Here is a 71,607-nt window from a genome sequence, read left to right as displayed (position 1 = left end):
GTACTTCTCCTCATACACCTCTTCGAACAGCTAACATTCCTACAATTCACTCAGTATGTAGGAACGGATTCTGGAACCCCGACGTTGCAAAGAACCATGTCGATGCAGAAACCGACGAAGATTGTTCCGCTGACAACATCTTCACTGAAAATGCATTATGCAACGTATTTAATCCCATGGAAGGGCTTCGTTTAATGCAACAAGGACTGATGACATTATTCAAACGTCAGAACATTATCATCAACAGTCTTCTTGAATTTCAGGACCTGCGGACAATAAACGAAGAGGAACAAGCACAATTCTTGCACAACCACAACCAGTTCTTGGCAAATCACACTCTCATAATGGAGAACCACACCGAGATTTACGGACATAAAGTTTAAATGTTGCAACGGGTGGTCAACGGATTGATGGCATAGAAAATCTTATAAATGGATCCCTCCCACAAAAGGATCCTCGCCAAGCACTGGGCCAATGAAACCATTTAAATTTTGCAATTTTATATTATTTGTCATTTTCTTTTTAGTTTTTAATTTTCCTATGGTAATTTGTTTTTACTTAATTATTCTCATCATACTCTAATATTTGTTTATCCTTGTCTAAACAGGTCACATTTTTTTTTCATAATGGAAGCTCCAAAGATGATTCCAGAACAATTTTTCCATTCGTTGCTAAATTCTTCGGCATATGGACATCTTTTCAGAGACTACATCACTCAAGTTGGTTGGAACTCTCTTATTCTACACCCGGAGTAGACATACTCCCCAGGTTTGGCAACTTATTTTTATGATCACATGGAAGATCTACCAACCGTCCAGGGTTTCCCTTTGAATGGTTTTACACTCGTGTATTGGCAACACCCGATACTCTTTTCTGAGCCAACCGTTTGCTATGGCCCTAGACTTTTCTCCTCTTCAGCCCGGACCTCCCCATTCAATACATGATAGAGAATGACTTTAATGACTATTCTAGGGAAGATTTTTCTGCCTGGTATGGCGATGGCATTGCCCACGCCGAGAAGAAGCGCGTGGTCGGGCCGATGGCCGACTTCACTATTCCACTAGCCAAGATGACCATGAATGTTGGAACCGGTCATGTTATTTATTCTTCGAACATCATGGGGATTGGCATTTTTCCATCGTGATCAAAGTCAGTGTAAGACATTCCATGCATTGGCCCAAAGAACATACCACCTTTGACATTCTGCATCTAGTAATTGAGAATCTTAAGAAGGCTCGGTCTTTTCGGCAAAGACTATATCACCCCCCGCCGATTAAAGATGCAAGATAGTGAGGACGTACTTCCCACAGTTTGTGGCCACCTTTCATGACTGGGTAAAGGTCGACTCTATGTGTCCAACAAACAAGATAATTCGTTCTTTACGATTTAGGACATGGCGACGCCCTGCAAGGTATCTAAAGAAAGTTCGTTCTTTCCCTGATGATGATAAAATGATAGCTCATCTAGATAATGCAAAAAAGAGGAAGTGGAGTACGTGAAGTCTGGAAAGCTATGATAGATTAACGGGATGCAAGGGAATGACATTTCTACAGCGACGAGGTAAGGATGGACTATCCCCCAGTTCAAGGTTGGGGCAATGTGAGTTGATGCATGTACATATTTGTTTTACGTTTTGATGTGAAATAAATAAATAACCTAACAGTGTTCTACTCTAACAGTGTGTTTCTACTTTTATGATGTATAATATATAGTGTGTTACAATAAACTTCTGTGGAAGATGTCAGCTATATTTTTGCTCAAAGCCTCTCAGGTATACTCTTTCTTCCTCTTAACACTTTGAGGACACAGTGTCCGACTGTTTGGGGGTGGTGAGAACCTTTTGCAAAAATTAGGCATGCATAGTTGTATATAGTTTACTTAATGTCTAAATAAACGTATTTAGTAACAAATTCTCGTTTCCCTTTCTATGATGAAAAATATTTAGAAATCTCACCCTAGCATCAGAATTAGGACTTGTTCTTAGAAACTTAATTTAATACGTATGCAATAGTTTTTACACCTTTTCATGAGCATTCATGCACTGACTATCATTAAATATACACAGCAGTAAGTTTCTGGGACCCACGGTTAGACAACTTAGTTTCCATATCCTGTAAGAATCTAACCAAAAGCCTCAAAATGTGTGATATATGAGTAATGACACAGAGGAGTAGTTCTTCCGAATAGAGAAGTTCACACGTCTACTTACTTGATCACTACCCAAATCCTAGGCGAGAATTTAGGCCTTCTTTGGATCGATATAAGCCAAAAATTCACACCTGTAAAAAAAAAATTATTGCTAATCGCTCCACTGAATCTTTCATTAATCCTTTCTACTTCACCAAAAAAAAAAATCATTACCCATCTATTAACCACAACTAAATAAGCCTACCTAGAAGATGAGTATGAGAAATATGATGAAGTGCAGAAAAATGAAGAGAAAAACCTTGTCACAAATCAAAAATCGGTTACTGTTTGTAAGAAAAAGAAAAAGAAAAAAATAGAAATATGTTTCCAAAAATCAAAAGAAATATCAATGTTAGAATTCCCCCCAAAAAATCAAATCAAAAGGGAATACAAAAGCTTGAAAAATCCAAGTATGGAAACCCCATGTTAGAAGCAGGAAAGAAAATAAGGATTCTCTAGTATAAATATCTCGAAGACCTTATTCTCTCATACTTATCATTTTTGAATTTTCCATTCCATTTTCTTCTACACCACCACCTAAGCCCCATAACACCTAATAAAGACCTCTAGCTCAATTAGGAGTAGGATAGTGTGATAATAAGTAGTAGTTGTGACTTCTCGACCTCGGCTCCTCTGACTGTCATTGAGTATGAGAGGAAACGTGTGCCCACTGCACACTGGAGATAGCAGAACTTGAGTGGAAAAATAAGAGAGAAATTGTGTTTTGACACATACCTATGAGAACCTACTTAAGGACGCTATCCAAAGGATCCAGAAACGACCCTGCTCGTACATTTCATTATTAGATCACTGCATGCATGTTCATACATAGATGTTTTAATTATTGTATGTATATTAACTTGAATTTCGAAAGAATTAAATCCTTGTTTCCGCTAATTAGTGAGATGTCTAGATACCGAGATTAATTAAGGAAACAAGCCTTTGTTATCGAAGTCATTGTAGTGTAAATGAAGTTTGTGAGTATCTTCTGCGGAAAACTCTCACGAGGTTATAACTTCGTCCACTAGGGAATTCCTAGTGGTTCAAGGCCTTGTTGCATACTGGTCAATGCAACCGCGCTCTCGCTAAAATGAGATTTAGCTTAGGAGAACACTTTTTGACCACTTATCATTTTGATGTCTCTTCTTTGCTTCGAGGACAAGCAAAATCTTCGTTGGGGGGGGTGGTGTGATAAGCACCCAAAACTATAATATTAAACCCCGAGAAACATAGCATTTTGGTCGATTATGTGTTTAATAATCATGTAATAATTATATTTTTTAAAATGAATATAATGATAAAACATGCATCGAAGTACGGGAATACTGGAATATTTGAAGTTTCCCACTCAACCCTAGTGAAGCCCAACAGAGCCTGACTAGAGCCGAAGTTTCCAAAAGAACAAAACCAGTGCAGAACGGGTCCACATATAAAGAAACAGCAAACATCCGAAGCTCAAATCTGATAAATCGGGGTGCCGACGTTGGCTAGTGAACTACAGGTGAGCGAATTGCATGACAAACTCTAAAATTTAAAGTTGTAAAATGCCAAAATCGCGCTTAATCTTGGACATACTAAGTGGACCCGCTCTGCGGGCCCAAAAGGCATGACGAGTCAGCATAAGCAGGTGGCAAGTGATGGTTTTAATTTGGTGCCACCTCGCAATATAGAAGACACGTACCAATTCAAACCAGGTGGTTTGAATTGAAATTAGCTAAAGGACGAAACCTTAATAAGGTAAAAGACAAAATTAAAACAGATAAAAACAAAACTTTGATTCTCAAAGTTTTGATTCTCAAAGTTTTGAACGTTTCAATTAGCATAAGGCCAAAACTCAATTAAATCCTTCACGGGACATCAGCCTATATATATGAGGGGGTAGCCTTCATATATTTTCCTTTAGCATTTTATGCTCTAGCTTCCGCTTAGCAGTAGTTAGTTTTAATTCAGCACTTACATTCCGTCATTTTCATTCCAGCAGCTTAAATACTGTAAGTCATTTTACCCTTAATAACAGTCATTTCTTTTCTAGTTTAATTCCTGTCCTGCATTTATTTACTTAATGTCTACAGCAAGTTTTATTATTCCTTCAATGACCATGAGCTAATTCCCCCCCCCCCCCAGGGGGATGGTTATACTACTCGTGTGAGAATCTGGATTGATTCGTTAATATTCTAGAATCGCTACTTAGGAATTAGGCATAGAGTAGACATCCGGTCCCAAAATGACTAAGACTGTACAAATTTGGAGGCCGATGATCTCTAGAAACAGTCTCTCAAGAACCCAAAATGTCTCGCTACATTCTTCTATGGTGTCAGACAGCTCTCCAATTTGTCCAGCTGATGTGGAATCGAGCCAGGAGCGGAAATGATATTCCAGAGATGAAATATTAGTTCAACTCCTTATGCTAGTGTGATGCGGCTAAGAGATGTGGGCATGCACTAGGGATCAATACTCGACGTCGTCCCTGAACACGAGACAAATTAGAGATGTAGTGTTGTGGTAATATAAACTGTTAAAAAATGATTCTTGCATGAGTATGATTAACTCTCTCCCTGTTTCTATATTTTTGTTTACCTACATATAATCGCCGTAGTAATTTACATTATTTGCATTACCGTTAATTTAATTAAAACCAACTAAAAAACCTAAAATCCTACTCACCAAAAGTTTTAATTCCAGTTGTGAACCTTTTCCAATCCCTAAGATTTGGACGATCCCTTACTCGACCTATCCTACTAAACCCACGTGAGTAAGGTAACTTGACTAAAACGTACGACTATACGGACGTTGGACTTGGGTCTTTGGACTTCGGACTTTGGACTGTGGACCTCGGACTTAAGAAAATAAGTAACTAAAAACAATAAACGTTCGAATAAATACGTGATTATCAAAGACAAAGCGGCCTCATTTTCATTTTCCTCAGATACTCCAGTATGAAAAAGATGTAATCAATTAATTCTACAGAAAACACAATAGATAATCAGTTGAAAGCTAGAGAAGGAAAAAAAAAATCAACTTTGAGGATTTTCATCTACCAGTTCAAAACAAGTTCAAAATATGGGCTTAAAATATAAGTCACCCATATAAGTATGCAACCAAGTTGAAAACCCCCAACATCAAAACAAGTTTGAAATCAACATCAAATAATTTCGAAATATAACTTGGCAATATAAGTAGGGTGCAAACAACTCTGTCAATTCAATATAAGTATGCAAAAATCAATATTTGCTCACCTGAATCATTCAATGTTCGCATCAATTTGATCTCTCTTTCTGGTTGGCGGGAAACTGGACAGAGTTTAAAGGTTAATTGGAAAAGAGAATTAGTAAGAATTGGTTTGCTGGTTTAGTGGAGAGACTTTATTTTTAGTTTTTAGTTAAGGGTTTCAGATGAATACAATAGGGTTTGGCACTGGTTTTCAGTTCAGTTCAAACTTGTGAAGGGTTTCTTTTGTTTTAATTTTGTTTTGTTTTATTTCGGACCCTTAGATCTTGAGACGATCTCGCCAGGTGAGTGACCATGATCTTGAGATGATCTCGCGAGGTGATGGGGTCGTTTAGGTCTAAGCCAAGCGGTCTGCATGGGTCGTCAAGGGCAAATGTCTCGGGCAAGGAATTCTTGGATGGCATGGCTAGGTCGCTTGGCTGCATACCTAAACGATCTGATGGGGTCATTTAGGTCTAAAGCCAAGCAGTCTGCATGGGTCATCAAGGGCAAATCTCTTGGGCAACGATTTTTTCAGATCGTTTTGAGCACTTCTATGCAACCTGACTAAGGTCGTTTGGACCAAAAAACTTCCAAATTTCTTTTTTTGATTTTCTTCATTTCATATCCAAACACCGGATCAAATTCACATAACTTACTTCATATACATAACTTCACATTAATATTCATATACATCAAACAATATTCAAATGGGTTATGTAGGGGTTGGTCCTACTTATTTAGGAGTATTTAGGGATAGGTCCTAAAATTATCGATTATTAGGCTTTAGTCCTACTTCTATCGATTGACCTTGAGTTGTCTCAGTTGACCATGGTCAGCCCATTTTATAATAATATAATTTTCATTTTTTTTATCAAAATGTCCAAACTACCCTTCAGCGTGCTTGACACACTACATTATATTGAATTGTTTTTTAACACCACGTGTCGAATAGTGAGGGATGAAATTATGTAAGCCTTTCGATCATTTTGTATTCGCATCTCGAGGAAATAGGTGAGATAGGGAGGGAAAAATCTTCGCACTCCCCCCATTTTGTTCACTTACACTACGACAGTTCGTCTTCTCTTAATCAAACCAAACACTTAATCTTCTCCATTAAAAATGATAACTTGAAGATTGCTACCAAACACTTAACCTTCACTCACAAATCTTTGAAAAAAACTTCAACTGGAATTGTTTGCTTTGAAAATACTTCAACTGGAATTGTGAGTGTTAGCTAGCTGGTCGTCGAATTTTGTTCGTGGAGATCTCTCTTGTGGTGGTCGTGGATTTTTTCGGAGTTGCTCATTGTAAGTTAGTTTAAACTTTGTACGTTTACACGTCAAAGCATGCTTTTTTAAAGTGTAAAGCATGGATCTTTAGGATTGTTTATAAAAATCGCGTTTTTATTCTATTAATTCCATTATTTGTTTGTATTTATTCAACCCTATGTTTAAAAAGCATTTTTTGTAGGAAGACTACTGTGTGGGTGGTTGGGTGGATATATATGCATGTATTTTGTTCTTAGGGTACTCTTGTTATTGCATGTTCTTAAAAGTAGGAGTATTTTATTGTGATAAGTGTATAAGGGTGTATAATGTCAGCATTTTTTGTTGCGTTGTTATGTCCAGTACTATGGCTAGTTCGGTGCTAGGTGTGAAACAATTTGTTGTACATTATGGGGGTTCTTAGGGGACAACTACCCCTGGGAAGATTAAGGGTAGTGATTACAAAGGTGGTAGGAGAAGCAGTACTATGGAATTTGATAGGGATGAATTATGTATGTTTGATTTGAAAAAGGATGTGCAAAACTTGGTTGGTGTGGGAGTTAAATTTCAAATGGCAAGTATCATTCAAGGGTATATTTGCAGGTTAACAAAAGATGAACACCTATTACATATGTGGTATGAGTTTAAACCTGATAAAGGCAAAAACTACCACATGTATGGCTTTCCAGCTCCAACAACTTCTAAACCCACTAGAGCTCCTATAATCCCCACCATTGCTTCTTACAACAGTCTCCCACCAATAAAGTCACCAGTAAATGCCCAACCAGTAAAAGCTCAACCAGTAAAGGCCCAACTAGTTAAGTCCACACCAATAAAGGCCCACCCATTACCCACTACCCCCAAAAAGAAAAGTGTTCAAGTAAGTGCTAATGTTAGAAAATCCCCTAGATTTACTCCCACCACTCCTATACCACCACCAAGTAAGACTACCACCACTTCTGTACTTCCAACAACCCCCAGCAAAAATATAAAAATGGGTGAGGCAGTTATAGTTAGAAGATCCCCCATATCCCCTGTATATAACCAAAGTTCTTCAAATAATGTCCAACCTACTGAGAACCCCTACTATGAAACCCCCTACTATGAAACCCCCTACTGAGAAATCCCCTACTGTGAAACACCCAACCAAAAAGCAAGAAAAACCTTTAAGAAGGTCAGGTAGGTTGCAGAAGTTGAAACCACTTGTAGGCCCTAATGGAGAGACTTTGATGTTGGACCTTGTGTCTTCTTCTGATGATGAAATAGAGGAAATAGTTGAAGTTGAGCATGTTGTGGATGTTGTGGAAGTTGTTGAACCTGAAGTTGCTTACACTGTCAATGATGTTGTTGATGACTGGGAACATGTATTGGGTTAACTTGATCCATAAAGATTTGATGAGGTTACTTTAGGTAAGACATTTACAGATGGTGATGGTGATGCATTAGATGACAGGGATAGAAGTGATGATGAAGGTGACAAGATGTATGAATATGGTTACAGTTTTGGACTAGTTTTTGGTACTGTCACAAATAATGATGAGTGGAGTGCTGAAGATGAGGATGAAGAAGATTACAACTACAATCCTTTAGATAGTGACTACTCAGTATGTGGTACTGATGATGAGGCCTTGGATGACATGGAGCCAATGGTGTTGGAAGAAGAAGTACAAAATTTAAAAGAGATACAAGGTAGTGACTCTAATGTTGTGAGGGCCAGTACAAACATATTTGAGGCAGAGGAGATGGATAAACTTGTAGGATCAAAAGTTGAGAATGTTTTTGTGTGTAACTTGAAGCCTAAAATGTCTTGGCCAATAGTTGAGTCTTGTAGGGATTTTTTTCATAAATTTGGCAATTAGAAAGAAGTTTAGCTATAGACATATGAAGAATGACAAGGAGAGGCGCATTTTAGAATGTAAAGATTTCAATTGTCAGTGGACAGTAAGTGCCTTTGTTACCAAAAGAGACAATCACACATTCATTCTTAGGAAGTTTTTGGACTAGCATACATGTGAGGTTGATGATGAAAACAAGTATGCACAGGCTACATCACCATGGGTAGCTAAAACACTTGTTGACAAAATGAGAGATCATCCTGATTACAAACCAAGGGATATACAGAAAGAGATTTTTTGTGAGTTTGGAGTTAGTATATCTTATTGGACTGCCTGGTCTAGTAGAATTTTGATGATAGAAAAAATTAATGGAAATTATGAAGTTGGGTATGCAGTAGTCCCAGAGATGTGTAGACAGATAGAGAAGTCCAATCCTGGTAGCCTTGTTAAATGGTTTGTGAAAGATAGCAATCAGACATTTGTTGGTGTAGTCATTGCATTCAAGGGTTCACTGGATGGGTGGGTGAATGGGTGTAGACCAGTGATTGGGCTTGATGGCTGTTTTCTCCAAGGTAAGTATGGTGGGTGTTGTTTGACTGCTATAGGACTGGATGCTATGAATGGGCTTTTCCCTATTGGTTTTTATGTGTGCAAAGGTGAGAACAGGGATACATGGAGGCTTTTTTTGTCTGAATTGAAGCCACATCTCATCAAGCACAAGGAAAAGTTGACATTCATTAGTGACATGCAGAAGGGATTGGTACCAGCTGTTGCAGAATACTTTCCAGATTCTAATCACAGGTTATTGTTTTAACTTATACATGTATTTTGTTATACATCTCATCAAGCCATATCTAATGTTGTACATGTATTTCTTGTTGCAGATTTTGTTTCAGACATATGTATAAAAATTTTAAAGCTAAGTTTCCTGGTGAACTATGGGAGAGTCTTGCTTGGGAAGTTGCAATGACATACAAGCTACCAGAATTGACTAGGATCTTAGGAACCATAAACAAAAATAATAGTACAACATTGGATTGGTTAGATAATGAGCCAAGGGAGTGTTGGGCTAAAGCACACTTTGATTGGACATCAAAGTGTGATGAGTTGACTAACAATTTCAGTGAGTCTTTCAACTCATGGATTTTGAAAATAAGAGATAAACCTTTGGTCTAGTTTATAGACACGTATAACCTGCTTTTGTTGAAGTCCATCTATGTTAGGAGAATGTTGTCAATGAAGTCTTTTGAACATGGTGTTGTTCCAAATGTTTTGTACATGATTAAGAAGAGAGAAGAGAGGTATAACAATTATGAGATAAGATCGAGGTGTAACTGAGACTCAGTATTTAGCAATAAGCCACCTAAGTGGGAAGAAGCATAATGTGGAAATCCAAAAGCAAGAATGCTCTTGCATTGAGTGGTAAATGTCAGGAGTGCCTTGTGCGCATGTAGTTGCAGTACTCAGATCAAGGAGGGAACCATGTTCTAGGTAAATCACTTGTGTCTATATGTGCATTCTCTTGGGTACTTTCTTTACATTTTTTTCATTATATGGCAGGTATTGTAGTCTTTATTTTAGTGCTGAGGCCTTTAAAGCAACTTACGCAAGTTATTTGTATCCACTTGAGAATATAGAGGATTGGCTAGAAATAGTGAGTGAAGCCCCTTTCCTAATACTTTTGTTATTTAGCAATTTATTTATTTTATTTGTATGTAATTTGTAATGTATTTTTTTTAACAGACCTTGGACGAAGAATTGGTAATGCCTCCTGAAGTCACCACACAATCAGGGAGACCAAGGAAGCAGAGAATTAGGGCAGATGGTGAAATGCCCAAGTCAAAAAAGAAATGTGCAAAGTGTCAAGAAGAAGGTCACAATTCCAGATCATGTGATGCAAGGAAAAAAGGGGAATTTGGCAAAAAGAAGAAAAGAAAATGTATAATAACAGTTGGTTCTAATGTGATTGTGATGTATCCTTCAATGTCTAATGATACTCATGATGTTGCACAGCAGCCCAAGTGCAAGATGGACCTCAGATGCAACAACAAGCTCCTCCAATGCAAGAACTGATAGGGTTATATACTAAAAGGATTACTTTTGTATTAACTCTAATTCTTTATATTTTGAATGAGAATTATATGGGCAAATGTTATGCATATTATATATGTTATTAGTTATATGCATGTGTCTAATACTTTATGTTGTAGATGATATGATGTGAGCACACAGAAGATCATATCATCAGTACCTTATAAAGTATAAGTAATCGTTCACAACCTAGATGGATTTGGACAAACCATTAGTACGGTTGTAGTATAATCTGGTATTAGTCTATCTTGACTATAGGATTACACTAGTACACTTTGTGTGTATTGAACAAGACCAAGTGAGGTTGTTTCTCTTTATACTGACTATGTAAGAGAACAAACGCCTCTGTTATTATGGATGTTTGTCCTCTTAATCCGGATATAATAACGGGCACTTACGTTCATTGTATATTGTTTTAAATCATCAATGAGTGAGATTCATTTGTAAATCAACAAACTCGATGGATTGGGTAATGACATTGTATGTAAGGTGTGATGTTGATTATAGAAGGAATCTGTGACCCGCAGGAAGTCGGGTTGATAATGTCCCCTTGAGGAACTCAAAAAGATTGTCATGTAAACCCTGCAGGTGGATTTATTCCGACATGACAATGAGGTTGAGTGGTACTACTCAAGGACATAAGAAGTTGATTAATGTAATTGTCAGTAACTTGACTTAATCAACGGACATTCGATATCTTAAACACGGGGAGATCAACGAGCATATAATATGGAGCACATAAACACTGACACGTAATTTGGGATTAGGGCGGTAGTGCAACAATAGCCTTTAGTGGAATAAGTCATTTGTTGACGGACTTAGGCCGTGTGTTTTGAGCGAACATGGGAAGCCCAAGCCCGCCAGGAGGCCCAACCCTAATTTCTCCTCATGGTCCCTATTATAGCCTATAAATAGAATACTCTTTCTCTTGGCTGAAATCACTATTCATCTGGATTAGAAAAAGAGGCAAGGAAAGATAGATCCAAAATTGGATCTAGCTTTGTGAGAAAGAAGGGGATTGGGAGATCGTTGCCCACACAACGTCCAATCTATTCTAAAGGAATACAACAAAAGATCAAGCGGTTGATTGTTGATTCGGATTCATAAAGCTTGGATTCTCAGAGTTATCTAAACCGGATCTAAAAGGTATGTTCTCTATCCAAAACCGAGAACCCATTAATTCCGTTGCGCGTGGTTCTCGTGGTTTGTAGAAATTTGCATTCTGAAATAACGGTTCCTACAAGAAGATGCGCCTCCAATGCAGCAAAGGAAAGGGAAGAAAAGTAAAATTATGTTAGTTGAATATTGAAAGCAAAATGCATGAGTGATTGCATAAACCTTACCTTATGCAAACACTAATTCAATAAGTGAGCAGGTGCCCAAATAGAGCAAGAAGTAAGTCAGCAACAGCCACTACCCCAAGTACAACAACAACAAAAGGCACCAGCACAAGGTAGGGGAAGGAGAGGCAGGGGAGGGAAAGGAAGAGGAGCCCCAGTGCAAGAGGCAACTCCAGTGCAAGAACCACAAGCAGAACAACCCCCAGGCAGGGGAAGGAGAGGAAGAGGAGCCCCAGTGCAAAAGATAGATCCAGTGCAAGAACCACAAGCTCCAGACAGGGGAGGGAGAGGAAGGCCAAGAGGAGGTAGACCAGGAAGAGGAGGGAATGGAAGGGGAAGGGGTAGGGATTTCTATGGCTTGTATGGCTTGTTGTTTGGTGATGACAATGTAGAAACTCCATCAACTCCTCTAGTGAATGCAAATCAGAGAGCAAGAGAGCCACTTACACAATAGTTGGTTCATAAATTTGAATCCTTTTGGGGCTTGTCAGTGAATATTTTGTTGTTTTGTGTTACATATACTTGAGAAATGGCTTGTCAGTGAATATTTTGTTGTTTTAGGTCAGGTTTATGTATGCGGCCATTTCTTTTGATTGTTATCAGATGCTGACATTGTTTTGGTACCCTTATGAATATTGTCTGAGTAACATTGCTGAGTTTAAGATTTGAATTGTTGTAGGTAAATCTATATTTAAGAATCAAGAACCTTTATTTCATAACCAAGAACCTTTATTTGAATCCTTTTAAATGAGGCCTTACATTAGATAGAACCTCACTTGGGATACCCTATTCAATAACACAACAACACTCATTGCCACACGCATTACAATCTAGGACAAGTGCAGTCTTGTTTTCAGTAGGCAGCATAGGTTGGTTGCAGTTAATGTATTGCATCTCCCTACTAAAACATCCAACCCAGTCGCATTGCAGCCACATTCCAACGACTTTGCCTGTTGTTTTATCCCAACTCTTGAACAAATACATGATCCCCTTGCAATTATCCTCCCTACATCTCCTATTAAGGTAGGGACAAGTTGGAGCAGTGTGGCTTTCTTGCTCACATAGCTGACAGATCTGTCAATAAACCAAGTTAAAAAAAAGTTAGAATTTGATACAACATAGAATTAGTCTTTTAGAATTTAACCCCTCCTGTGTTTGAGTTAATTAGGTTTTCGTCTTACTTTTCCGCCATTAAAGAGTTTGAATTTAAGTTCGTGAAATACCTTTGGTGAATTTACCATTTAAGTTGATTTCATACCTTTGGTACAATGAAAGTTCGTACAGGAGCTCCACCCATGTTTTTGCATCAGTGTTCAGGTTGTTGAGTGAAGAATGTGAGTGTTGAACGCCTTCTCTTATAGTACAGCAAAGAGACAACTTCCAACAACTCTATAATTTTGGCCATTGGATCAAATGCTTCAGATTTTTGACACGTGGCCATTTTCAACGACTCTCTAAAGTCACATGCGAAGCACGCTTAAGGGTAGTTTGGCCATTTTGATAAAAAAAAATGAAAATTATATTATTATAAAATAGGTTGACCACGGTCAACTGAAATGACTCAAGGTCAATTGATAGAAGTAGGACTAAAGCCTAATAATCGATAATTTTAGGACATATCCCTAAATACCCCTAAATAAGTAGGACCAATCCCTAAATAACCCTATTCAAATTCACGTTCAAATTCACATTCAATCCATATTCAAATTCAAACTCAAACTCACGTTCAAATTCATATTCAAATTCATATACATAACTTCAAATTGGAAATTCATATAAAATAACTTCAAACATATAAATTTCAACTTCAAACTTCAAATTCCAAGTTCAAACCCTAATCCATAACCAAATCCTAATTCGTAACAACCAAACCCTAATCTATATACAAAACCCTAATCCAACTTCAAAGCTCCAACTTGGCTACACGATCACGATGGTAACGCCCACCATTAAACTTGCACCAGGTCAAGTTTTCTGCTTTGTTAAACGATCTCCTTGCTTCCTTGGGAATCGTAGGCCCACCCAATTGTAGACCTTTCTCCAGCATGAGAGTAGTTTCGTCGAGGACGTTGCTCTGTAAAAAAAAAAAATGCAAAACTAATTTAGTATTTACAGTTTTAAAAGAGCGGAACTACAATTATGAAATTACAAAACTCACTAGCTGAGTACTTGAATAAACTCCCAGTACATTGATAGGCCACTGCAGGCCATTTTCAGTTCTGCAGTATTTTTCAATAGCTTAAACAAATCAAATGCTAATACAATCAATCATATACAATTTCCTCCGATCCAAACACCAATTCAATTTGTAATAAACTCCCAGTCCAAGTCCATATTTCAACACTCTCCAAACAATAATAACTTTATCAATGAATGGGTATGAATTTACTTTAATATCTAATATATTTACATAATCAAAACAACAAAAACTAGAGCAATGCAGAAAAAACAACAAAAATGTCAACATTGCAGAAACCAAATTTTTTTTACTTGCCTGAAGCCTGAGGACAACAATGCAGCTTGAACTCTATTTGAGAAGTAGATAATTTGGTTTGAGAAGGTCGGAAGTAGTATCTATTTCAGAAGTTGATAAAATGAAAATATGATAATTTGGTTCGATTCGGAGTGGTTATTTTTTATTTCGAGTTTGTTTTTGCTGGGCTTTAGTTCAGTTCAAACTTGCGAAGGGTTTCTTTTCTTTTATTTTGTTTTATTTCGTTGTTTTGTTTTGTTTTAATTTTGGCCATGAGATCTTGAGATCATCTCGCGAGTTGAGTGGTGGAGATTTGGAGTGGGCTGGGAGTGGGCGTATCCCTCCCCTATACATATATGCACATGGAAGTATTTATCTTTGGGGAAGGGATCCGTTTACCATAGTTTTTTATACCATAGTTTATATCACGCCCTTTTATAAGTCAAGTTAAGACCTAATATTTTGTGGATATGATCTACTAACTATGGATAGCTACTTAACCAAAATTCGGCTCATTTGGAAATCTCTAACCTAGTTAAAAAATGTTGCCGATTTTGATTTTTTTTTAACGGCCCAGATTCTTCAATTTTGCAATTATTTTTATACATTGTTAAACACTATCGAATGAGATGAAATTTTATAGAGGTGATCTTCATGGTGTGTTGGACATATCTACAAAAAAATTAGGTTCTAGTTTGTCTTGTGGGTGAAGTTGTGAGGCATGGTACAAACCATGGTATATTGATCCCTCCCCTTTTAGAGGACATCATATCAAACTATATCTTATTATATTAGAAAAATGTGGGGTTGATGAACAGGAAAATTCATGTCACGTTTCATATCTGTCATAGGGGTATTTTCGTTATTTATTTGTTTTATTTGTTTTATTTATAATTTTAGGTCCTTATTCTTTATATAAACTACAGAACAGTCCCTAATCTTTATAGTAATTACATGACTGTCCCTATACTGTACGATAATTACATAGCAATCTCTATATTTTGTCTAAATTAAAAATTAGTCCCTATATTTTATCTAAATTACAAAAAAGTTCTTATATTTTCTACCCAATTTAAATTACAAAAGTGCCATACATTGAAAATTACAAAATTGCCTCTATGCGATTTTATTTTTTTTTAAATCAAAAATATATTTAATGATATGAAAAATAAATAAAACAAACGATTTAGAGGTCAATTGCGCTACAAATTGCGCCACTAGCCCCTTGAATAACAAAACTAATCCTCCTAAACACATATTCGTTAGAACCAGCTGTCATCACATTGCTGTCTAACACTTTCTGCATCCTCCTAAGCAACTCAACCGCATCTGGTGCCTGTTTGCTCTTTTGTACGTAAACACGATGTTTAAATTGTACACACGCTCAAACGTGACTCATTCAAGTACTTTACTCACGTGCACGTTGCAAAACACTTCGAGCAAGAGAATCATCCCACACCTAAAGACTAGAACTTTTGAATTGCTTCAATTCACTGGAATTACTACACTAGGGGACTCGTGAGAAAGATTTTATTGGTAGTTATTTTAACTACTCTACTATGTTGCTTGAAGTTCAAGTTACTAAACTTACAAAAACCGATTTTCTTAATACAAAAGAGATAGAGAGAAAGAAGGGTGGAGAGTTAAATCTACTCATGTTAAACTATTTACATAATTAAGAAGACTGCATCATGTTGTCTCTAACTTGTTTTGGATTCATAGACAAACCCAAAGCGGGTTAGAGTGTCGATCCCTAACAACATGCACCTATCTCTAAGTCCCTTGCTAACATGAGAAATTGAACTGATATTCCATCTCTGAAATATCATTTCAATCTATGGTTCTATTCTACACCAGTCGCTCAAATTTCAGAACCTGGATTCATGACTAGAAGGTTGTGCGCGCGACTAGCCCCAGTGTCATCTGGGTCGCGTACGCGACCTTATCTAGAGCTCCAGACTCCAATCTTGGACGATCACTATCATTTTGTGCTAGGATGTTAAATACAGCCTAAGTTCCTAAGCAATGGTCCAGGTTTACTCAACCAGAGTTTGATCTTCACATGAGCGTCATTAACCCTCCACCAGGGAGAGTTTTAGCTCATGATCATTCACTACAAGAAAACAGGTTTTACGCCACGGTCCAAAACCGTGGGAAAAGGGCTTTCCCCACGGTTTTGGACCGTCAAAGGACCGTGGGCTTTTTGTGCGTCGGGAATGGTCTGCCGACAGCCATAACCGTCGGTAAAGCTCACCAATAGCGACGGTCTTTGCGACGGTCATTGCCGTCGGTATAGCCACGGTTTAAACCCGTAAGAAAAGCCGTCGGAAAAAGTAAGTATTTCCCATGGTTTAAGACCGTAGGTAAAGATTATTTTTACCGACGGTCATAGGCCGTGGGTAAAGATATTTCCTACGGTCTTAGTTCGTGGTATTTGGTGTTTGCGTCGTGAATTTTGGTTTTTGGCTGGTTGTTATTTGACCGTGGGCAAAGTGGACGACCGTGGGAAAAAGTACTTTTGCGACGGCTATGGGCCGTGGCAGAGTTATTTATTGTTTTAAAAAAAATATTGATATTTTAATTTCTATTGGTTCATTTTACCTGCAATCATCAACAAAGACCTAGCAAAACTCCCCTAACTATCCTACACTTCAAAATCACCATTTCCATTCATCCTCATCATCTTGAAAGAATCGCGGTTGAGCTATATAAAAAATATATATAATTACAAGGTACGGAGAAAGCAACAAAGGAAATAGAGGAGATCTCAAGTAACTAGCCAAATTAACCAATCACCGAGAGGCAAGAAGCCATAAATAGCATAAATTACACTACTAGCACAAATTTCAATATAAAATAAGGTAAAAAAATGCACTTTGGTTCATTGCTTATTTTATTTCAAGCTGCAAATACATCTCTAATTATTACACATGAGAGGATAACATACTTGTAATGGAGTGCTATCAACTATCAACTTTCACGAGAATGCACTAAAGATGTTTTTTGCTAATTAGAGTATACCAGTTCAGCCTGTCAAAATGATGTCAATTGAAGTCCAAACACAGAAATAACACCCAAATAAAATTACATGCCTTTTCATGCATCTTTCTAGCAGATTCTTCCTTTTGAAGTTTCTCTTTGTAATCACTCTCGAGTTGGCTCAAATGCATCTGGAATAAACGAGTTATACCACCTGATGATTAAGCATTTCTAAAGGTATCAGAACTCATCTGGTGAAGAAACAATTTGGTGAATTAGCGAACCCTTTTTGCATTCAAGATATGCAAACAGAACAAAAAAAATGTGTATTCATAAAAAAAAAAGGTTCCCAGTTAAATAGGTGTTCTATTTCATGCATTTGATCCATATGCACAAGTGTATATTTCCCACCCTAATTTGATGTGAATACTAATTAGAGGGATGTATTTCAATTCACGAAGTTATTTCTAAAATAATTTCTGGAAATCACCAAAAGAAACAGACGAACAAAATCGCTTTAATACTCTAATGAGCTTCCTCAGTGCATTAATATGTACATACAGTATATTGTAGTAGACGTTTTCAAAAAAATCCCCTTCTTTGGGCCAAAACTGTAAAAAAAAAAAAAAAAACAGTATTCTATGTAGCATCCAAGTGTTACTTATACTGTCCATGTCAACAAAAAGAAACTAACATTAAGGAAGTAGTAGTTATAGTAAGCACAATATGTTTGAGGTAAATAAGAGTGAGTATAATCAATATTCAAAAACATTTACTCGAAATTCCTTTGCGCCGGGACAAAGCAAGGTTGCAAGACAAGACTCCATCCCATGACTGTGTATAACTGCCCCAGCATTTCTCATCTGATAAGCCTAGTAAGAGTATACAAAAAAGTGTAACTCAGTAACCAAACCATAAAGCCAAAACAAAAAACAAAAACAAAAATAAAAAATGCAGACCTTCATAAAAAGTGAAGCACAATCCGTACACTTGGGAGGTTTATTAGGATAAGGCTTAGGAGAAGGTGTAAACAAAACAGAGCCATTTGAGTCAAGTAAATACATATCTTCAGGAACCATTCTTTCCTTCTGTACACCTATTATATCAAACAAACTGAATCAACCAATGAAAAAATAGTTCAAGTATCAAGAAACAAAACAAAGGAGATGTTGTAATGTACCTGAAGGAGACATATTACAATATGCATTTTCTCCATAGTATAAAAAGTTCAGCTGTTGTGAGTTTTCACAATGAATTAAGATAGCTTCCTTTTCCAATTCACAACAAACTAATCATAACGACATAAACAAATATTCCTCTAGCAATTCTAGTGTAGCAATTCTCAGTTTTGGCATGTACTATGTAATTTATTCATGTCTATCAACCACAAAGAAACATATTATTAGATGTGCCAACCAACCTCTACAGATATAACATAATACCACCATATAAATACCTGGAATTAGCTAAATGCAATAAATAAAAAAAAAAAAAAAACATTTGACAAGAATATCATACCCAGATCATCTTCTTCACTTGAAATGGATTGTTTCATCATAGACTGATAACCAAAAGGCAACCGTGACAAAACAGATTGCGTTAAATGCTTTTCCATATCATCTATACATCTGCCACCCAATCTTCCACACATCATTAACACGTAAAACAACTTCTCCCCCATAAAAACACACATAATAACCAAAAAATTTCACCTTTTAGCAAGCTTCTGTTCTTGTTCAGAAAGCCAGTTCCACATATCAGTAGTTTTCGATATATATATCATATACTTTTCAATCTACAATAATAAAAAAATGCCCATAATTAGAAACAATATAAATAAATACGTCAAACACGAAAAGAATCCGAGTTAGTGATCACCTTATAAAGACGAATTCTAAGATATGATCTCAAAAGAAACTGACTTCGATCCAAATCCACTTGATCTCCTCGGCTTGTTTGCAATTAATCTATGTTATTGATGAACCATTATACTAATAGAATACTTTCAAGTAACATAGTATACGGTAAAGTTAGGGCCATAATGTACACACCTGTTTAAGGCACTCTAACTTTCATGCCTCGTATATGGCTATCTGTGTCTCGTGTACAGTCAAGAATTGCATCTGATCTTGGTGAAATTGCACGCGCGTCTCTGCAAGAGAGGCTGGAACTCGCCCATTTGGAATCTGCAAGAATTTACTGGCCTGTTTCTCCCATCCATCGGTGCTCCAAACACATAACTGGGATATTTTTGGGCATTGAACAAAAAAAGAAGGAAAAATAAGTTATTCCTGTTTTCACAGCTTCACAATTGTTAGCTAAACAGAATTACAGAAAAATTGTTGAAAGAAAGATAACATTTTCCAACCTTGTTCCATCAGCACTGTAGGACATTGTTGATTGTTGTACAACAATGACCAGGTGCATCGTAGTCGACTCTTGATCCCAAATTGTCATACAACCAAGCTTTAATCTTCCCATCCATAGCCGTCGAAAAGATAAACTGAACAAGGAAGAACACGGAAAAAAAATAATGTAGTTGGAGTATGTCAGGACGCAAGCATGGGGGGTAGAGGGGGCCTATATAAAACAACCAACCAAAACAAGGTACAAGTAACATAATATTCATGAAGCTATACTAGACTACAGAATACCTGGATATTTTCCTCGTGCATACAGAAAACACAGGTGCTTTGTGAGTTGTGACCTTCAAATGTGTATTGCTTGGCACCTGTGTCTGCATCCCATACCTGCACGACTTTATCTTTAATGATTGAGGTCCTTTACTTCTACACGACATAACAAAAAATGGCATGGGCCAAACATACCTTGGTAGCCTTGTCATCTCCACAACTCACAATGCACACAGAACCAATATGAGCATCTATCTGCATAAGATTAATATATTCAAAGGAAAATATAAACTCAGCAAATCTACATGTGGCTGGGGAAAAACACAATAGGGACATAAAGAACTAGAGGCGAAGTTCTTCTCCTATCAGAAATCTGTGTCCCTAAACATACTTTGACACTTAAACCCATAACTGCCTTCAATCCCAACCTCCTAACCAAGAGACTGGTATAGAAAATGAAGCGGCATAGAATAGCACCAACTCTGCAAGCAGTTGGGTTCTTCTTGGGTCTGTTGTGGATATTAATTACCTTCAGAGGTCAGCCTAACAATTTTCATATGGGCATTCTGACATGAAGGTTCTTACAATTGTGTATAGTCTAGAACATTTTTGAGAAAAAAAAGAGTCAAAACTGTTAGTCTGTGACAAGCTCCTTGTGGCTTCAACTTAAGTTCTCGTGAGACACTAGGGTTTTTATTTTGGCTTGGTAAACACTTGGAGAAAGGATATCTGGATGATTTTGGTAAGGTGGATTACTTCAATTCTTCTGGCCCTAGTCATCCTACGCACCTACATTCTAGTCAGCACTGGTTCTTTCTCACAGGAATAGCTGTCATATGAACCAGACATAGACAACAATACAAGTATCAACAATCAGGAATAGTTCAAGTATCAAGAAACCTTCTAGCACAAGTGCCATAGTGGCAGACCCCTTACTACAAGTTTCTCTTTCGAAGTCTTCAGCAAATGAGCAGAAGTCCGCAGGAACACATAATGATTTAGTGCCAACAACACAGGTAAGCATCACAGTGCATGCATGAGATCGATGCCAACCAAACTTTACTTAGTGAACTTGAAATTTTAAAAAGAGTGAGATATAAATATTTCAAAGTAGAATAGCACATACCTAAGTTTCAACATTCCTTCAAGTCGCCACCCTTTTCCCTCCTCCTTTATTCGGGCTTGGGACCGACAATGCAAATAAATTTGCATTGGCGGAGTTAAAAGGGGGTTAGTACAATTGAGTAGAGTCCACCACCTAAATATCAAACACATAGACATACATACATATGCAAGTTCCACAATGAAAAAAATAAAACTAAATAGATGAATAAGATAAACTATTCCATCTAACAAAATTATCTATAGAAAGACAAAGTCTGCACAAAATGAAGCTTACATGTCTAATAAAGTACCTTAAGCTTACATGGAACTCAAAATGAACCTTACATGTCTAATAAAGTACTTAAGCTTACATGGAACTCAAAATGAAACTTACTAGTTCAAGTTTGCTTCCTAACAACGAGGAGGGAGAAAATTGAGAAACGCTTTTAGGCCATATATAACATTTCCTGCCCAATTTGTCCAAGGGTTCGAAAGTGGTTATATGGTTCCGGTATCTCACATGAGCTTTCGATAATCGCTTCAATGCAGACTAGGAAATTGCCATCCCCTACGGTTCTTCTACCAATTTTATGTCCTGGATCAACATTTATCACCCTCCCGGATGCAACTTTTCTCAAAGGCCAATGAGCTCTAACATCCACTTCAACATCAATGTAATTGCTTTCCTGAAAAAACAGTGCAAGAAACATTACTAGTCGAAAGTATACATGTTTCATTAAGAACATAAAAAAATTAAATAGATTACATACATTAGAAACCGTGGTTACGTGAAGAGAATCAGGAAGAAGAAGATGGTCCATTAGGGGTACTAGGCGTGATTGGTATCATCACGGGAGAGAATCTGCACTGCTTGAGTCAGCTGATCTACTTGCCCTTGAAATTTGTTAGTCACCGATCAAGTTTATTTTCAAACAAGGCGGCTAAGTCCCAAGTAAGCCTTCACTTGTTTTGATTCCTCTTGACATAAGGAGACGAATTCTTCAATTTTGATTTGGAGCAACCCGATCCCATCAACCGCATGCGACCTCTACCATCCTTGCCAAGAACCTATTTAATTGGAAAATTTTAATTTATGCTTATAACTAATATTCTAGACTAATTTACCTTTTGAAAAAAAAAACAATTAAATTTCAAACCTCTCGCCACAAATCATCACAAGTCGGGTCTGATTGAGGATTGGAGGCAGAATGTTCACCAATCTTATCCTATTGATAGATAAACATACCAACTCCGGGTATCAATACCATATATGTATGCAAATTGAAAAATCACAAAAGGTACCATATAAAGACTTACCGCCAAATCTTGTCTTTGCGGAATTTTGTTTTTCCCATGGCTATGCATGCCTAGGTACAAGTCACCACGGAAAATTTCTACATCTGGCACACCTCTTTCCTTTGCAATCTCATGGCGAACAAGTTGTGCCGGTGTCCTTCCTGAGCAATTGGGTTCTGTTTGCTTCGCGCGATTAATTTTATTTTTCGCACTTTTTGCCTACACGTCATTGATAAAAATCAAACTAGTACACAAAGAGAAATCACAATTTATCAGACAACATACTATCAAATAGGTAATGTAAAATGATTGGGTATGGTTTACAAACCTTAAAGTCGTCTGTATTACAAAGCTCCACAAAAGCTCTCCAATCCTCCAAAGAAATGTCTTCTGGGGCTTCCATTGTTCTCACTTCTTCTGGATCCTTACCATCAAGGTATGTCTTCTTTAAGTCATACTTGCGACTCCTCCAAGCAGCCGTGATCTTGTCTCGAACATAATCACAAGCAACCCCCTCATCATCATCCTCAAATTGAAACATATTATTCAAACTATCAATTATGGTTTTATAAGGGAAGATATCATTCTCAGCACAGCCTATGATCATATCTGGAAAAGATTTATAGTAAATCGGGATCTCGCGCTTAACAAGTGTAGCAATTTCACTAGACAAGTGATGTACACCCTTTTTAGGGGAGCAAGGCTGCAAGGTGTCTTCAGTTAATCGAAGAACAATTTTCTCACCCGGTTTCAACCTTTTCGAAAGCGGTATAGCTGGGCCTCTAGTATTACCCGACCTTCGCCGTGAAGTGGCAAACATACCTGATCATAAAATGGGTGGAAGTCAGTGAAGCAAAATGTTATGCTTGGGGTGGCTTTTCAATATCCATTGTCGTGCTTGTTCCCACTCAACACCTTCTAGAAGATAACGTTTCTGAGGACCAAGAGGACCAACTTCTTCTTCCTCACTAACACTAAGAATCGAACCGGAGGTATTGTTACCGTAGAACCCCGCATCTTCATCTAGTTTTTGAAGGATGCCACCCCCTCCTTCATATCCTCCACAAGATGTCATTGTTTCCTCCTTCAAATATCTCTCGCAATGCAACCTCTTTGGGCGTGCTTTGTTTCAGGATGAGTCCTTGTAGGTTTTCATTAACCTTCAAGTGCTAAAATGAATTAGGAAGATTCTGCAAAATAAATTCTAACTATTTATAAAAAATAAAAATTATTGTACCTTTCGAAAACATACATCCACCGGTAGAACACGGGTCCTAAAACACGGGCCTCATATGCCAAATGAATAGGCAGATGCATCATTATGACAAACAATGAAGGGGGGCACATTTTCTCAAGCTCACATAAGGTTCGTACCATACCCATCTCAAGTATAGTCAGCGACTCAACATCAATTCTCCTCGAGCATAGAGCACGGAAAAAGGTACAAAAACTTAGTAGAACATTTCGAGCCTCTTTCCTATCTTTATCATGTTGGATTAATAAGGGAGCAAATGTTGCATTAAAATGTGATAATCATGAGACTTCATCCCTTTCAACTCCATAGACGATCCCTCATTGGGATAATCCTCCAATTACTACTAAAACCAACCGAACACGATATTTCTTAAAGTAGTAAAAACAACTTCTTCTCCTCGTGTAATGCACACAAAACCCCACGTTTCTTCTTACGAGCATTTTTAGTCAACCAATACTTCTTTTTAATCCTTAAGAGCTCCAAGTCTTTTGCGTGCATTAATGTCATCTTTGGTTTTACCGTGGTCCAACATCATAGCAAGAAGTATTTCGCATCGTTCTTCTCGATGTGCATTACATCAAGGTTATGAAAGATGGGAAGCTCCTCCACATAGTCTAGCTCCTTCAAAAAATATTGATCGCTTGTAGAAACAAGAGTCACCGGTATCATATTCCTCCTCGGAATCACCACCCTTCCCTTTCTTTTTCGTTTTCCCCATTTCACTTTAAGATGTTCGGTCGACTCTTTAACCTTCTTACCGCATACCGTGCGGTGGTGCCCGATGTTCTTCTTTTTCTTGTTGAAAGTCGATTCTCTCACATCAAATCTGCTTGGATCCGATTGCCCTAGAAATCGCCTTCGTGTCAAGATAAACATTTTTCCTCCCATGAACAAGTCTCAAAGTGGAAGTATTAGGACCCTGAGGGGGCAAGCAAATCTCCCCTTAGTCCTACAAACCGAGATGTTTCCATATGCGGGGAGGTCATGAATTGTCCACAATAACACCGCACGATGGTGAACACATCTCCTTATTAGCATCTTTAACTAACACTCCGGTATCCCACAAAGACCGCGAACTTCAAAGAACCAATGGCTGCAAGTAAACATCAATATCTTTTCCAGGCTGTTTTGGACCCTCAATAAGCAATGCAAGCATAGTGAATTGCGGTTTCATACACAGCCAAGGGGGGAGGTTGTATGTGACACACATTACCGGCCATGAACTATGCGAAGTGCTTTGCATTCCAAACGGATTGAACCCATCAGTAGAAAGACCCAATCGAACGTTACGAGGCTCTGACGAGAAACTTGGGTATGTTTTATCAATATGTTTCCAAGATGAGGAGTCAACTGGGTGACCCAACTCACCACCCTTCAATCGGTTTGTAGAGTGCCAACACATTGCTTTTGCTACCCAATCAACACTGTACATTCTCTTCAACCTATCTGCTATAGGAAAGTACCGCGAATTGCTTGCGGCTTTGCCTAACACTTTTTTTTTACGTCTTGAATTGTTGCAAACTTGTATCGTATGAGTTACAAGTAGGGCATTGTTCCAGAATTCGTTATCTCCCCAATACAAGATGCGATCATTGGGCAAGCATCAATCTTCGGTAATTCAGCCCCAAATCCTTAACAAACTTTTCTCGCTTTCGATATGTATCTTTCGGGATCTTATTACCATGCGGTAGTGCAACTTTAAGTGGCGAAGCAACTCGTGGAAACCTATGTCGGACCACCCACGCTTGACCTTAATTGAATAGCTTAATTACAAACTTCAAGGCGATTGAAGTCTTTTGATCGGGGTATAAAGCACTTGTGGCCTCTTCAAAAATTTTATCCGACACCAATGGCTCGCTTCATCATCATCGACTAGTCCCTCTTCAAAGACCACTTCCCAAAACCCCAAGAAATGTATCCAAGTCTTCACCACCAAATTCTTCTACCACAGTGGCAAATGCATCATTCATATTCTCGAACACATTAGAATTCATATTGGACTCTACATGTGCATCTTGTCTTTTTTCACCATGAAAAATCCAATGTAAATATGTTGGATCAAACCTCCATTTATAAACATGAAATTTCACGGTTTCGTGTGTCAATGCCTTCCCCCCATTTCTACATATGCGACACGGGCACGGTATCAGTACCTTATTATGATGGTATTTTTTTGCAAACTCTAGAAACTCATCAACACCCTTTAGAAAGCGTTCGTCATGGTGATCTAATTCAATCCAACTTCTATCGATTGGAATAGAACCCTCCATGGTGTATCTAGGAATAAATAAAAGATACACACAACATTCAAAAATGTTAGACATAATAATATATCACCATGCATATATACCACATTAATCCAATCTTGTTCATATCTACAATACCAAAATGCCTAGAAAGAATCGTCATAAAATGAATCTAATGAATGTGCAAATGACGTCTGATTTCATGAGCGCTATTCTAGCTACAAATTTCAAACTTCCACAAGTGAAACTAATCAACTGGAGATTATTTCATGGACATGTCCAGACCAGTAAAACTAATCAACTAAAGATTAACTCATAGCACATGCCGGACTCTAGACTAGTCAAACAAATCAAATATTCATAACAACCGGCCCGGACTAGTAAAACTAATCAAACTTTAAAAGCAAGTAAAGTGACTAGTAATGACTAATCACCAATATCTCCAATTCGACCTTCTAAAATCCATAGGCTATCTCACAAATTTATAGACAATCGTAACATTATATCATAAGTGAATGTATCGAGACTTGTCCCTGAAATTACAAAGAACCATTTTTAAATTGACACGAGCAGTTCTATACGGGGGATGGTTGGTAGCTCTAATGTTCCAACAACAAGCACTACAAGCAGTTCTATGCAGGGAATTTGGTATTACATAAATACAAAACATAAATAGAAATTCTTTACCTTGAATAAAGGTTGCACTTTGAGGACAATCAAACAATCTGAGGTGTTTGGTCGAGAGATAGATTAGGTCTTGATTAAAAACATCCCTTTCAAGTAGCAGGTCGAATTACCAGTAGTTTAACATTTCAGAAATAGCATACGTAACGGCACAGAGAATAATAAAAAAAGAAAAGAAACACAATCCAAAACAAGTCATGATTTCAATACAAAGTAAAAACAGTACCCATGCGAATTTTGACTGCACTACAAAGAGAGAGGCTGGTGGGGTTTCTCTTCCCTCCATTGCTTTATTGCTTTCTACTCGTGTCAATTTGCATCACTTCTCTTTTACTGTTTTAATATATGTGCCATCAAATCTTGATAGTTATGTATTATATAAATGTTTGATTGTTCCTCAACACGCTACTTGAGGTTGAGGAGGATGCAACTCATTCTTCATCTAACATCAAATTTTCAAACGTGACCACTTCATTTTGTTAATCTACAAACTTCTCTGAGATATTCTACTTCAATTTAATTATTATACAGCTATGCAGTTTATTCCCCAGCTTCTTGAAGTTATCTATTCAACGCAAACCACTCTTTCATACTATGTCCTGAAGAGAAAGGTTTAGATAACCATTTACATTGCCTGACATACGTCATTTTCCTAAACACTGAAATTACAAAAAGGCACAGACTATCCGATCAAAGGAGATAAAAAAAAGGTACCAACAACTGAGAGGTGAAAAATTGAAGCGTCCACTTCTTCTAATGGCTAACAAAATTCTTATTATTGATACTACTTTGATAACAACAACATCTAATATTAGATTAAAAACGAAAAAAAAAAAAAATCAAATAAAAAATCAATGTTTAATAGCATAATAAGTCACCTTCAATTTGTAATGGAGGAATCGCGTTCGGAGAAGAGAAACGAAGCTTGTAATCCCTTTCCCACTTAGTAAATCCTAAGAAAATTTAAATTGAAAAATTAGTTCTCCCAGTTGGCAAAAAAAAATCGGTGCTTGAAAAAAAAATCGGTGCTTGAAATACCTTCTTGAGATGAGAGAAGAAGGAACAGAAAAGAAAAATGGGGTTGAGTGGCGGTGGGGGATGAAGTGTTTTAACTGTTGGCGGTGGTGGGGGATGAAGTGTTTTAACTGTTGGCGGTGGGAGATGAGAGAAGAAGGAACAGTCCGATCTTTTATGTTCTTTTCTTTTTTTTAGAAGTGTTTTAACTGTTGGGAGGGAAGAAAGTGGTCAGCCCGCCCAAACTTTTCAGCTATAAGCCCACGGTCGAAACGCGTAGAACAGGTGTCGTGTTAAAAAAATTTGTACCCGACGGTTTTGGCCGTAGCTCTACCCACGGCCCAATTAAAGAGATAAACCGTGGCTAAAGGTATCAAAGGCACGAAACGAGAAAAAATGTATTTGCTACGGTCAAAATCCGTAGGAAACTATGCAAGGGTTTATGACCGTGGCTAAAAATACCGGGAATCCGTGGGGAAAAATCGATTTTCTTGTAGTGATTAGAATATGCAAGGATTTAATTCAAAGACTTAAGATTACAAGAACTATAAAGTTAAGAAAAGGAAAATGGAATTTTTCTTGAAAACAAAAAAATGGAAAAAACTAAGTTCTAACAATGGAGTAAGTAAAACACTTCATAATTAATGAGGTGTGTCTTGTCTATGAAGACTCTCCCACCCTCTTAAGCATAAGAGAGATTTTTCTTCTTTCCACCCCCATGTGAATATCAACCATACCATTTAATGCTCCCTTTTGATTTTTATTTTCTCAATCAAGACTTTTGGCACTTTAAGGACAACTTTTACCATCTAACTAATCAAGACTTTGTGCACACAAAAGTCTCTCATAGTGTTAATGCAACTTGACTTTGAGAACACATGATGATGGTTTGACGTGTGAGCTTAATTGGTCATGAGCAACCAAGTTTGTGGGTCTGCATAGTGGGCCTACGTGCTCTGTTCAGTGGCAGGTTCAAAAGTTGATTTTCTGCAAAATCTGGCATTAGATAGAGCTTGTCGTACTGATCGTTCTGATGGTTCACTTGCTGGAGTTAAAATCCAGGTTCAGAAGATATGTTTGTCAGAAGTTTGATGTTTTTTGGCACGTTAACCCTATTCTAACCTGGAAATGTCATGTTTGAGTCATGGGCTTTGGTCAGGCTTCATGGAGCTTCGCATGGGTTAAATCGGAATGTTTCATGTAGACACACTATTCCGTACTTAAATACTGGTTTTATCCTCATTTTTACGTTCATTGCAAAAACCTGTAGAAGCACAAAAATATAATTAATTCATGATTATTACATACATAATTAACCAAAATATTATGTCTCTACAGGGTTTTATATTACAGTTTTGGGTGCTTATGATCAGTGCCAAAAACCCAAATGCGTCAAACGCAAACAGGATGAAGCAGTTTTGGTTAGTCATGCACGCTCGTTCATGTTTATCCACCTTCGCTGCTACTGCATTACTAGCTGCTTGCCCTACTCCAAAAACTCCATTACCAAAACCAACAAAGGGAGATACCCCTGTGACATCCACACATGCATGTTTTAGTGTGATATTACCACTGGGTTTATATACGTATTTTGTATCCCATTTTTCTCTCTAATAATCTAAACAAATAACTACTAATATTTCATATTTTTGAGAAAACCGAAACGACATCGAAATCAAAACAAGAAATTGGTCCCAAGGCCTAATTTCGATTCAAGACAACTCTAGAGGACATGGTTTTTTTATAATCACTCACAAGGACAAATTTCGGGTGAAAATAACCCAGAAAACCAATTTTCGAGTGAAAATAACCCTCAAGGACAAATGACCCGGATTTGAAATAAATATTTTCCAATTTTACCATTTCTGTCGTTTTGCTATGAACAATGAGTGTTCATACTTTATGCTGATATATGAACAATGATTGTTCATACCCAAATAGGTGAACGTACCTTATATAATATATTGATGTATGAACAATGATTGTTCATAGCTCATGTTGAAGTATAAACAATAATTGTTCATACTCCAATAAGTGTTTTTATTGATCATACATTATATTGAGGTATGAACATTGATTGTTCATACCCCAAATAAGTATGAACAATAATTATTCTTCATATATGAACAATTATTGATCATACTCAATAAGTGTTCTTATTTATCATACATTATGTTTAGGTATGAACATTGATTGTTCATACCCTAAATAGGTATGAACAATGATTGTTCATACTCCAATAAGTGTTCTTATTTATCATATATTATGTCGAGGTATGAACATTGATTGTTCATACCTTAAATAGGTATGAACAATGATTGTTCATATTCCAATAAGTGTTTTTATTGACTATACATTATGTTGAGGTATGAACAATTACCACAAATAGGTATGAACAATAATTGTTCATATAAACATGTTGATGTATGAACAATGATTGTTCATACCCCAAATAGGTATGAACAACGATTATTCATACTCTAATAAATGTTCTTATTGATCATACATTATGTTGAGATATGAACAATCAATGTTCATATGAACAATAATTGTTCATAGCTCATGTTGAGGTATAAATAATGATTGTTCATACTCCAATAGGTATTTTTACTGATCATACATTATGTTAAGGTATGAACAGTGATTGTTCATACCTTAAATAGGTATGAACAATCAACAATGATTGTTATATGAACAATGAGTGTTCATAGCTCATGTTAATGTATAAATAGTGATTGTTCATATTCCAAATAGGTATGAACAATCATTGTTCATACTATATACACCAGGTCGTTTCGGTTGGGCCAGGCAGTTTATTATTTCGTACCAGGGGTATACTTGATATTTCATCTACCCGAGACGTTCTTAATTTCGCTTCAAGAATATATTTGACTTTTCATCTACCTGGTCCTTGTGAGTGATTAAAAAAATATGTCTCCTCTCGAGTTACTTTTTCCCCCGATTTGTCCTTTGCAGTTCCTCTCTGAAATCAAAATGTACCTTATCGCTTATCGTAATTAAATGAAGGTATACAATCCTGTTTTGAGAAGAATGTTCGCACATAGAGAAAAATAGTAATTTCACTTCGATTGTAAATTTAAAAAAACAGTGGTGTGGCTTATCCATGTTGGGACGAGCCATGATTGCTGAAGTGGTGTGGCTCAAGCATGTTGTATAGCTATTTGGGATTTTGGGTATCTAGTCTCCCAGATACCAAATCTATTACTATTGATGACATGACTGCTGATAGTCCTTTCAACATTTTCGGTTTGATGTCCTTAATCAGTGCATTTTTGGTTGTTTTATGGACTTTTGAGAACATCTTCATCTGTTACGTGGAAATTGGATTGATTTCTACTACTGACAAATAGACATCTACAAGTGGAAGTGAAAAGAAATACATTCTATCCACATATGTACAACGAATTCCAAGTTAAATCAAGAAAAAAGAAAAGGTAATCTCAGAGATTAACAATAGGAGTAGTGAAGAGGGGCAGAAAGACTTCACATCAATGGAATAATATTCAATATACGTTTTATTTCGCCTCTTTCTATATTATACACACAGTTTGCCATTCAATAAATAATTGGTGCGAAAAAGGAACTACCGTGGTAAATTACATCTCATTTCTCACATCTCAAATGGAAGAAAGAAAAAATTGTATTTATAATCAGATACAAATGAGGGTTTTCTTACATTGCTCGCGAGATGCTTTACTTGGAGAATCCTATATTTGCACAAAAATAGCAGAGCTCTATTTTGCTCTTCCTGTGTCAATCTGTACAGTTTCAGAATAGTTCCAAAATGTCATGCGGCCTGGAGGAGCGAACTGTCATGATTGTTTGTGTTCTGAGGCAAATTCTTGAGCACCTTGACCCGAAAAGCAGCCTGCAAACAATGGCTAGAGTTACATATATAACAAGCACGATCATATTCCTACAAGGAAATTTTGACAAAAAAAAATTACTTAAACCCCCAACCAACCCCAACCCCCCCCCCCCACCACCACACACACAAATCATCTCAATCAGGGGTTACTGGACACTGGAGCATGCTGCAGCAAGGCAGACCTGACATTTTGAATACAAACAATCATTTGCTCTTAACCAACAGAGTCTAGGTCCACATGGATCTGTTGACCTCTTTTACGAGAATCACATGTTTACTAATTTACGTGTGATCGCATTCTTACATAAACAGGACTAGTGATTAAGCTTTGATCAGTAAAGATGGATCTCGTTCCTAACCCAACATATTATCCATCTAATCTGGTGTGAACAATACTAGCTGTTGAGTTTAGGAATATCAAGATTTTCTTCAATATTATGCATCACCCTTTTTTCAGTTACTTTGAAGAGTATAATAGCCTACTGGAATTCTGTTTGCTTCTTGGTCTTTTGAATACACTTATAGAGCACGTGAATCTTGTTAAAGTAAGAAATTTACATCCAAAGCATGCGACATAAGAACAAAAACCACTAATTCGATATCCAGCATGGCTAGTTAAAATATGGTCCCTCATTTTATTCCAAGGTCATATGTTGGTTCAACAGACTTAATTGTGTGGGTTGATAAGTCCAAAACTGTGAAATAAGGAAATAAATATATAAACAGGCCATCTGACGACTGGAAATAATTAAAATTTTCTTTTCTTTCCGTCTTTAACTGCCTAAGAAGCATGACCATCACACAAATGAATAAACTGTTTGACTTTAGTAGCTAAATAGATACTGTCGATGGATGAACTTCACCATTCGTCGACAGAAGTATGCCCAAGTGTGCATCCTAGCCACCAGTTGTATGGACATGGCCAAGTTTATTCTTCTCTCTTCCTAATTCCTTTTTTCTTTTTTTTGGTTACATTCGAGAATCTCGAAAATGACTGAAGAAGAGTGCAAGTACAAGATATTAAATAATGTTTAAGGAGATAGAGTTCCCCACCTTATCAGAGCCAAAATGAATGACGTCAGATGGACGGATTCGAGCAGGAAAGTTAGGAGGAATCCTGTACCGCCTCCCCTCAATACTACATAGGGTTAAAAGGAACAAAGAAAATCAAATTGCTGACAAAAAATAAAAGATGAGAATCTCTCTCCCTTTTAACTTACTCAGTGATCCAGGTGCCGTGCTCACTCCGCAAATCTGTTAAGTAGAAGGCTCCATCCTTACAGTTAATACGAGCATGATTCTCAGATACCTGAGATGCCAAAAATGGATAGTTAGAAAACCATAGAGGGTGGAGGATCATGCTTTAATGAAGAAAGACGAGAGAGATCACTGCCATTCCGTAAATAGGTGACTACAACAAGAGGGCATCCATCAAAACTCACTTACCACTGTTGAAGGTATAGCTACTGACGTCCCCGGAATGTCAGCATGCAAAACTTTCCTGCAACAGTACCATCCAATTTCTTAAAGCCACTTACATGCAACAGGAGAAATGTGAAGATTTAGTTGACTGTGGTATGCCATCTTTTTTTATTTTTGAAAAAACCCCAAAGGTGAACGAAACAACATTTTTATTAGGTCCAGTAAATTGATTTATATTTGTTTTTTCATTCGTTATGTCTTATAGTCAAAGATCTCCACTGTTAACTACTTAACTAAATTGAACAGTAAGTCCCAACCCCACAACGCTACATGTAGTTTTTTTAGTCCACACAAACGTTATGCTAGCTTTACTCATAGAAAATACATACTTCAAAATTCACTATGACAGGACAGGCTTACCCAATTATGCATGGTTCATCCTCATGCTTACTTAATTGAATAGGTTGCAAGGCATCACCAAACTCGTTGGTTGAGGGGAAAAGAAACCACCTACAAATTAAATACATATAAACATCACATGCTATGTAGCTAGCAAGAACTGGTATCAAATAAATTATATTCGCTCTCGGATTCATCATACTTACTCCCCATTAATAGCACGCTCCAAAGCGTCATCGTCTTCAAACCATTTTTGTAATTGATCACTTGCCTTTAAATGATTGATGGCAAAAGGTTATATTTTCAACCATATATTTCACAAACAAATTGAACGCTTATTCAATTCCAACAACTTATACTATGTTGAAATAGTTTTCATGGTTGAGTAATATTATCATCAGTTTGAGCAACATACTTTGTCTGAGAGTCGGCAGCTAGGCGGTCTCCCTTCAAGCTTATCACTGGACAAGGAAAAAAGATGTCCCAATATAAATTATAGATTGAATAATTAAACACAATAATGATATACCTTTTTACATAAATCATTCTCAAATTAAGCTTATCAGTAAAAACAAAGGTTGGATTTTCCCATTTTGCAACCTGCCAGAGAGCAAGCTTAGCTTTAACCCTCAAGGAGTTTACGACTTAGCATGTCAAGACATAAAATATTTATTTGAAGAAACAGGGGGACGTCTTTTGCAGAGGATGTTAATAGACACAAAAGAAGGGCTAACTATCAAATAATTTTCATAACTTAAATTAACTTGTGGTTGGGAAGTGTGTATATAAAGACGTGGAAAACACAATCACAAATAAATAATACGAAAAACTGGTGAATGCGAGCCAAACACATCTATTGGACCTCTGGTCTCTACTCATCAATGCTTGTTCCACACTATATTTATCTCCATCTCTTCCGTCTTTGCAAACGGTAACCGTTTCGATCCCTCACAATTACTCGTATCTCAGTTATCAAGGTATTTTTGGCAATTGGTTAAGTCAAATCCCGAACACTTAAACCAGTAAGTATTATTATTTTGGCCTTTTCCCATATATTAAATCATGTGGGTGCAAACAGTCTCATGTTTCTCCACCAAATACTAGATCTAAGTCTTGTAGCAGCAACAACATGGCAGCAGATGATGCGGCAGTTTCACAAGGAGCTAGTGCACCAACTATGACCGCTGAGTTAGTAGAAGGAAGTCCTCATTGTGAGAAGATGGGAATTTCCAAACGAATCTAGGTTTATATCGACTAAGGCCACTTTTGTAGTGTCTAGTTAGTTTGGCCATGTTTTTAGTTTGAACATTCAGAAGGCTACTGTATAAAGCACTTCCCAGTATGTCTCCCCTTTTGTTTTTATAAAATTAATAGTGCTGACTCAGTGTGTGTTAGTTTGTCACTATTGATTATTTAGATTTACCAACATTTCTAGAATTGGCCTTGCAATATTTGCAAAATCTCCCTATTTGATTTTCATGATTTTCTTTAAGTATAAAGCCAACATGTTGCCATACTTCACATGGATGGAGATATTTCAATTTTGATGAATGAAGCTGTCACCAAACGTGAAACTTATACCCTTGCTTAATTGTATTAGAGTGGAATTAGGAAAGTTGGACAAGGATATCCAGCGGTACATCAAGTATCCAAGTGCTGAATGTAGGAAAAATATTTAAATCTTCAATCAAAGCTAGGGTTCTAAATTAGGTTAGAAAAATTACTGACATGAAGAAAGGCTAGACCAGTAGGCATCTAGAGTTCAAAGTCTTTTGAGACAAATATCTCAACGATTAGTTAAGGGATCAACTGTCCCAAGAATAACAGAATGAAAATCATTAGGGAATAGATCAAATGCATTAAAAAGGGAGGTAACTCCAAATAGCAGAATCTCCAAGAGTCTCACCTGTTACCTCCTAAGACCCAGCGCATCATTAGAGGCATACCAATGTCGATAAAGAATCTCCCACCAACTCTTCCTGGATGTGGTATTCGGAACTTCGTCAAGAACTGGAATGGAAAAAAAGGTTAGATCCATCAACAGAGAACATATACTTTAATATCACATATCTGCGTTCATAAAAAATATGGAGTTCGCACCGACAATGGTCCAAGCCCCACGCCTATGTATGGTTTATAAGTGGAAGCCATTACTGCTGCCATTCTTGCCATTCCGTATATAACTGCAACACGGACCCTTCTTTCTTTCTCGTAACTGAAACATGGAGTATAGAAAAATAAACAAAATGTGACCCATGTAAGCAACCTCAGGTTGGGTACAGCCCTGCAAATAGTACCATTTTAAGGTAAAACTTGTAAGGCACCACAGTTAATTATTTTCTCTTAGCCATTCAAAGGTTAAAAAAGGATGTCCACTACGCTTGCTGTCCTCATGTAGGGTGACTTTGACGGCACACAAATACATTGTCATCCAACCCACTGCTATAAGTCAAACGCTACATATAGCTGAGCTTGACTTACCTACCAGCTATTCTTTATTTTTCGTTATATTTTAGCCATCTAGATAATAAACTGTATAGACGATTTAGAGATAATCAGGTCAAGGCCTTGGAACTCAAACGAAGTATATAGCCCCTCATTAGCATCAATATGCTGTTGTGCCCATCAAGGGACAAAAACATGATACAAAATCAAAGGTAAAATATCATTGGTCTCATAACAGTTTCTGATTATGACACCTACCTTTCAGGCTTTTAGCATAGGATGTTATTACATAACATTTGACAGGATAATATAGTATTACCGCTGGAGAGAAGAAGCAATATCAATAGGAGTTCCGAATTCAATACTTTGTCTCCAAGTTTTCTCGAGCTCTATGGCAAGTTGATAGCTATCCTACAAGCAGACACTAGAATTAGCCATAAAGGAGAACCACAATATGAGTATAATATGCGTATCACTTTTCTAGATGAAAATACAAGACGTAGTGTAAGTTGCACATTTACTAAGCCCACTAAGCAAGTAAAGCATACCTCAATAGCCATGCAACCACCTTGCCCCATATTTGGCTGCATAGCATGGACCGAATCTCCAAGCAAGGTCACACGACCCTTTCCCCATGTAAAAATAGGTATATGATCATATATGTCACGACGAAGAATCGCATCCTCATTGGTGGCCTGGAGCAAATCGACCACATTATCACACCAACTCCCAAATATTTCAAGCAATCTTTCCTTCTGACCTGCCAACAGATCCCAGAGAGAACATTAGAAACTGACGTTTATTTTAAATGCTCAAGAAAAAAGATACCAGATAAAATTTGAGAAGTAAATAATAGTTCATCAATTGTTATCTAAGAATTACCATCACCATCATAATCGTCTCCATCACACCTCACTCGAACTCCTGAGTCAGCACATGAGTTATGCATATAACTTCATTTAACTATATAACGCTATGTCTTGAGTCCTCTATATAGGCATGTTTCACAATACTTATTAATTCCTTCTTAGTACCCTCAACGTAGTAGGAAAAATGGTCTCAATTCTTGCATCTAATGTGTTGTTGGTTTAAAGAAAGTGGAGATTCATTCAACTGAAGATCAAATAGGCGGTAGTGGCAGGCAGACCTGCTAGATTTGAGTGTTTGGACTTTGGTCTGTTATCTATCTCACACCTCAGCCAGCATACAGATCATGCCTATGCATTTTCTCCACTCCACTTTCGAATTTATGCCTTTTCAGGGCATGGGAGTTTCACTATAAATATGTTTTCTTTGAAGCAAACTGACACTCATCATTAGTAAGACTCATAACTTCTTTAACTTCGTCTACCAACTATTTGTAGGTAAGGCTCTCACCAACTTAACTATATTTGTGAGAACTAGAACCTAGATAAAGAGAAGGTTGAAATTTGGCGTACTCTTTTGTGAATGATTATTTTGGACCTGAATGTTGTAGAACCTTTACTTAGTATGGTACAGCTCCAAAATATACTCCTCCGACACTCCATCTACTACCACCCAATTATTTATTACACAAAGCAAAATTCTCTTTATCTTTTCCTTTACAAGAGCAGTTAATCCACCCATAACTACAAAGGAATTGATGAAGATTCCAATCCATTTTTTTATATGCAAATCCACAGTAACTGAATACTCACTTCTTCACTGTTGAAATGAGTTATTAGGCATTGCATCATCCTTACTCATGGTACTATACTAATATGCTTGCTTTAAACTTATTTTTTGACCACCCACCAAGTCAATAGCAATCATGTGAGGATGTGTCTAGCTTCTGAAATCTACGATGAACTGACATGAACGCGTGTCTATCTTCTCAAGTCAAATAGATCCATCTAGTTTGCAACTGACCTCATTTTGATGGGCTAACACTTATCATGACAAGAATTATTTTCTTCGCTTGCGGAAGTTAATCCTTTCCATTTATTTGGCATCTTCTGTACGGTTTCTGGCATTAACTAACTATATTTGAAGATGAATATCCCAAGAGGAATATATGCCTTAAAAGGATTTCTTCATAATCAGTCTACAAACCAGTGTATCCCCTTAAAAGAGCTTATTTGTAGCTAAATTAAAAACAGTAAGCTAATGAAGATTATCTACCATTTGGAGCATCGACACCGCCAGGTGCTTCTTCGTGAAACGCATACCACTGCATCTTTCCAGCACCCACATCTGACGAAACAAAGTACTGCTTGTGACCCAAAAAAACCCGGTACCTTCAGAAAGATATTTACTTATTAGATAGAGAAATGATGGATTTTGAGACTACTGCTGGTATCATTCAGGAAGAAACAGGACAGCGGTATTGCAGCTAGCGATCATTCAATATAAGACTACTGCTGGTATTAGATTAACTTACCACCACATTTGTACAGTACAAATATTAGGAATGAAAGGGATAAATCTAAGGATCTCATAGAAAAAAAATAGGAAGCAGCAGTTGCAGGTACCGAAAATGCAGGAGAAACATACCCCACGGTTTCAATATCTGGAGGGATAAAATCTGCAATACCAGAGTAACAAGTGTACCCTGAGTATGAAGGCTCTTTCGGCCCGAATAAGTTCTTCCTGACCTATTCATTAAACACAATATGTTCTTGAATCTTCACTATTGAGAACAAACATTTGCACTTCCAATTGTTCTGGTAGACATTTAAGATTTTGCACTATAAGGATATATTACCTTTGACCGTATTCCATCTGCACCAACTAGGAGATCACCCTCATAACGCTGCCCATTCTCAAGGATTACAGTAACCTGAGCACATTAAATGAGAAACAAAAAAAAAACAGTAATTATATCTTCTTCCAATAGTTGACCACTAACGGGCTAATAAAGTCTAACCCCCTACAGTTAGTTATTTCATTTACAGAGAAGATTTGGCAACGGCTCAACAGCACAAAAGTTTGCAATATCTGCCAAATTTTTAAGAGATCAGCAGCGAAGAATATATTGTGCGTGTCGGAATTTAACTGATGAAACTTTGGCCGCGTCATTTTTTTCCTTTGTAAACTTTGTAATTCACCCACATGTTCATCGATTTATCAGCGATAATGCTGACATTTCAAGGGTTGGTATCGAGGCTTTGAACTTTGAGCTTGATTCCCATTACCTTTTTTCCATCATCCTCAAAATTAACGACATTGCTTTCATTCATGATGGAATCTTCACCAACTGCCTTGGCTAAAATTTGTTGCAATGTCATTCGGCTAATAACCCTAGTGACAGGAAGCCCCTTATCTACAGCAGGTGTGAAGGTGTCAAACTTGATGTACCTGATGGTCAACTCGGATATTAGATCAAATATTATTGAAAAGCTAAGTTACATTGACACAGACACGTGTGTCTGTATCCGACACGGATAAGAAGTGTCTGACACGGCAAGATATAAAAAATTGAGGTATATTACATACGATATGTGTCCATGTGTGTCCGACACAGACACGTGGATACGTATCCGACACGGATTTTTTTTGAAATATGTCGTGTCCATGTAACATAGTTGAAAAGACTAGCTCAACCAAGAAAACCAAAATAAGCACTTGGAGTTGATACCAGATAAAGATGACATTAATCAACTTGTGTGGAGTATTTTTGGTAAAGAGCAACATTGTCGTCATAATTGGTCTGTTGGAAAATGTGGTAAGAAAAGAAAATGGATCCTATCTCTCAAATTATTCATTCTCCTTAGACAACAGTTGATCATAGTCCCCCTTGTCCTTCTCCAAATATTCATTAATTTCTAATCAACGACTGACCAGAGTTTTTAAGTAATCATGCCAGATTGCCAGAGACTTTCCTTCATGTATCCGGCAAGTCAAAAAGCTTGGCATGTAGATCCAACAACTAACTTAACTGTGGCAATGTAAAAGAGAAACAATCTCAGGGGAGAAGTAAACCGGCCCTCAACATAAATCCAAAGGCATACACTTCAAAAAATTGATGCATTGATGCTGCATGTTTTAATATCATACTTGAGGATTACAATACCTGGGTACCTATAACAATTGGAGTGTTTTCACTTGAAAAAAGTCATGTTAGGTGTATGGAGCAACAGCTTTGCGTCACAGCATACATTTATATGTTTCTTCATTTGTTTGGGTGCTTTTAGCACAGGCCAAACATTGCTATAGCGGTATAGCCATTTCAATCCAGAAGTCCAAGCTACTGGAGAGGGTCTAACCTGAGGTAGGCACATACTTAATAAGCCCAGAGGTGGGCACACACCTCACAACAAACAGCCTATTTTATGGTTTCTTGATATGCAAAGACTAATCACTCCTGTACTCCACACTGTGTCTGATGTAAGTAACGAAAACCAGTTAGTTACAGAAATCTTCCTTGTTATCTCTATTGATTAGATCTAGGGATTTTGTTATTACTAAATAGGTTCTCATTTACTTCCTGCATCCGCTAGTAAGTTTCACCAGTGTCCATTTCTATTTTTGCCGGTTTCTGTTCAGCAAGCTGTGATGAACTTCTACCTTTTTTTCATTTTGGGTCAGGAGCATGATCTTACAGCTCTCATAGCATCTTTTATCTACCGTCTCTCCTAATATTTTTAATATGATTCAGGACTTTAAAAAAAGTAACAAGAACATCAAAAGACCGGGAAGGATTCAAATCTTCTGACTTCTGTCTATTGAGATGGTCTTAACGCAAAACAACTTATTCATGTTAGATATACAGCGATACTAAAATGTCTTCAATTTCATGCCGAGCCTTATCTACCTGAGCTCAAAGTGTCAAGGATATTCGAACTGTTTTCAATTACAGCTTTATATTCCGAGTTTGGAGTTCGAGGAAATTATAATCACAGAAGTGCAGAACTATTCTTTTCAAAAATCAGTACTTCCATTAGACCTCTCACTTGACCAAAGATTGTCTAGAGACGACTTATGCCACTTCTCCACTGACAAGGTGGCTAAATATGCAGCAGACTTACAGACAAATGAACAACTAGTTTTTTATGTAAAACCACCATGGATTACCACATGGGAGGTTCCACAGCAAGTTTACTTTAGATTTGACTAAAAATCCTAGTAGTGCTACTGTTCCAGTGGACTATAGGATACACATGTACCTTGTTCTCTCTTTTTTTTTCACTCTCATCAATACAATATTTGCTTACTTAGAAAAAAAAAAGACTTGTACAATATCTAACAATCTAATGCTAATTTGTGCAGATTGCAGTTAAGTCGATTAAGTAAGCTACAAATACTTATATGCCAATGACAAGCCTTCCATACTAAAGTTCCACAAACATTTTATGGTTGTTACAACAATTAATAACACATAATGAACAAATTCAAATAGAAATAAAAACGACAAAACAATCTAATTCAATTGAAATTTAAACAACTTACCATGTTCCAGAAATCCCATCACAAAGTCCATTAATCCTATCCCCAGTAATACAACCATTCGTCATAACTTCCTCAGCAACCTCCATATCAATCGCCTCCAACGCAGCCAACGCGTTGCTTTGTATCTGAATTGGACCTCTATATTGACCCTCTCCTCTTATGGCACTCAAATCTTTTTCAAACACCAATACATCAAATCCTTTATTCTTCGCTGCTAAAGCGAAAACTAGCCCGCCTATTCCACCTCCAGCTACAAGTACTCTAAGCTTCTTCTTATCCTCACCGCCCCTCGAACTCGGACTACTTCGAGTTGCAGTAGCCACTGCTGGAGCTTCTGCTACACTAGCCCTTATACGTTTTCTCTTATTCTGATCAAAGGATTTATTACTTCTAAAGTGAAAAGAAGGCAAGAACTCTTCACTAAAGTCTTTGGGCATTGGAAATGAAAGATGGGTTCTTGAGAAGAAAGAAGTCGATGGGTTTAGTGAACTATAAAACACTGCCAAAGCCATTTTTACTCAAAGTTTACACTTGTTTCAACTCAAAACTTGAAGAAGAAAGAAGAAACAAGTGTTGAGTACTCTTCAAGTATGATTCTTTAGCTAGAATATAGAGAAAGAGAAGTGGTGGACAGAGGGAGAAAGTGAGAATGAAGAGAAAGAAAAGATGGGGCGGTGGGGTTGAAGTTTTTTTCAGCCAATGCAGAGATTATACACCAATGCATGTGATCCACCAATGTGAAGAGATTTTCAAGCCATGTGTCACTCTCATGTTGTATTTCTCCACTTGTAACCAGAAAGACGAAAAAAAAAATCTTTTGCTTCTTAAATTTTTTATTATGGCTAGCAGTAGTGCACAACTGAAAGTTTCTATGCTAGTTGTTTAGTTTAAAATTCAGTTACAAGGACATTTTGTCTCATTACAAGTATATTCAATACTAGAAGAGCTAGAATATACTTAGAGTTTTAGATAATGGCTCGAAATGGACAATTATTTCAGATATTTTATCTTCGTGTATTTTTTATTGAGTGTTTCTACAGCAACTCACACTTTTGAACTGAATTTGTGAACACACTGACGTGGCAAACAGAGAGATTTTGATTTTCAGTACTTCTTTGACCAATACACACACACCCCCTGCCTAATGAGTGCCACGTCAGTGTGTTCACAAATTCAGTTCAAAAAATTCGGTTGCTATAGAATTTTGGTTTTTTATTTTGCCAAAGTACAACTGAGTGCGTTTTTGCCACAAAATTTGCTGGTTGATGTTTTTAGCTGTTACAAAAGAAATTTGCTTACAAAATTTAGACGTGTATCTCTTTCAGACATTGTGCCCATATGCCATCATTGAGGATTCCTACACCAGAGTGGATAAGTTTATGTCATACACAAGTATACAGTATACACTCCAATCCAAGCTTTAAAAGCAAAGACCAGAGTTCATCTGTGGCACTGATGCTTTTTATGTTATGATCAAAGCTGTTATTTTGTTTTTTCGATAAGCTGATCAGGGTTGAAGCTGCTCACAATTGTAATTAAGTTGGTAAATTCTCTATCCTGCAAATGGGGACACAACCCTTATGGGCGCAACGGCCCTTGTTTGGACCAGTTTCTGTGGGGCTGAGTGGCTGATTTCAGGTTAAATTAAAGAGATTAGAATGAAAGTGCTTCTGGCCCCAAACTGAAAAAAGCCCATGATTAATTCTTTTGTGGGCTCGGTATGACGGTATCTATTTTCATATCATTTCCGGTTCCATATGACCATCTCATTTAAATTGCTCTAGAAAAACAACGTGCAATTCAGTTACAGAACATTTTGAATGAATATGAACTCTGGTCTTTGGTAGAGGACCACACATCTAGACACAACCAAATCCCTGGAAACACTTCCGTAGTGCATTTGAATTCTAAATACCTATAACAATTGTGACTTGTGAGTGAATTCACTTAAGTGCTTCCATTCAGATTTGTTCTGATTTATCATACCTTAAACAATTCTATCACTCCTCATTTTCTCATCATTATTTTGAAAAATAAGGCAACATTCTAAACTAAGAGAGTTTATGCAAATACGTGAGGTCTCTAGTATGATGGAGTGTTGTGAAAAAGCAAATAAAAAGAAGAACATGCACACAAACCATGGATTTTATGAGTAGCTTTAGGCAGGGGCAGAACACCACTTCAGTCCGCCGTGTTATGTTATCCTATGCTTGAAGATTTAAACATGGCGAGACTTTTATATTTTTATGTCTTCAAATTGAAATATATGTTATCAACAATGCCAATCCTATACATGGCGACACATGTATTCCATGTTCTGACAACTCCTATCCTGTATCTGTTTGATGTCAGAAATACCATTCCACAACTCAAACATGTATATTATCAAATCTCTACTATAACCTCTAGTCCTCTACCCTACTACTAAGCATTTTCCTCCGAGAATTCAAAGGGAAAAAAATATAGTTTAGATTATAAAACACGTCCAAAGCAAGGAATACATGCAACGCAGCACACAGTAGTGCATATCAACAAGTCCAGACAAGTAAAACCACACATAATAATATGGTGACAAAAGATAGACTTGTCTTACATTGTCATGGCATCAAAATAGTGGAACCCCTGAACAATCTTATAGCCCTTGGAGTGAACTTGAGGTGTGATTGATGATCCAACTGCGTCGTCCTGGGGTCTGATTGTTATAGTAGGTGTAAAAGTTGCATAATGGAGCACCAATTTCATTGGCTGATTTGGTCCAACAGAAGGAAATCGTGTACAGTAACCCACACACAGCTTCCCATATCCTAAGTTAACAACAAATCCACCATAGTGGTCGTGGTCACAATGACACGCATCATCCTCAAGTAAACCAAGCACAGGGCTTCCAAACCACAAGCGGTTCTTTCAAACCATATTGTCAGAGGAAATAGCAAACTTTTTTTTTGTTTTTCCTCCCCATACAATTTTGACCCAACTACCAACAAAAAAACTACTTAACTAAATGGGTTAAAAAAAAGAGTAGTGGGTTAATCAAAATAACTAAAATTCATCCAAAATCTACAAATTTCCAATTAAAAGTGAGATGTGTAGAGAGACCAAAACAATATGGAAAACATCCTTCAAAACGGAAAAAATGTATGTTGATTATTTCAAAGAGGCCATCTTTAACAATTTAAATCATCTCGATAATTTTGAATATCATGTTTAAGCTTTGTTTGATGTAATTCAAATTGAGACAATTGTATTATTTGAACTTTGCCCGATGAGTGGCCTCGATTGACACACACACCCCACATTAGATTTTCAGATTATTTATTTGTGGAAGAAATTGGCGCTTACAAATGAAAGGATAAAAAGGAGAAATAAAAAGTTTTAAAAACAGTTAATTGACATGTTGTTAAAATTGGAGTAGAATCAAAAGATAATATTGGTCTTTCTAGACAAAAAAACACACTAAAGAAAAGAGAGTGTGCAAGGTCCTAAGAGACAAGGCCAACTTTCTCTCATTCGATTGCCTGTTTTCATCTGCCACATCAAAAACAAGAATTCCGTGGTTGCCACATAAAACAATCCCTGCTTCAATTTGCAATCTAGTTTTCGTTCAAGTTGACAATCATCATCCATCGCCAAATTTTAGTCTTTTATGAAAGGAAACTCTTGATAGGGTCCCAATGATTACGTCATTATTACCAGTATCATTTGGTTGAGAAGAGTTAAATGACTACCCAAATGCATGAAAAGGCACGCTGACTAGTGTCAAGGCATTACTGCAACAACTGTCCTCACATGTTATTGTAGTTATGAGCAGTTTCCTGTTTACAGAATCAAGAAATTGGGCTAGAGAGTCTCATTTAAAAAAAAAACAACTCAAAAGCTCTATCCATAATTTTTTTGGGTTTTAATGCCCCTACATTGTTTTTATCCGCCATAAGTGTTTTTTTATAGAAAATCTTTAGAATCTAAGCTTTTGACTCGAGACCAGGTGGCACCTGGTATTTTTTAATATAAATTATTCTCTTTTTCACCCTTCCAAGATAACTACTTGTTGATAAGATAACTACCAGAATAAGATTGAATAAGATAACTATTTTTAGATAAGATAACTACTAGAACAAAAATAGTAGATTTTGGTTTTGAATAGAATTTAACAAAAAATACGTGTATTGCTCCAAAAGTTAAATTTGACACTACCTGTTTTCATCCGAATGTGGACGTTATAAACTTATACATTTTAAAATGCAGATATAAACTTATATATTTTAAAATGCAGATGCACCACGTTATTAACTTATACATTTTAAAATGCATACACACCACGCATTTTAAAATGCAGATACAAATTACATTTGATTATTTATTTTGTGGGTTTGATTAACTACTATTAAATGAAACGGGTTGGTTTAGGGTTTAATGTTTATAAATTTAGGATATAGGGATTAGGATTTAGTGTCTTACGGTTTAGGCTTTAGGCTTAGGGTCTAGTTTATAGGGGTTAGGGTTTAGTGTCTTAAGGTTTAGGGTTTAGGCTTAGGGTCTAGTTTATAATGATTTTGGGTTTAGTGTCTAGTGGTTTGGAGTTTAGACTTAACGACTAGTGTCAAATGCCTCCACAAAATATTGGAGGCATAATATTTTTAGTTTTTTCATTACCGAAAAGCTAGTGTGCACAGGGTGTACTCAGCGTATAGCATCTGGGCCACTCATATAGGCACAGTGTATTGCAGCAAAGAAGTACTATCCAAGGGCTCTCATTCATGCGCACTCATACACTCTGAGGCACCCTAGAATCGCCTAGATGTCCTCTTTTCATTATATGCATTTTTAAATGTGAAGGCAGGTAGTTATAAGTGAATTTTTTGTATGAAATTCAATTTTTTGTTTTGTATCCCACTATGTTACTGGGTAGATAGTCGGTTATGTTTGTTTCCAAATGAGGATATTTTCGTCTATTTCTGGTAAAGTTGGATAATAGGTGATTAGTTTCATATTCTGGTCAAATTGGGATATTAAATTCTAAACAAATTTAAGAGGAGTCTTAGAACTACTAAATATTTATAACTAACTCTTCTAGACTAATTTTCTGTTTACAGAATGGGCAAAAAAAGTTTTAAGACTTCCAGTTCATACCTTGTTACGGTTGAGCATAACACCCTTATCCATAGCTTTCATTGCAAAGTATTCTCCAGTTCCACACAATTCCACCAAATGAACACTGCAATACAAAAGATCATTTGAAATTTGCTAGTACATCAGAATGAACTATCAGAAACAAGCTCATTCAATAATTTCGTTAAGTATTACATTATGATGACAAATTAACGAAATAATGACTTGAACCTTACAACATGGTAAGAGTTGTGTACTTTCTTCCACTTATCCCCAATTGGTTTTAAGTTGGATGTCCATCTTCTATATAAAGAAAATAATTCTTATAGACAGGACGATACAGAAACCTGGTATGAAATTATGAATGCAGTATCAGGTTTATTACAGAACCAGACTTTTCTTAAAGACATTTATATGATTCACATTTTTGCAATATGGCCGGATGAACCCATGAGAGAAGTTTTCGGTTAAATATGTACATATGTGCTGAAGAGTTGTATACCTTTCGAATAGCTCTCCATGATTGGCTGTCCCTCCTGTGAGGCTTCGGAAATACTGTCTTCGAATGATTGATCCATAAGTCCTCTGGCTTCTACAAGGTACCCATGAAAGTTACACTACATTCATAAGTTTGTACAATTACTTATTTGTATGCTAATGTTGCATCTGGAAGTTCTCTGACTGCTTCATCAACATTTACAGCAGTTTCTTTTACCTATGCATGGACAATTCAACAATAAACTTTCGGCATTTTATTTAAACATATCTGATATGGAGATAACGATGATTTTAAGATTTCTAGAGGAAACAAATTAGTTTATGGAAATGAACATTGGCACTCATAAGAAATATCAAAAGTATGGTAGTGAAGATACTTGACAAGTTGGTAGAAAGTAGAGACCAGTTTTGCACTTTCTTTTGCTGTAGCATCTGGAATACAGTTGTAAAGTGGCTCGACATGTTCACTACCATCAAGTTGTACTCCAATAAAATACTGTACTTCTCCCTATTTAAGGAAAACATGAATTAATATGATAAGATATATTTGTGGGTTTCATTGTGGTAAAAAGGTAAAAATTAGAAAGATGTATCATGGACTCCACAGTTTAAGGCAAGGCCCAAAATTTCGATATCGGTTAATATATCGGTGTACCCAAAAACCGAGATTATCAGATATATCGGTTTTTTTGGTGACCAGTCCAAACTATTTAAAATATCAGAAATATCGGGTATATCAGACATATAATATTAGAAATATCAGAAATATATTGGAAATATCGGATTTATATTTAAAAATGGTCAAAAAATCAACCGATATATATCAATTATATCAGAAATATCGATTATATCGACGATATAAAGTTTCATATCTGAAATTCTAATACATCTCGGAAAAAAAGGGGTTCAATATTCGGTAGATATATGTCGAAAATATCGATATTGGTGTACCAATTTACCGAGATATATCGGCAAGATATCGGATATCTCGGCGATATTTTGGGCCATGGTTTAAAATAACATTTTAAAAGGTTGTTACCTTCTGGTCACGCATGGGCTGCAAATGGAATAGATTCCAGCATAGTACAAAATATCCCGATATATCACGATATTTGGGGATATCTATCCAGATTTCAAAAAAAGATATATAAATATCACAATATGTTTAGAGATATATACGACTACAAATATCAGCGATATTTGTGATATTTTACGATATTTTGAGATATTTTGAGATATTTGACGATATTTTGTGTATATAACAATTTTATTTAATATTTACCATTATATTTCAAATAAATATAAATAATGTATCATGATATAACAAGAAATATCTACAATATCCACGATATTTATCAATATTTTGGATATATCTACGATATTTGCATGTGAAACAATATCAAATATCCTCAAATAGGAGAATATATCCACAATACATATCTAGAAATTGAATATCGATAAATACCCATATCCTGATATTTTGTACTATGGATTCCAGAACTTATTCCCTGTTAAGAATTCAATTATCCACTTTATCAATTATAGAAGTAAAAAGAGAAACTGAAGCAAGGTAGGTAAGCATCCTGATCTTAATAATGCCAGAGCAAACATCATCCAGTTGATGTCAATTTAGACAATACAAACTCATCTTTTGTGCCTGGTGGATGACCGCTGAGTAGCGAGTAGAAAATTCAAAATAGGCATACCACTTTTTGTGTAGTTGATGAGTTGCACTGTGACATCAGTTTGGTTATCAATAGCTTGTCTTATTTTTCTTACAGTCTCTGGATTAGTCTCAGGGCCTTCGAGAAAGCTACATGAGATCAAATAAGATAATTTGAGCAGCCTATAGAAACAAAACAAGTAGAAAAAGGCTCTTCTTTGTGCCACATGCATATTTACACCTGCAGTTTCTTCCTAAGATTTCTTCACGACTGTACTCTGTCAGCTCCAAAAAGTTGTCCGATGCAAATATCTATAATGTCCAATACTCAGTATACTAGAATAACAAAGAAACATCTTCTATACCAATGCATTTAGATTTTACATGTTAAAGTATTAGTTAATCAGGAAATCTAATAAAATGTGTATTACTTACAATAGGGTTATCAAGCAACCTTGGATCAGTAATGACAAAATTCTTCTCTATACGTTCAAGAGTTGTAGCTAGATCAATACCCCTTCTCATTTCCTTTTGCCTTACTTTGTCATCTACACTGTCTAGTCTCTCATCATCCTCATCACTTTCACCGTCTCCCATGCCAATTTCGACGTCTCAGTCTTCCACGTCAGTGTGTCCATTTTTTCCTTTAAGACTGGCATAACAAACAACATACTCTTTATTAATGAAGGACACTATAGCTTTCATTTTTTTTATTAGACACCACTATGAGGATATAACAATCTGAGTGAATATATCCAATTATTGTCATCCTTATGTTGAACTTCTCCAGTTAATAAGAGTTCAGCTTATATGCGTGCCAGTCAAGTAACTTTACTTCATAACCAACACAAGGTAGGGAAAATAGAAGAAAACCAAAATCATAAAAGAAAGTGGGGAGATACTAGAAAAATGCTCGAACTCTTTGTTGGGAGAATTCATTAGAAAGTATCACCTCAACCTAATTACTCTATATCCCAAATGACTTCAACTTGGATATTACACCAAAGAAGTCACCCACCCAAGAATCTTGTTATCACAACAAACACAATAAAGCAAAGATGACTAATTTATCATTAAGCAATCAATAGCAAGCAATAAATATGAAAGTAAATGCAAAGAGACATAAAGATTTAAGGTGGCTCGGTAAATGCTAACTACATCCACACACGAGCCGAGCTTCCACTCAAGCAACCTCACTCAAACCCTAGCTCCCTAACTCAATAGAGCTCCCACAATTCCCTTGAAAATGAATCTCTCAAAGTTGTCTCAAACTAAACCCCGAGTTCCTTTATATAGGTCCCTTAGAAAATAGGAGAAAATCAAGTGGATCTGGGTATGGGTACGTCATTTCTTATGACATATAGTTGACACGACACTGTTTCGCTGAACAGTAGAATGGTGAGACTCAACTCCAAACCATATGACAAAACATGTCACTTTTACTGTCATATACCCACTATTATCACTGTGAATCGTCCTTTCTTCCTTGTGCACATTGCCATGGTTGGATGTGATTCCACCAAAGCAAAAGTCAACGGGATACACCATCCTAACACTCTTGACCTCAGGACCACTCAGATGCTATGAGACCTGGGTGCTAGCATCCTGCATTCGTGCAGAACCATCACCTACTACCAAAATCTGTATCTTAGAAAATAATCCTCTTTGTTTAATATAATTTCAAAATTTACTCAATTGAACTCGATGAAGCTTCGAGGTAACTAAGCTTACACCTAAAGGTGAACCCCTAGCTCTCCATTTAAAAGATCAAGATTGTTATGGAACTGAGGCCAAAATATTAGATTTAGTAGTTTTTCGAGACACGAATATCCACAAAAGCCATGGATTTTAGAGGGGCAACTTGGTGCTTCCATTGAATTGCGTCCTTAACAGTTTTCTGAAGTTCTCAATCACAATATAAATTGTAAATTGAACACTGAACACATCTATTGCACCTAGCTTTTTCTTCAGGAACAAACTTTGGATTTTGGAATGATTCCATGTGAGGTCATTTTAGAAAAAGTTCTGCTATAAATCTAGAAAAGCAAAATTACTTAAAACCATCAACGAAGAAATTATATATAATAACTTGTGTGGGAAAAATGTACAAAGAAAAAAAACTGATTAAAGAAAAAGAGAAATCCAACTAGAAAAATAGCAACACATACCCCATATTTGTCCCCATGATTGCAACTCATAAAAGGTCATTACACTTTTCACTTGTTGATTAGATGAACTTTAGTTTGAAAAATTTAGTGATTAGAATCTGATTTAGTTTACTAGTAATTTTCCCTTGCAGCACCAGCATAATAAACTATGTCCAAAAATTAAATTACCGTACCCCATAAAAGAGCGTAACCCAGATTTTCTTGGTTTCTTTTCAGGCAACTCACTAATTCAGTGCATTGAGCTTCTAGAATTCCGTCTAGGAGGAGGCACATTCTCCGAGTTTCTTCTCCCTGGGACCTCCGGTCTTGTTGCGCCTCCACCACCCTCTGATTTCCTCATGAATAGTGTGGTCTGTTTGCTGACTCTGAAAGTGGGCCGGTGGGTTGTTTTACTGCCAACACAAGTTCCGAAACAACTAGTTGCCATCTCTTTTTGCCAAGCTGCAATATGGAAATGTTAGTGGACCAAAATCCTGGTCACAACAGAAGCTGATACTTTGAAGATAGGAGAGCCGTGAATCTTTTAAACAATGATTTGAGTTGTTAATCAGGTTATTTTCAGCTATGCCACTTCAGTTCATCTTTGCTTCATATATTATCAGTTGATTTAATATTTGACCAGATTTATGTTTTGTGACGAACTACTAACTTTGCAAACTACCATAACTAATTGAGTTTTCTTATAAGTTCAATGTCTTATAAATACTTTTGATCATGCAATAAAAAAATGTAAGATGTCAGTATACGAGTTTCAAATGGAGCATTTTCGCTTGTACAGAATTACAGACTATAATCCTTTTCCTTTTTTTTTTGTGATAATATGAATTGCAACTTCAATTGTATGTACTAGTTACTTTATTTCATTCGTTGGTTACTTCTCCTGTCAACAAGATGTTTTATATCAATAAAAATATGATATCCCATAGTGAAGAAACAGTAAAATTGTGGCATATTTAGGAGATATGGGAGTGCATGGAATACCATCATATCGAATTAAAGATTCCGGTAATCCATTACGCCGCACCATCTTATCTTTAGCCCCCTCTGCATGTTTGCTGACTTCTACTTGCATTCTGTGAAACCAAGATACAGAGCCATTCAAGTTCAACAATAAAAAGGAAAATCATCCATAAAAACTACAAGTTGACATATGAACATGGTTCGGTCCATTCACATATTAACAAATGTGTCGTGTTCGACATTCTACAAGTATTATTTCGTCAACCAAACATGGATAGATTGTACTCAGCTGCATATAAAAGAGAATTAGTGTAATGAGACAAATCTAGCACTTAATGATGATGTGAGTGACACAAAACTTTGTGTTTTGAAATATGACAGTCTATTAATTCAGATCACACATTTTACTGAATTTTAGCATATATCCCAGGGTCTGATTAGTTAATTCCTCAAAATTTAATTTTATTCACAACGGATAGAGTGATGATAAATTTACCCGATAAACTTGAGAATAGAGCCCGATTCGTCCTTGATGGGAGCAATTGTGAGAAGGGGGGTCCTGTCCTTCTTGTAGTTCAATAATCGTCCAAAATAACTCTCCCCAATTTCTAAACATTTCCTTATCTTGGCTACATCTTCTGGATTCGTTCCAGAACCTTGAAGGAAATGACTGCACATTCCAACCGACAACAACGAACACACTCTTAATACGTAATGTAATTGATCACTTAGTACTACTGTAGTTACTATCAAAACAAATACTGCAACTTCATCAAAGATGATTGATTAGAAAGAAAAGAAAAGTAGGTATATATAATGTAACATAGAAAGAAATTAAAGAGACAGAACGCACCTGTTTCTGCCAATGACCTCTTCGGAGGTGTAACCAGTCATCTTAAAGAAGCCAGCACTAGCATACAATATGGGATAATCAGGTTTAGTGGCATCAGACACTACGAAAGTTTGTTGGAAAGTGGACAATGCGTCCTTCAATTCCTCTGATACTCTTGGAAATGCTCTGTCTCTCCCTGCACCACCTCCCTGACCAGAGTCCTCAGAGCTACGAACTGAGTTGTTGGAATTCCTCCTAGACGACTCAGGTTTATTTATCCCATCATGATCACCACCAGATGTCCTTACACCAACTCCCTGGGGCTTCCCCGTCTCTTAATTAGTCTTAAGTACTAAACCCCACTCAGCTGCTCTTTGTGCAGCATGACCAATCTCATGCTCAGGATCATCATTATTATCATCATCAGTTGGTTTTGCAATTGCTTCTTTTTTATTTATCATCAAGACTGGGGAGGACGAGGAGACAGTTGTCGTCTTGTTGGTGAGTGGTGCTGGTGGGTTTGGCTCTTTGAGGGCCATCCATGATGTGTTGAGCCTGATGATCACTTGCTGATGTTATACTACCACTACTCGACGACTTGGGAATGAACTTGTTATTGGAGGGTGGCAGTGGTTCATCAGCAGTTGGTTCTTGAACATCACCAGGTGTTTCACGCCTAAAAGATTGCCATGTGGGTGGTGGTGGACGATATGCTGGAGTGGTGGACCTGTAGGTGGAAGGATTGAACACTTCAAGTGAACCGCGGGAGTCTCTTGGTAAAGGTGTTGAAGCTGATGGTTTGGCGGGAAGATCTGATGGATTCATTTCTGCACAGATATCATAAGAATACATTAAATATGAATACGTTAACTACGCCGTGTCCACCACTGAAGGGTGTCAGAATGTTGAGATTTACAATCCCATACGGATAGTCTAAACTCTAAAGCCTAGCGTAATAACAAATAAATCGTAATGAGTGGGTCCCCCCTTCACTCATAACTCATTACCAATTGTTTTTGAGTTGGATGCCCAAACTTAATACAGAATCACCCTTAGGCACTCAGCCCGACTTTGACCCAACCTTCAAAACTTACCTTAACTGCTCTAGTCCCACTTCCGTGAATATGTACTAGAACATGATACATCTATTCTCTCAAGCTTCAGAAGGAGTAGTAAGACGTCGAAGCATCTCAGCAGAAGCATAGAACTCAATTGACTCGGAACACACAACTTGCACCAATGAATTCCATACAGAAATCTCTGGGCAGTTACCTTGGCTTGCCATCTCTTCCAACCACAACACAGCTTCATAACTCCTACCCTCGGAGCACAACCCTCCAATGAGCCTATTGAAAGCAACAGCAGATGGCCAATATCTGTGCCCCAACATCTTTTCAAAAACTTTACAAGCTTCAACAAATCGACTTTCACGACACAACCCATCCACTAGAACATTGTAAATCTCTTTGTCGGCTACACAACCCACCTGCTTAGCCATCTTGTCCAGGTATCTAATCCCAACTATAGACTTCCCTTCATCACAGAGGCCCTTCACCATTATTTTATAAGTGGTAGCAGTAGGAACACAATTATTGTCCAGCATCTCCTCTCCAATCACTTGTACAGCTGCATCCGCTCTCCCTTCCCTACAGAGTGCCTCTAGCTTGGCTTCATACATAGAAACGGACGGGTTGAACCCTCGTCCTCGCATTTCATCAAAAACTCGGTTCGCATCGTCAATTCTACCTTGAGAATACAAATCAATAGCCATAGCACTATAACTAACCAAACTAGGAACTGCACCTTTTATGAGAGCTTCATTGATCAAACCTTTAATCCCTTCCACGTTTTCAATTTCTAGAAATCTGGTTAGAGTGAAACCTTGAAGACGCTGCTTGGGAGTCTTCAATCCTTTCCTCAAAACCTTACCCAGAAGTTGTACAGCCTCCTCCAGATGTCCATTATCACACAACGCTTCTAAAAGGGTCCTATAAACTACAATGTCTTCACCACTACCCTTCTGAGATATTCTCCAAAACATTGAATACAACACATGGGTTGCTTCGTTTAGTCTCTTGTCTTGACACAAACCCCTCATTAACACTTTATAAGTATCTCTATCCGGATAGCAACATATATTATTCATCTCTTGAAAAATGTCAAGAGCTAGATCAGAACGATTATTACGACAAAGAAGTTCAATAAACAAGTTGATAGAGCGTGTTTGATTCTTTACCTCCCAACCCGTAGAGTTGTCCATATATACTTCATGAGCAGTTTGGAAGTCGGACTCCCTGACCATAATCTGCAAAAGGGTGTTGAAAGACTGAGTCCAATTAACGCAATTAAAGCGTGGAAGATTTCTAAACAGCGAAACGGAGTCGTCAAGCAAGCCAAACTTGGCATAGGTTGTAATAGCTGTGACGAAGATGGAGTCTCTAAGCTGGCAAGAGTCTTGTTTCATCTGATGAATTAAGTCTTTCATCTCGGAGACGCGACCAGAGGCTGCAAGGATGTCGATCATGGTGGCGTAAATGGGGCCATTGTGTCTGTATTTCGGGTACCTGGAAGTGGCCTCATTGAAGAGACGGAGGGCCGTGAGTGGGTTCTTCTGGACTCGGATGATCTGAGACAGCTGAGTCGGGTTCAGCAACTTTGGCCACTTCATAGTTCATACTACTACTTATTACTAGAATTTCGATCTGTCTTTCTTCAATTCTCTACCTGCCCAGGCGGCTGCTGCTTTACGGTTTCTCTATTGGAAGTGAAATATCTGCTGTAATTGCTAATTGGGCTGGACACATGGGCCACTTTTAAAACCAACTCTAATTGGTAATAGTGTTGGACCACCACTGGTATTGTCATAAGCAGAGGCCCATTTGACGATTCCAATCCCGGTTTTCTTATTAGTCACATTATTTGTAAATTCTCAACTTACACTAGTATACTGCGTGGCAGTGGGGAGTGAGCAGAGAGAGAGAGTTGGGTGATGCGGGGGGGGAGAGAGAGAGATGGGTGAAGGAGAAAAGTATTTGGGCGAAAAAAAAATAAGAGAGAAGATGATGACAGACAGACAGAAACCAACCAAGTTGGTTTTTGTCTCGCATAGCCCCCTTCTGCCAAAATCGTTCGATCCGCTCACTCGATTAACTTTTATATGCTTATACACGGATCTTAGATTTTCAAAAAAACGTCGTATCGTACCCGTGTTTGTGCATCATAGCTAGTCTTACTGCCTTTGTTTCATGAAAACCAGGTTTTCTTTTGTGACGTTTAATATCCATTCTCACCATCACGACTAGCTCAATACTGTTTTACTACCATCACCCAATTAATCGTGCTGCCCATTTAAGGATTATTTAGGCTACTGTCATGTTCCCTATTGATAACTAAGGTTTAATAGATGTAAAAACAGAGATTTTATAGATGTGAAAACAGTGTTTCTACCGTACTAAATCATGCACTATCAATATATTATAGTATTCTCAACATCATAGGATAAAAGGAGTAATCATGTTCAATCCACTCTTATTTGCATGTACTTGAATACTTATTTAGACTGACTAAACTATTTCACTAATGAGAAAGTAATATTGTATTATGTAAGGGAGTAATATTCACATCCAATGAATATCAAACACGTGTCCAGCACAGACATGAATGCAGATCGACCCTCGATCCTCGTCCTTGTAGCTCGCTTCATAGGGACTCAACTATGACAATCGATCTGACTAAATAGTAGCCAACCGACCTGAAGTCTTCGTCACACGAGCTCGCTCCATAGTGACTCACTACCCACGAACGACATCTCTCGAATAGCGATCTCCAAGATTCTCGCTCGCACTAATGGACAGTAACGTAAGTCTTAAATACCATCATCAATACCGGAGCTTCAGGCACGCTTCACCATAAATGTCCTTAACTCGTCATCATGGCGCGCGAGTGACCTGAAGACCTGGATTTGACCTGATGCGCGAGAGCCGGAGGCGCGAACCCTATAACACCCCGTGTTTTAGTTCTCTTATTTTCATAATAATAATAATAAAGATAATAATGAAAATAGATAACAGATAAAACAGATATAGGATATCCAGCAGTTTCGGACGGATAAAAGCCCGTAGATAAATGGATAAGGGTTGTCCTTGTTTTTCGGGGAGTCTTCGCACGTAGAGTTTTGGAAAAAAACACAGCGAGGGTTTTAGAAAAAAAAGCAGGATCTTGCTGAAAGAAGAAAAGGAAGAGTTTTATTCTGAGATCTAGCTGGTTCGGAGCGCGCTAAAGGTGAGTAGATTAGTTTTTCTATTCACGTCTAATTTATTGTTCAAAGATTCCACTCATGGTTTCTGCTCTTTCTGTCATTATTATTCGTCCTGTTGATGTGAAAACTTGTTAAACTGTCGTTATTAAAATTGGTTAAACTGTCTTTTGAAAACACTGTTGAGACTTGAATATTCGACTTTAACTGTCGAAGCTTGATGGGCATAAATGGCTTCGCCAAACCCAAAAGAGAAAATCGATCAAGTCTAGTATTTGAACTCTCCTGGTTTTCGTTTTGAACCCATACTGTGGTGGTGTATGTTTGAACTGTGGTTTGGGGTGTTTGTTGGTTGATATGGGTGGTTAAACTGTCGAGATTGAAATCGATGGTTAAACCGTCGGGGTCGATTGGGTGCTGTCGAGTTTGACCTTGGGGGAGTGGTGTTGGGACTGTCGATTGGGTGCCGGAGAGTGGGGGCTGATGAAGCTTCGGAGAAACTTCGTTAATGTATACCGGAGAAAACCGCCGATAAATGTTTAGTTGAACGGTTTTGGTTGTTGTGTTTTGTAATGGAGTGTTGGTGGTTGAGGGTTGATGGAGGAGTCACGGTGGTTACATTGATAGGGGCTGTTGGAAGCTTGAAGCCAACCATTAATGGCGGCAAGAAATTTCCTAGATCTAGTTTTTGTGATGTTTGGATTGGACGATTTGGGCTTGTTGTTTTCATTAATGTTGTTGGGTTTCTTATGGGGAGTCTAACCGACTTAATGGAATGGGAGTGGGTGGCCGGCGGTTTTTGGTGGCCGGTGGTGGAAGAGAAATCAGTGAAGGAGATGACACTGTTCACCGATTTGGGCCTTAGCTAGTTTAAGTGGTTGGGCCATTTCATTTTTAAGTTGTGTTGGGCCCATTTCTATTTTAAGTTGTTGGGCCGAAATGTTTTATTGGCTTGGCCGAAATTTCAATGGTAGTTGGACCGAAATTTCAGTTTAGTGTTAGTTGTGGGCCGAGTTCTATTCCGGATTTGGGCCAAACTAATTAGTTGTTGTGGGCCAATTTCTAATATTGCTTGGGGCCAGTCCATTGGACTTAAAATAGATCTAATTGGGTCTTTAAATGTTTAGACTTCCGGGTTCTAAGGTTTGGGTTTGGCCAGTTGGGTCCGAACCATGGCCTTAACCATGAGCCCATGAGTCATACACCTTTGACCTTAGTCATGAACCATGGCTATGACCCTGAACCGGTCGAACATGAAAACGACAGTTTGACTTCGACCATGATGTGTTGACTTTGACTTTGACCAGAGTTGACTTTGACCGTTGACCAGAGTTGACTTTTAACCCGGATTATGATTTGGGCTATTTGGATAGGTCTAGGGCTATTAGCATGCTTGACTTTAGGCTAAGACCTCTATATATACGTGTGTATGTGTATTAACTACTATGTGATTTTGCAGTATTTTATGATATGCAACGTTATGACACTAAGACATCCCTGAAATTAATAACGCGTAAATCAAAAATACAGGAATCAAGATACTCATTCGTTCTCTGAAATGATACATGAAATAAAGTTCAATAATGCGTAAATAAATTTACCGCACTCTTTTAGAACTCCACAACTCAAGTTTTGGAATTTTAGTTTATGACTGTTGATGTCATATGTTAGGTGGGCATTTATTGAATGTGTCATAAATGGCCCGTTAGCGTTATATAGGGGTATTCATTGAATGTGCCATGAATGACCCGGGTATTCATTGAATGTGCCATGAATGACCAAATTGTTTGGACTATCCTAGAGAGGAACTAAGGTATTCGCCTTACGGGTTAGTTGTGTTCCTTGAGTGTACGGGAATGTAGGGTTGGGTATTCCTTGAATGTGGCGGGAATGACCTAAGGTACATAGGTTGTGAAATATGTGTATAAGAAAAGTAATTGATTAATTAATAAGAGAAATTAATTTGATTGGCTTGAGTGTGCTTTGGGTTTGCATTGGAATACCTATAGGATATCGACAAATGATAGAAGTTCTAACTTTCTTTTGCGGGGAGGGTAGGACTTAATAACCTTTTGTCTTGAGGACGGTCCTCCCACCCTTTATCTGGCCAGTGGATATCGGTAAGTTTTAATTCACTGGTTTAGATATTAAAACGAGTTATTATAATGAGTTAATAGAATGGAAGTCTTGCTTGGGAAGACACTAGGCCGGTTGAAATGACGGAACTACCTGTCTTCCAAGCTGTGAATGAATAAGTTATGGAATAATATAAAGTGATTGTTTGGATAATTACAGTATGATAATATTTATATGTGGTTAGTCTACTCATACCAGCAAATTCCATTTTGCTGACCCATGTTTGCTTTGTTTTGGCAACGTGGGTGTGTTCTTGGGAACATAGGTGGAAGGCAGTGGAACCATGGCGTGTGATTTGGATCTCGCCTGGAGCAGTATGGGAGTTTAGTTTATTAGGTCTGATCTTTGGAATGATGTAATAACGTAGGTTACATTTTTATATGACATGAGAATACGATGTTGGAAATTTTTATTCTTAAAGTTTGTTTATGTTTGTATTGGGATGGAAGAAAGTTCTGAATAAAGTGATAGTTGAGGAATTTGGAGATTTTTGTGGGTAAGTTGATCCTGTTGTGATGTGGGTTTTAGGTTTTTGACATGTGTTGTATCACCCCGTCATAGCCTGGGTTTTTAGACAATTGAACATAATGATGTTTGAGATATTTATATTTCAAATATTCATTATTTTTAATTGTTTAGAAAATCGGGCTGTGACAAACCCCTTGCCTATATAAAGACGATGAGGAACTACGTCTGACCTGATTCAAGTCCCCCCCCCCAGAGAGAACTTGATATGTAGGCAGTTCGTCCATACGAACTCGGTCAAACATAATCATCCACTCCCTCTCCTCCAAATTACCTACTCTTGTAAGGTTAAACGAAATACAACATTTACATTGGCACCGTCTGTGGATCGAATTACTTGAAAATTCATCTACTCAAAATTTTCATTTCTTCCAACCACCTTCCAAGAATCATTAATTTTCAAGCCCACGAAGCATGGAAAGCCTTCAAGAACAACTGAAGATTATGGCTACCCAGATGGAAGCCATGAACGGTAGCATCACCCAGCTCCGACAGGAGAACGTCGCTCTCAAAACCCAGGTCAAGTCACAGAACCCGAACGGGGTTACCATTGAGGACGAGATCAATGAGGTTAACCAGTAGATCAACAGCCTTTCCCAGCGGATCGAACATAGCACTGGGAAGAAAGATGCTACTCAGGTCGTCCACAAAATGCTGAAGACATACCGGGCATCACCTTTCACGCTCGAAATACTCAATAAATCTTCCCCCCAAGATTTCATTCCGCCTCGGTTCTCAATGTATGACGGCAGCACGTGCCCTGGTCAGCACGTAGCTCGCTACATTCAGAGCCTCGCACTCTACCGTGCGCAGGAGTTTGATCAACTACAATGTCGTTTGTTCCCAGCAAGCCTAAAAGATGGAGCTCTCGACTGGTTCTACTCGCTAGGACCAAACTCAATCGACAAAAAAAAAAACTCACCGACCGGCCAGAAGCCAAGACGTCCACTGGCGGGCGTAAAGGCCTAACCTTAATTCATTCTTTCAATTGTCTCAGAAGAGTGACGAACCAATTCGCACCTTCCTGGGACGTTTCAAGACAGAGCTACTGTCCATGGAGAGCGGCCTCAAGGAGTCGTTCGCCACAGTTGCCTTCTCCAATGCGATCAGGAAAAACACTGATCTATCCAGGTCGCTCATGAAAGAGCACCCTAAAACACTAGCCGAACTATATGCATGCGTGGAAAAGTACATCAAACTTGCAGACGGCATCGAAAAAGAAAGGCTGAAGGCAGCAGGCGAGGTCGCTGCGATCTTAGATAAGGCCCCGTCTTCCAACAAGAGACCTAGGTAACAGGGTCAACAGACCAACATCCGAAACCAAACCGAAAGAGAGTTTGTTGTGCTTACAAGATCTCCAAGTTACATACTAGAGAAGATAAAAAATACGGCCTATTACCGACCTGAGGTAAAACAGCCAAAGGACACACCAGGGAAGTCGTACTGTGCTTTTCATAAAGCAAAGTGTCATGGATCCGACGAATGTCGGGGGCTCAAGTACTACCTTCAAGACCTCATCAAGGCAGGGCATATCAAACACTATACTGATATACCCGATGGCGATTTGCGTTACAAACTCATGGCTCGCAGAGAGCGAAGCCGAACTCCACCGCGCTCAAGCAACAGAGCTCGTTCTCATGCTAGAAGACGCTCAAATAAGCAATCGCATCACGAGCGTTGCCAACATTCCTCTGACAGAGACACCAATAGAACCATCAACATGATCACCTTCCAAGACGACTCGCTCACGTCCTCCAGAGAAAAGGGAGACGAGTAGGCGCCCTCCACGAAGTCTACCAATTCTTTTCACAAGTGGCCCCCATCCTACGCACAAATGGCCGCAACTCAGGAGACATCACCTTCACCAAGGCCGACCTCAACAAGGTGTGCCTCCCACATAATGATGCCTTGGTAGTCCACGTCAAAATCAGCGACTGGACTGTCAAACGCGTCCTGATCGACCCAGGTAGCTCGTGCGATTTCTTGTTCTATCGAACTCTAAAGGAGATGAACATGCCTAAGTCAGTCATGGTCGATCCAATAGCCCCCCTCTATAGCTTTAACGGATCACGAGCTGATCCAATAGATGACATCATTCTACCTGTCTCAGTGGAATCATATGAAGACAAGGTAAGCATTAACACACGCTTCAGCGTTCTAGATGTCAACTCGTCCTACATTGCTATACTAGGATGATGTTGGATCCATAAGATGCAAGCAGTCCCATCAACACTCCATCAACTGTTGCATTTCCCTGGCCCCAGAGGCATGATAGAGCTCCGAAGCAACCAACTCGATGCTCATAACTGTAATCAGATCCACTCAGTGAGCAAACCCGCTGGGGCTTCCCTCAACAACAAGGGAGAAGTCACCAAAGCCAAGCTGGCAGAAGACTTCATCTCTGAGGTTAAAACCTTGACCAATACCCCTTACAGCGAGCTCGCTAAAGAGAACACTAGGGGCTCGGTAAAAAACGTCCCTCCAAAACTCCAGACCCCAGAGGTCGCCCCACCCCTTCAAGCGAAGGAGACACCACAAGAGACCAAATCCCCAGAGGTCGCTCAGCCAACTGAGGCGGATACCCAGACTGAGATGAAGGAAAAGGTCAACCTAGGAACTGAGGATGACCCAAAATTTGTTTATGTAGGAGCTAACCTTGATCCTACTCTCAAGGCACAACTTGCAAGCTTTTTATCATTAAATAAAGATGTTTTTGCTTGGTCGTATATCGATGTGCTTGGAATTGATCCCAATATTGCATGTCATAAGTTAAATGTTAACCCCAATGTTAAGCCAGTTTGCCAACGACCTAGGAAATTGTCTCTTAGGTTCAGAAAAGCAATAAATGACGAGATCGACAATCTCAAAAAAGTAGGCTTCATTAGAGAGTGGAATACCCCGAATGGATTGTTAACATAGTAGCAGTCCCAAAAACAAATTGCACAGTTCACCTATGTGTCAACTTCACCAATGTCAACCAAGAAACCCCTAAAGACAGCTTCCCCTTACCAAGAATCGACCAACTCGTAGACCAAACCGCTGGCCACGAACTCATGTCATTCATGGATGCCTACAGTGGCTACAACCAGATCCCACTGGCCGAAGAAGACCAAGAGAAAATATCGTTTGTAACAGAACAAGGCGTCTACTTTTACAACGTCCTTCCGTTCAGCCTAAACAACGCTGGAGCGACCTACTAACAACTGGCCACCGAAATGTTCCAGGACATGTTAGGAGACACCATGGAGGTCTACATAGACGACATGGTTGTAAAAAGCAAGAAGTCTGGAGATCACTTAGACCATCTTGAATAAGCATTCTCTAGACTCAAACGAACTCAGATGAAGCTCAACCCAGAGAAATGCCTTTTCGGAGTGTCCTCTAGGAAATTTCTGGGATATCAAGTATCTCAAAGAGGGATAGAACTCATAGAAGCGAACCTGAACCAGATTCGAGCATTCTTGGATATGCCAGAAAACAAAACAACAAATACATAAATTATCAGGAATGGTGGCCACCCTAAACCGATTCATATCAAGAGCGTCAGACAAATGTCGACCTTTTCTACAAATCCTCAAGAAAGGTGAACAATTCTCCTAGAATGACCAATGCCACCGAGCGTTCTCTACTCTCAAAGAATATTTGACAACACCACTTGTGATGGCAAAACCGATTGATGATGAAACGCTGGGGCTATACCTAGCCGTTTCTGACTTCGTTATCAGTTCAGTTCTCTTCAAAGAGGAACAGAACGCAGAGAAACCAATCTACTTCACAAGCAAGACTTTGTTGCCAGCTGAGAAAAACTACTCCCACATTGAAAAGGCAGTACTTGCACTTCTTTATTCAACAAGAAAGTTCAGGCCCTACTTCCAAGCACATCCAATCAAAGTGCTTACCGACCTGCCACTTAAGAACATCATTCTTAAAGCCAATAAGACAACTCACATGGCAGTATGGGCAGAAGAACTCGGTGAACACCACATTGAGTTCGCCCTAAAAATATCTCAGAAAGGCCAAGTCGCTGCTGATTTCTTAGTAGATTTCCCAGTTGACTACCTGAACTGGGAACCATAAGAGAACGTCCCGACTTCTAAACAACTGGACCCATCGGTATGGTCACTATTCGTGGATGGAGCTAGCAATCCAGGGGGCAGTGGAGTCGACATAGTCATAGTATCACCAGATGGCTCTATGGTGGAAAAGTCAGTTCTCATCGATTTCGCAACCTCCAATAATGAAGAGAAATACGAAGCTCTGATCATGGGACTCTGTATGGCGTTAAAGCTTGATGTTCAGGAGCTCAAGGTCTTTAGCGATTCACAACTGGTCGTTCGCCAGGTCGCTCATGAATATACCACCAATGAAGGTAACCTTTCTAAGTACCTTCAAGTTGTAGATCAATTATTATCATCTTTCAAAAGAGTCAGCATACAACATTTTCTATGGGACGAGAATCGCCATGCTGACAGCTTAGCGTACCTCGCAACCCAAACACCGAACTGTGACCCTTGGAAGCTACTTATTGAAGTAGTCGACCGACCTGCTTACCAAAATGAGCACGTCTTAAAAGTTACCGACCTATGCCCACTCTCTGACACTCAGATGAGTCAAACATGGATGCAACCTATCATAGATTACATTCAACTCGGCAAAGCACCAGAAGATCGCACAAAGGCCAGATAGGTTAAATATCAGTCAAGTCGCTACTGCCTCGTCAACGGCAAACTTTTCAGAAAATCTGCTGGAGGACCCCATCTGAGGTGCATAAGCCCATAACAAGGTCAGACGATTTTCGCATAAATACATGAGGGAGAATGCGGAAACCACGCAGGAGGTCGCTCTCTGGCTCATAAAACGATTTCACAAGGATACTTCTGGCCGTGAATACAGATCGATGCCAAGAAGTATGTACTCAAATACATTAAGTGCCAAACATTTGGCCACAACATCATTCAGCCATCTCGTGAACTAATCAACATCGCCAACCCATTGCCATTCCACATGTGGGGCTTAGACATCATGGGTCCATTCATTCCATAGAAGAGCACAGGCTTTTGGTTCGTCTTAGCTGCAATAGACTACTTCACCAAATGGGTGGAGGCAATTCCCTTGACACATGTCAAAGAAGCTAATGTCATGAACTTCATTTGGACCAACATCATTACCAAATTTGGCCTCCCCCACACATTAGTAATGGACAATGGCTCTCTGTTCAAAGGGAAAACAGCCAAAGAATTCTTGGCTAAGTGGAAGATCGTTCCCCAGTACGCCTAGAGCAATGGTCGAGCGGAAACTAGTAACAAAGCAATCCTGGAAATTTTGAAAAGAAGATCGAAAAGAACAAAAGCCAATGGCCAATGCAACTAGAAAACATTCTATGGGCTCATAGAACGACAGCTCGTTCTAGTGCCAGTCACCACTCTCATTATGCTACGGTACTGAGGTCGTCATCCCTACCGAGCTGATAATTACAACCACTCGATCAGAGATCGTCGAATCTGGTCAGAACGATTCCATTCTCGCTCATGAGGTCGATTTACTTGAAGAACGACGCAACCTAGCAGCCATTCGAGTGGCATCCTACCAGCAAACCCTAAGGAAAATATACAACAAGCGGGTTAACCCTCGAAATTTCCAACCTAGCGACCTGGTCTTAAAAAAGACCAGGGATGACTCGTAACTGGCACCAACTTGGGAAGGCCCTTATATAGTGGAACGAGTCGTTGACAATGGAGCATATTGGATCAAGACCCAAGATTAGGGCTGGAAATGGAGCGGGTTCGGGTCGGATCAGACTATATCCATGCCCATATCCATTTTTTCAATACAAAACCAGATCCGGATCCATGACCCGAATGGATCCAAAATGGCATACCATATCCGAACCATTTCTGTAAATGGGATAATCGGATCCGACCGACCGACCCAGTGCGAACCACAAGTTCTCAATCACCCACGTGTCTACAAACAAAAGAGACCTATTATTATTTGGAAGATATATTAACAAAATTTTATATTTTGGATTCGGATCTAGGAGGATTCGAACCATTTAGAGTAAAACCATATTTGAATCCGAATTAAAAATGGATAATCCATATCCGACCCATTTTCTTATTCGGACTCATTATTAAAGTCCAAACCCGTTGAAATGGGTTTGGATCGGGTCGGATTCGGGTCAAAACCCGCACCATTTCCAGCCCTACCCAAGATGGACAGACACTTCCACGTCCTTGGAACATTTTCTTGTTAAAGAAATTTTATCAATAAAAAATGTCATTTCCATGAGTTCTTACTCTTAGTATTTATACATATAGTTTTTATTTTTGCATCAATGCATTATAATCTTTCAATGTTATCAAGTCGACACACCGCTCGCTCTCTAAGAATAGAACGCTCACGCGAACTAAAATGCTCTCCAGAGCTTAAATGTTCTCCACATTAAAATGCTCACTCGAGCTCAGGGCTACATAGCCCACAGGCAACATAGCCTTAACACTTCTCGCTAGTTGGAGACCTATATTTCTAGGGTCAACTAAGTGTAGAACGCTCTCTAAGAGCAAAACATTCAAACGAACTCAAACGCTGTCCAAAGCTCAAACGTTCTGAATGACCAAACGTTCACTCGAGCTCAGGGCTACATAGCCCACAGGCTACATAGCCTTAACACTTCTCGCTAGTTGGAGACCTATATTTCTAGGGTCAACTAAGTGTAGAATGCTCTTTAAGAGCAAAATATTCAAACGCTGTCCAAAGCTCAAACGTTCTGAATGACCAAACGCTCACTCGAGCTCAGGGCTACATAGCCTTAACATTTCTCACTAGTTGGAGATCTATATTTCTAGGGTCAATTAAGTGTAGAACGCTCTCTAAGAGCAAAATATTCAAACGAACTCAAACGATGTCCAAAGCTCAAATATTCTGAATGACTAAATTAACGCTCACTCGAGCTCAGGGTTACATAGCCTTAACACTTCTTGATAGTTGGAGACCTATATTTCTAGGGTCAACTAAGTATAGAACGCTCTCTAAGAGTAAAACATTCAAACAAACTCAAACGCTGTCCAAAGCTCAAACGTTCTGAATGACCAAACGCTCACTCGAGTTCAGGGATACATAGCCTTAACACCTCTCGCTAGTTGGAGACCTATATTTATAGGGTCAACTAAGCGTAGAACGCTCTCTAAGAGCAAAATATTTAAATGAGCTCAAACGCTGTCCAAAGCTCAAACGTTCTGAATAACTAAACGCTCACTCGAGCTCAGGGCTACATATCCCACATGCTACATAGCCTTAACACTTCTCGCTAGTTGGAGACCTATATTACTAGGGTCAACTAAGTGTATAATGCTCTCTAAGAGCAAAACATTCAAACGAACTTAAACGCTCTCCAAAGCTTAGACGTTCTGAATGGCTAAACGCTCAATCGAGCTTAGGGCTACACATCTAACACACCTCTCACTAATTCAAAACCTACATTGATAGGATTAAGTTAGTGAAGAGTGCTCTCTGAGAGCAACACACGTACTTAAGCTACAACTCTCGATAGAGCTCAAGGGCTTCCTAGCTCCAACACTTCTCATTAGTTGATAATATCGAACTATGGGATCAACTTAGTACATGACTTTCTTTGGAACTATCAAAACTCCTACGAAAATTCGTGGGATATATATTTCTAGGTCAAATTCCTACGAAAATATATGCAACAAGCATTCAGACAAAAGTAAGATCATACTTCGAAGTACACATGTATTTCATAAGTGCAAATACAAACTGCCTGAACACACTCAGGAAACCAGTTCTTTAAAGCTAACGAACTACCACTTAGGTGGAAACCAGTTCGTCTTTATCTCAAAACTAAAGCGATAGCGAACTGCCTAGGTTTCCCCAAGGTATCAGCTCTTAAATGTATATGGGCCTAGCCCCAACCATTTCAAAAAGCAAACTGCCCAAGCGAGCCTGATAAGAGGCTAAAACTGTAGTTTTAATCCTGTAACAGTCATACTTTTAGACCAATTATGTGAGTAATAATTAAGAGTTAATACTAATTACGTGTTTTTATGCGTTTCAGGCTTCAAAGTCAATTATGTGCAGAAATGTGCCACTTTGATGAGATAAAGGAACAATGGTTGGTTGCTAAGGAGTTCTGTGATTAAAGGCCAAGATTCAAGAAGACAAAGCCTTTCTAAAGCCCGGTCAAAGCTGAAAAGTCAAAATCAACGTGGGCAGAAACAGTACACAAAGTCAGCAGAACTTCTGAAGGCCGTATCTTTGGACTCAGACCTCGAAATTGGGTCTACCTTATGTCAAAACGACCAGCTCGGAAAGAGTTTTCTAATGGTCCAAGCCTTGGCCCAATCAGAGGAGCAGAAGTGGACGAAAAGTCTGTCGAAGCCAACTGCAGCTGAAGAGGCCTTTTTGGACTGAAAGAATTGGGTTTTGGGCCTGATTCTCTGGCCCAAAACATGGCTCCAAGCCCATGCACGATTTTTGGATCTGAAACATATAAAAACAAAAGCTTAGCTCTTTGTTAATGGTAGCTAGTTAGACCTAAAACTATAGATAATTCTAGATCTAGTTTTCATTAAATAAAATTAAGTTTAGTTAATTTCAATTCTTGTTTTAGATTAATCTTTAGAATCATTGTTCTTCATTAGTTTGATAAATAAAATAGCTAGTTTGTCAATTTCGATTTTGTCATTTCAATTTATAGATCTAATTTTAATTCTTGTTGAATATCATTTCTGAGTTGTTAAATTAGATTGAAGTATTATTGTTAGTTAAATTAGTCAAGTTAGAATTTTGGTATGATGTTTAGTTATAATTCAATGAGAAATAATGGTTTGATGAATCAAGGCTAAAACCTCCATTAGAGGGGTTGATGAAGCCTTGATTAAAACTTAGTTGTATAGTGTAGAGTCGTTGTAGAGTCTATTCCATTCTAGAAGGTCGTGTTTCGCCATGAGAATGGGTGGACGACCTCACATGCTAGTTATAATTGGCAGAAATGCCATGCTAATTAGGGATTAGAACGAGCAATTCTTACCGTAAGAACGTAAGAATTGGATTACAACAGTCTATGCTAGGTGATTAAGTTGGATTCGAGGTGGATTCACTTCCCCTCTAATTCTTTATCTAGATTCACATTTAAGTATTAAAGTAGCATTCCGCTATTTATTAAGTAACTTGTCATTGAATCCACCCGTAGTATAGAATTCCCCTAAGTAAAATCTCTCACTAGACTTAAGACCGATTAGTTAAGTAAGAAATCATCGCATGCTAAAGAACTAGGAGTGGAACGAATTTGTTACTCCACTCTATTTCGATAGAATTGAGAGTAGAAAACTTGATAGCAATTAGTAAAAAATAGTTTTAGTTTACTTACGTTTTGAGTTTCATCATTCATTTCGTAGGTAAACTTTATCTTTTTATGTTTATCAGAGCCTAAGAAACCAGTTCTATTGTTTTACAACCACTAACAATTCTGGAATTAGAGAAACACTTAAAGAAACCTCACCAAGGAAGAAGAAACGCAGAAGCAATGGTCAAGCATCAGGAGTAACTTATCTTTAACAAGCACGATAGTGCGATCAGCAGGAGCAATACTGGTAGACAGAGCATTACTAGTCTCCAGGTACGACAAGCACACTTGTACTATACCTAGAGCCCCACGTTCACGCTCTCTTTTCAATTCAAAGTACGTCTCCTCCAGTAACACATAATCTTGGCACACTCGATCATATGCCTGCTGAGCATGATGAGCAACCGACTTGCATTGCTTGGCATACTCAGTTATTGCTCCCAGTCTTTCTTACACATCAACCATAGAACTGACCAGCAACGACCTCTCAGACACAGCGTCCTAGTACAGTTTCCTCAGATCCTCCAGTTCTTGACTCTCAGCCTCTCGGGCGAGCTGCAAGTTCAACAAGTCATGCTTTATCTTGCTCACGTCATTTTCCATAACTTGGGCCTTGTGCTTCAGTTTATGATACCCACCAAAAAACTACAATGGTTATTTTCACCAGTAAAAAAAAAAGACTGGAGAAGGATAAAAGCTTACCAAACAGCATGCCATATCCATGGTCTTCAAAGTCTTGTCCAAATCTTGGCCGTCCAGCTCTTCCTTGTCACCTTCCAAGACAATCCCTTTCAGGAGACAGTTCGCTATGGGTGCCAACACGAAGCTGCAGTCAGTCCGTTTCACTGCACGCTTTTTCCCCGTCCTCCCCGTATAAACAAAGTCGCTGCCTAGGTCACCACCACGCCGCCCCAAGGAACCAGTTTTAGTGCTCTCTCTAGTAGCAGCTTTTCCCTTACCGCCATAAAGACGGTCGATTCGCGGCGCCGAAGTCGACCACCCGAGTCGCGGGCACCGAAAGCACCACACCTCTAGTTCGCTTGCACGAACCATAATCAGAGCGACCCACAATTTTAGCTCGCTTCTTGGTCCTCGTGTCAGAAACGACCGCCTTCTGTTTACCCAGATCACACGAATGGCGATACAAGAATTCAATCTCCTCCAAGACAAGCGGAGAGGTCTCCCTTACCCCTCCCATTGGAGGGACCAAATAATCAAAATCATCACCATCCGTCCTAGACATTCTATACTCCATTAACAATACAACTTTCAGCAAAAGAAGCGTCTAAGCTTACATATCACAAAAGAAGAGAAATGAAAAGAGGTCGAAAACTAACCTGAAGCACTCTACAACTTTGGCACAAACTAGGGCAAGAGCTTTGGCAAATAGCTTGAGGAAAGTGACGAACCAGTACCCCTAAACCTCTCACAAAAAGTCGATCTTTTAGGGTGAACCGTTTCACTTCCCAAGACATACCATAAATACAGTGAAACCCCTAACCGATGTACCGCTTGAACCGCCATCTTTTCAAATTCCAAAAAACAGGGAAGTTACCATTCCTGGATCTTTCAAATGGTTCGCATCCTCACACGTGCAACACACATGATAAGGTCCTCTCTAACCATAACGTTCTAACATGGAGAACGCTCTCTACGAGTAGAACGCTCACTCAAGCCCACAGGCTACATAACCTTAGCACTTCCCACCAGTGAAAGTCTATAACACCAGACGCGACTGGAAAAGAACGCTCTACAGACGCTCACTCGAGCTCAAGGGCTACATAGCCCGGACACTTCTTACTAGTAGGAGCATGCAACGTTATACAAATGCAACAATATCAGGCAATAGGCATTCAAGGCATCAAGAAAAAGAGCAACAAAAAGGAACATGCATTTCAGGAAGACAAAGGAACGAACTGCCTGAACAGGCTCAGGAAACTAGTTCGTTTACTAACCGAGTTGCTGGGACGTCCCAGAAAACCAACTCGGCTAGCAAGCATTCGTCACAAACAAACTTCCCAGAACAATCCAGGAAACCAGTTCGTTCAGTTCTTGCTCAAAACATATCACAGAGGCGAACTGCCCAGGTTTCCCCAGGTTATCAGTTCTAATGTATTAGACCCACGGCCAATTAAAGAAACTTAAACGTTTACAAAGGAAGGTTAAACTCATCAACTTGAAGCGGAGCCAGTACAGATCCGGAAGCGACTTGGAGTGAGGTCAAAATAGGAGGGATTTCAGAGTTTGTTACCACCTCAGTCTCCATAAGCAAATCAGCAACAGGAGCAGTAGTAGCGGGTACCGTAGCGAGAGCAGCACTAGCATCTACGGTGGGAGCGACCTCCTTCTGGCCCACAACAACACGAGCATACTCCTCCTTGAGCTGTTCATGCTCTACTCCCAGCTGCTCATGCATTTCCTCCAGCTCCTCTAATTCAGTGAACATTCGCTCGTACGCCTCCTTAGCCTTTACTGCCACCCTCTTGCACTTATCAGCAAAGTCATTTACTATGGTTAACTTCCCTTCCAGCTCGATTGCTCGGTTCTCTGCGATCGTTCTCTGCAAGGATAGGTTAGCGACTTGCCCCTTAAGGTCGTTCAGCTCGTCCTATTCAGCCTGCTGCACCGCCTGAACACTGGCAAGCTCGTCCCTCAGCTTCTCCAGCTCGTTTTTCTCCATTTCATCAAATTGAACAGTAGTCTTCATCTTCTGGTACCCAGCTATAATCTGCAGCCAAGTAAACAGGGTTAGAAGCACAAACAAAGCTCATGCAAACAAAGCTTCATCTTCAGGTTGTGGTTTGGCACTTACCAAGTAGTGAGCCCGGTCCAACGCTCGCAGGTTCTCAGCCAGATCCTTCGAATCTAGATTTTGCCGATCACTGTCCAGCGTAATCCCTTCCTGGAAGCACAACGCTATAGGTGCG

The 71,607-nt window shown here is 38.3% G+C and overlaps 4 protein-coding genes, 2 long non-coding RNA genes and 1 pseudogene across 11 annotated transcripts; 1 reads left to right on the top strand and 6 right to left on the bottom strand.

Moving 5' to 3' along the window:
- Positions 1-17,258: 17,258 nt before the first annotated feature.
- On the bottom strand, positions 17,259-21,230 carry LOC147492217 (putative bifunctional methylthioribulose-1-phosphate dehydratase/enolase-phosphatase E1). Of its 4 annotated transcripts, XM_086568989.1 has the most exons (11): positions 21,140-21,230; positions 20,209-20,268; positions 20,035-20,130; positions 19,749-19,883; positions 19,432-19,620; positions 19,259-19,347; positions 19,093-19,175; positions 18,899-19,008; positions 18,340-18,476; positions 18,157-18,252; positions 17,259-17,594 (listed from the first exon to the last, which is right to left on the bottom strand). In XM_086568989.1, exons 7-11 carry the CDS (start codon positions 19,161-19,163, stop codon positions 17,586-17,588), a joined length of 423 nt encoding a protein of 140 aa, XP_086425115.1. In that variant the 5' UTR covers positions 19,164-19,175; positions 19,259-19,347; positions 19,432-19,620; positions 19,749-19,883; positions 20,035-20,130; positions 20,209-20,268; positions 21,140-21,230; the 3' UTR covers positions 17,259-17,585. The 4 variants fall into 4 exon arrangements, with proteins under 4 accessions (XP_086425115.1, XP_086425112.1, XP_086425113.1 ...); XM_086568986.1 differs by having other exon boundaries at positions 17,259-18,252; XM_086568987.1 differs by having other exon boundaries at positions 17,259-18,252; positions 19,259-19,331.
- An 847-nt stretch (positions 21,231-22,077) lies between these two features.
- LOC147492216 (uncharacterized) lies at positions 22,078-23,395 on the bottom strand. The gene is made up of 4 exons (XM_086567445.1): positions 22,742-23,395; positions 22,435-22,632; positions 22,275-22,343; positions 22,078-22,185 (listed from the first exon to the last, which is right to left on the bottom strand). The coding sequence occupies exons 1-4, from the start codon at positions 23,231-23,233 to the stop codon at positions 22,078-22,080; spliced, it is 867 nt and encodes a 288-aa protein (XP_086423571.1). The 5' UTR covers positions 23,234-23,395.
- A 2,204-nt stretch (positions 23,396-25,599) lies between these two features.
- On the bottom strand, positions 25,600-28,250 carry LOC147492215 (uncharacterized). Of its 2 annotated transcripts, none has more exons than XR_015199970.1 (3): positions 27,637-28,250; positions 27,477-27,551; positions 25,600-25,945 (listed from the first exon to the last, which is right to left on the bottom strand). It is a non-coding gene; the product is annotated as an uncharacterized LOC147492215 (long non-coding RNA). The 2 variants fall into 2 exon arrangements; XR_015199971.1 differs by lacking the exon at positions 25,600-25,945 and adding an exon at positions 26,483-26,687.
- Positions 28,251-31,130: 2,880 nt separating this feature from the next.
- ABA1 (zeaxanthin epoxidase (ZEP) (ABA1)) lies at positions 31,131-41,882 on the bottom strand. Its single transcript, XM_086566855.1, has 16 exons — positions 41,177-41,882; positions 38,923-39,085; positions 38,493-38,567; positions 38,282-38,382; positions 37,910-38,025; positions 36,316-36,527; positions 36,087-36,178; positions 35,423-35,537; positions 35,229-35,332; positions 33,738-33,783; positions 33,529-33,593; positions 33,344-33,433; positions 32,948-33,002; positions 32,722-32,810; positions 32,555-32,639; positions 31,131-31,501 (listed from the first exon to the last, which is right to left on the bottom strand). Exons 1-16 carry the CDS (start codon positions 41,686-41,688, stop codon positions 31,421-31,423), a joined length of 2,001 nt encoding a protein of 666 aa, XP_086422981.1. The 5' UTR covers positions 41,689-41,882; the 3' UTR covers positions 31,131-31,420.
- A 1,746-nt stretch (positions 41,883-43,628) lies between these two features.
- On the bottom strand, positions 43,629-53,545 carry LOC147492213 (phototropin-1-like; annotated as a pseudogene). Its single transcript, XR_015197493.1, has 14 exons — positions 52,425-53,545; positions 52,068-52,241; positions 51,593-51,684; positions 50,785-51,052; positions 48,879-49,095; positions 48,685-48,755; positions 48,487-48,593; positions 47,820-47,902; positions 47,158-47,288; positions 46,785-46,874; positions 46,514-46,585; positions 46,304-46,388; positions 44,631-44,988; positions 43,629-44,110 (listed from the first exon to the last, which is right to left on the bottom strand). The product of XR_015197493.1 is annotated as a phototropin-1-like (transcript).
- Positions 53,546-53,556: 11 nt separating this feature from the next.
- EMB3101 (Tetratricopeptide repeat (TPR)-like superfamily protein) lies at positions 53,557-55,071 on the bottom strand. Its single transcript, XM_086567444.1, has one exon. It carries the CDS (start codon positions 55,069-55,071, stop codon positions 53,557-53,559), a length of 1,515 nt encoding a protein of 504 aa, XP_086423570.1.
- Positions 55,072-56,511: 1,440 nt separating this feature from the next.
- On the top strand, positions 56,512-59,281 carry LOC147492211 (uncharacterized). The gene is made up of 2 exons (XR_015199425.1): positions 56,512-56,684; positions 59,060-59,281. It is a non-coding gene; the product is annotated as an uncharacterized LOC147492211 (long non-coding RNA).
- The last annotated feature ends 12,326 nt before the right edge of the window (positions 59,282-71,607 follow it).

The sequence above is a fragment of the Coptis chinensis genome, chromosome 6 (genome assembly GCF_015680905.1).
Source record: "Coptis chinensis isolate HL-2020 chromosome 6, ASM1568090v1, whole genome shotgun sequence".
Lineage (NCBI taxonomy): Eukaryota > Viridiplantae > Streptophyta > Magnoliopsida > Ranunculales > Ranunculaceae > Coptis > Coptis chinensis.
Note: the sequence above shows the minus strand (reverse complement) of the source record. Positions and strands in the feature narration are given on the sequence as shown.

Excerpts from the sequence above, each read along its gene's own strand:
- LOC147492217 (XM_086568986.1), bottom strand. The coding sequence starts at position 19,163 with ATGATATATATATCGAAAACTACTGATATGTGGAACTGGCTTTCTGAA. Across the intron at positions 19,009-19,092 it reads GAACAGAAGCTTGCTAAAAG|ATGTATAGATGATATGGAAA; the intron begins GTGAAATTTTTT and ends ATTGGGTGGCAG. Across the intron at positions 18,253-18,339 it reads GTGCTTCACTTTTTATGAAG|GCTTATCAGATGAGAAATGC; the intron begins GTCTGCATTTTT and ends TACTCTTACTAG.
- LOC147492216 (XM_086567445.1), bottom strand. The coding sequence starts at position 23,233 with ATGTTTGCCACTTCACGGCGAAGGTCGGGTAATACTAGAGGCCCAGCT. Across the intron at positions 22,633-22,741 it reads GTAATACAGACGACTTTAAG|GCAAAAAGTGCGAAAAATAA; the intron begins GTTTGTAAACCA and ends AATGACGTGTAG. Across the intron at positions 22,186-22,274 it reads GTGATGATTTGTGGCGAGAG|GTTCTTGGCAAGGATGGTAG; the intron begins GTTTGAAATTTA and ends CCAATTAAATAG.
- ABA1 (XM_086566855.1), bottom strand. The coding sequence starts at position 41,688 with ATGGCTTTGGCAGTGTTTTATAGTTCACTAAACCCATCGACTTCTTTC. Across the intron at positions 33,434-33,528 it reads GAGCGTGCTATTAATGGGGA|GTGGTTTCTTTTCCCCTCAA; the intron begins GTAAGTATGATG and ends TTTAATTTGTAG. Across the intron at positions 32,640-32,721 it reads CACGGCACCTGGATCACTGA|TATTGAGGGGAGGCGGTACA; the intron begins GTAAGTTAAAAG and ends AACCCTATGTAG.
- EMB3101 (XM_086567444.1), bottom strand. The coding sequence starts at position 55,071 with ATGAAGTGGCCAAAGTTGCTGAACCCGACTCAGCTGTCTCAGATCATC.